At 36.5% G+C, this 72,089-nt stretch overlaps 1 protein-coding gene across 2 annotated transcripts; it reads left to right on the forward strand.

Annotated features, from left to right (window-relative positions):
- The first annotated feature begins 5,348 nt into the window (after positions 1-5,348).
- Positions 5,349-34,960, forward strand: LYPLAL1 (lysophospholipase like 1). 2 transcript variants are annotated; one of them, XM_082675969.1, is made up of 6 exons: positions 5,374-5,463; positions 6,183-6,228; positions 9,934-10,033; positions 24,166-24,335; positions 33,435-33,550; positions 34,354-34,960. In XM_082675969.1, the coding sequence occupies exons 1-6, from the start codon at positions 5,455-5,457 to the stop codon at positions 34,570-34,572; spliced, it is 660 nt and encodes a 219-aa protein (XP_082532095.1). In that variant the 5' UTR covers positions 5,374-5,454; the 3' UTR covers positions 34,573-34,960. The 2 variants fall into 2 exon arrangements, with proteins under 2 accessions (XP_082532094.1, XP_082532095.1); XM_082675968.1 differs by lacking the exon at positions 6,183-6,228 and having other exon boundaries at positions 5,349-5,463.
- Positions 34,961-72,089: the final 37,129 nt, after the last annotated feature.

The raw sequence follows: 72,089 nt of genomic DNA on the forward strand, positions 1-72,089 counted from the left end.
ATATATATTTCATCTGCTCTTAAATGAACGTAGCAGGACATAGATGTTCAGACTGTATTAATAGGGAAATTACTCTTTCTGCTTTGCTTTGCTTTTTTTTAAAAACGTGTATGGAATGCATCATCTTTCCCTCAGCCTATGGGATGGTTTGAAGATTGAGACTTTCCTGCCCTCAAGGGAACAAGATCTGGTTAGGCGTTGCTAATACCTCTTGCTCTGAATTTGAAGAGCCATCAGGATCTGTTAGAGAAGGCAAAGAATGGATGCTAGGGTACACAGACATTCCGAAGATCAATGGAGGGATTCCCATGAGGGATGTGAGGACGTAGAGGAAGGTGACTAGGAAGCATTTCCAGAAAGTATCAAGAGCTTAGGAATATGAGAACCAGTCATGGGAAGTGCTCAAAAGGGAGGTGATCCCTTTCCTAAAGAAGAGTCATGTCGCAACGCAAACAACATTGTTGCAGTTTCCAGTCACATACACTGACCACCCAGCCTACGTCTGAGGCAGAAACTTCCACCGTCCTCAACCAAGTTCTGTACACTGCTTTGGTGTGAATCACTCTGACTGTGAACAGTTCATCAGGAGTGACAAGTGCCCATGCTCCAAGACTGTATTTAGTCTGTATCTGAGTAACTCATGTGTCATCCCCCCATGCTGCCTCAGCCTAGCTCACAATACCCCAGGTGACCCATCTGCTGTGAAATGGCCCCATGTCTGCCATGCATATCTAGTAGGAGTAGTGGGTGAAAAAAGGAGGATTCCCCACACCTGCATTTAGAAGGACTGAACTGAAAAAACTTAAGGTCCCTAGAACTGAGGAAATGGCTATACTAAAGTTTATAATCTCATATAGCCATTCATTTCTAAAAAGTTCATTCTTATTGTTTAATAAGAATTCAGGACTTTTAAGTATTTTCTAGTTTTTCTTTCATAAATGGATAAGGGAAAAGTATAAAGGAACTTACTTTGTTAGTTTATAAAATTTTAAGTATTACCTAACACTGAGATATTTTGTCCAATTTGTACATACTGTTAATGTATATGTGTTTCTCTCTCTGAATGATGCAACAGATAAAAACCAACCAACGCAAAGAGGGTAAGATTTGATGCTCAAGAATGAGGAAAACAACAAATGCATAAACTGTGTATTGTCTGATGACTAAAGTGATTCCAATTAACTGTGATCATTTGAAAGTACCAAATATACTACTCTAAATGGCTTACGTTACAATCATCTTTCTGAAGCCAGTAAGTGTGTCCTAAAGGATTTCTAAACACATAGTGTCACAGCAAACTAAACTCTCACCTTACCATTTATCTTTAGATCCCAACAGATATTGAAACACTGCAAAAAGGGAGGGTTTTTGTTTTTGTTTGTTTGTTTTTCGCTTTTATTTACTTGTTTTTCTGAGGTTAAACACTGAAGTTACCAAAAAGGGAGTGCATCAATAATGGGCATATAGATTGGCTGAAAGGAAATGAGTGAAAAACAAAAAAATTAAGAGATACACAAAGAGTAAAAGAATGTATGAAGAAAAATCTTCCAGGGATAACTCTTCCCCCAAGTTCAAAAGAGCAAAAGATCCACCAGAAAAGAAGCAAACAACCATCCTGGGACTTAATTACATTGCAAAGTAATGCATGAAAGGATCATGAAAGTTACAAAACAAGTTACATGAAAGGAACAAAACATTTTTGTTCAACAGTTTCCTACCAGATGGCATTTCTAAATACAGTAATCTAAAACCTTCTGTTTGTTGTATGAATAAAGATGAAAGGAATAGCAACAATAGCTAAGCATTGAAATCACTGGAAATAAAAGAGTATTTTGATTAGGTTTATAAGAATCTGGCTTATTCCAATAATGATCCTAAATGTGGGAAGGCTCAAGTTCTAGGTGAAACTCAGAATCCCAGCATTCAGGTACTGCTTATCTGCTTGCTCAAAGTGATGCTCATTCAAGGCAAACTGGTGCTCATTCAAGGTGGAGGAGCAAACCAGGAATGAAAACCAGGAGACTTGGGGATAATCTGAAGAAACACAGAACTCCTAATCGATAGAGACTCTAAAGGGCTACAATCTAAATCCCAGAAGCATTTTTTTTCCTAAAATAGAAGAGTTGGTACATACCCTAATTTTTGTGAGCTACTGTGTAAATGTGTGTGACTGGACTTTGGCGTCAGATAGAACCAATATACAAATCAAGGCTCTACAAATGACTGGCAGTATGAGCTTGAGCCAAGTTCTTTACCCCTCTGAGCCTCACTGGCAAAAGCAGATAGTAACAGTGCACAGTTTTCTTACCGACCAGGGTTCTTGGCCTCCTTAATCAATAGAAATTGATAAGAAACCAGACAAGAAATTCAGGCAAGGCTTTACTGGGGCCCCTGCTGCAGCCGCGGGCAGCAAGAACAAGCAACAGGTCCCCTTGCTTCCTCCCTGGAGGCGGCGGGGGTGGGGGGGGAGCTAGTTCCTTATATGGGGTGAGGGAAGGGATGTGTCCAAGGGTCAGGCCGGAGGGGTGCCTTAGATGGTCTGCCTACCCCTTTGGTGGTGCTGTGTGCAGGGGGCATGTGCAGTCCCCTGATTTTGCTCCTGGCTCTTCAGAAGTGGCAATTGGGTTTTTGGTCTTTTTGTATCTTGTTGTTCATTATTTGACCCAACTGGCATGCAAGTAATTATTTTTAGTCCCTTATAGTTTCTTTGTATTTTGTAGGAGACATCTGTCCAGGTGCAAGTACTGCAGCAAAGGGTCCCAGATTCCAGCCTGTCTCAGTTTTATGGGAATGTACTTATGATACCTAGTTAAGTCCCAATGTTTTACTCTTTTTTACTATTACTATTTTACGATTATTAGCAATAATAATCATAATAATTATGTTTCTGATTTTTTTGCCATTTCAAAAGCATGGAGTAGTGCACAAAAAGTTTTTCCGGCAGTAAATGGAGTTCTAAGAGTAGAACTCAAAGCCTTACCTGGCATATCTCCAGTGGTCACTCCTCGTACAGTCCTGCCCTCTTCTCACCTGGCTCTTGAAAGTTATCGAGAATTCAAGTGGGGAAGGCCAATCTAGAGACATAAGTAATTTTTTTTTTAACTTGGAGTATAGCTGCTTTACAATGGTGTGTTAGTTTCTGCTGTACAATGAAGTGAATCAGCTATATGTATACATATATCCCCTCCCTCTGGGACCTCCCTCCCAGCCCACCCCCCCATCCCATCCATCTAGGTCATCACAGAGCACCAAGCTGAGCTTCCTGTGCTTTACAGCAGATTCCCACTAGCTATCTATTTTACACATGGTAGCGTATATATGTCAATCCTAATCTAGAAGCAATTTTTGAGAATTGGCTATCAGACCTCTGCCCATCCCAGCCTGTCCTCATTAATGACTTCATTCTCAGTACTCTCTGCTGAAGATTTAGAGGCTTGTGAAAGAAAACAAGAGTTCCTTTTTGATCTGGTTAACTAATGGCATGTAGGGCCATTCCCAGGGACAGCATTGGTATAACACTGATAGCATACAGCTTATCTTGGTATCTGAAGATAAGCAGTTTAGTCACCTGGGAGTAGCATAATTACCTTGAACAAATAAAAGATATGTTGCAATTGCTTAAATATGGAGCAGACTACAATGAATGGAAGGCTGGTGTTTAATGGCTCTTAAAGTTCCACTGGGTTGTTTGCTGAATTTTACATGAGGAGTGAGCCACCTGCTGGGACTGAAGCCCTCAGTAGTAAAAGATGCCTATGATTAGGCTTTGATATAGAAAGCAATTCCTTTTTTTTTTTTTTTTGGTACTTTAAAAATTGTGATAAAATATACATAACAAAAAATTTACCATTTTAACCATTTTTAAGTGTATAGTTTCAGTGGCATTAAGCACATTCACAATGTTGTATAACCATCACCATTTCCAGAAATTTTTCATCATCCCAAACAGAAACTCTGTACTCAAACAACAACTTCCCATCATCCCCCCCCAGCCCCCCGCCCTGGCTTAAAGCCCTTGGTAACCACTATTCTACTCGACTCTGTCTTTAAGAATCTGTCTATTCTAGAGACCACGTACAGGTGGGATCATAAAGTATTTGTCTTTTATGTCCAGTTTATTTTCAAGGTTCATCTGTGTTGTAGCATGTATCAGAATTTCATTCCTTTTTAAGGCTGAATAATATTCCATTGTATGTGTATACCACATTTTCTTTTCCATCCACCCATCCATGGACACTTTGGTTGTTTCCACCTTTTAGCTATTGCGAATAATGCTATCAACACTGGTGTGCAAGTATCTGAGGCTGTGCTTCCATTTCTTTTGTATGTATACCTAGAAGGAGCATTGCTAAATCATATGGTAATTCTGTTTAACTTTTTAAGGAACCGCCAAACTTTTCCACAGCTGCTGCACCATTTTACATTCCCCTCAGCAATCTACAAGTTTTCCAACTTCTCCACAAACACTTATTTTGTTTTTTCAATAATGGCCACCTTCAGAAATAGAGACACAGAGGTAGAGAACAAACTATGGACACCAAGGGGGGAAAGTGGGGCAGGGGGGATGAATTGGGAGATTGGGATTGACATAAACCACTAATATGTATAAAACAGATAACTAATAAGACCCTGTGGTAGAAAAAATAAATAAAATTAAAATTTTTAAAAAATGGCCCCTAGGGCTTCCGTGGCGCAGTGGTTGAGAGTCTGCCTGCCGATGCAGGGGACACGGGTTCGTGCCCCGGACCGAGAAGGTCTACATGCCGCGGAGCGGCTGGGCCCGTGAGCCATGGCCGCTGAGCCTGCGCGTCTGGAGCCTGTGCTCCGCAGCCGGAGAGGCCACAGCGGTGAGAGGCCCGCGTACCGAAAAAAAAAAAAAAAAATGGCCCCCTAATAGGTATGAAATGGTACCTCTTTCAATCAGATTATCCTAAGCAAACTATTTTTATAAACTACACAAAGAGTTATTATTACACGGCTGTCTTATCCTGTATATAAAATGCTACAAACATCCTGTGTAAGTCTCACAGGAGAAGGTAAAATACGGTTATTATATGTTAAATTTTAAACATCCTAACACCAATATTTCTCCAAATCAAAAGCAATCCAGAGTTTTCGAACTGCAGTTGAAAATCCTACAGCAAAGAAGTATATCCGTGCCTTACCGAAGGGGTCACCTGTATGATACCAGTCTTGGCAAAACCAAAGCCTCAGTACAGCCTAAACTGCCTCAGACTTGACCCGGAGGCAGGACTCGCAGCCCGAGTGCGCATGCGCGCCTCGAGGCGCGCTCCCTGCCGGCCTACGTGCGCGGGCCCGCGGAACAGCGTAAGGGCGGGGCTCATGGATTTCTAGTCGTGGCGGCAGTCATGGCGGCTGCGTCGGGTTCAGTTCGCCTACAGCGCTGCGTGGTGTCGCCGGCTGGGAGGCACAGCGCCTCTCTGATCTTCCTGCATGGCTCAGGTGGACTACAGTTTTCCGTCCCGGTTACTGCAGCATGGGAAACGCCCCCCCCCAACTCGGTTCCCCCAGTGTTGCCCTAGTGGGGGAAGCGCTGGCCCCAGTAGGGCGCGGTGGACTCGGAGAGGGTGACTCTCCCCTCGGTAGCCCCGCGGCTGTGGACACACGGGTCTGGTAACCTGTCCCCGGCCGTCCTTACCCCCCACCCCACCCTTGTCTTCCTTTTGCGTGTCTTGCAGTCACTGGCCCGCTGTTCTGGCCTTTGTGCCCCGTCATTCGGCCAGAGGCCCTCTGTTTACATTCTCTCCATTGCAACCATTGCCACACATTCCCCCGCCCCATGTCTCTCCCCCAAATTTAAACAGAGCAAGTTAGAAAGGTAAGTCTTTTGCTAGAGACAAATAACATTATCTAGTACTTTTCAGAGTCAGCTACTAGTGATTGGAATTTTCAACCGCAGTGGATTATTTATCTCCTTTCTGTGAGGGACCATAACAGGGCTGGAGTGCCTTTCCCCCTTCACTCTTTCCTGCTCCCCCTTCCTTCTCCTTTCCCACCCCCCCTTGTCTTTCAGACCCCAAGATAAAGCACAGAGTCAACTCTGAGTCCCAGGGGTGGTATTCTTCCACCGCCTGCCTTTAGTGATGTGTTTAATTCTGTATAGCGTTTCTTACACTTACCTGTAGTTACTTCTGTCTTCCCCACTTCACTTCTTCCTCAAGAGTAAGGGCGCTTGTTTGAAGCTTTGCATCCCTAGTGCGGCCCAGGGTAAGTTCTTGGGAAGTGTTTTTTAAAGCAATGAAATGCAGCCTGTGTCCTCAGGGGGCCTACCTAAATTTAAAAACAATTCATTTAGTTTGACTCAGCAGTGGAGATCACAAGAGATCACAAGATGGTGCGTGATTTACTGCCAAGTGGATTGTAAGGAAAAAAACTTTGGATAGGCATTGTTAAGGCTTTTGGAAAATGAAGAGCTTGTTAGGTTTACCAGAGGAAGTGGTCTTTAAACTGGGACTTATGTAGGCTTAAAGAGGACAGTCATTGGATAGTGGAGAGGATTGTAAAGGTACAGGGTGGAGACCTGGAAATGGGCAGCTGTAGGAAATATTCTCATTTTAAAAATGAGTCTGGGTAGATTGAATAGTTTGTCCATGGTCACTCGGCTATTACTGTGAGTGGTGGTGGAATTGGGATTTGAACCCAGATCTCTGACTCCAGAATCAGTGCTCTGAAGAGGTAAGTTGAAAAAACTCTGAATTAGGGTGTATCATTTTGGAAATAGGGAAGAAAAAGACCAAAGATGTTTGAAGGGAAAGACTTGACTAATGAAATATACTTAGAAGATGAGGGGTCTAAGATGACAGCGATGCTTATAACTCGGAGACTAATACTAATATTATTTGGGGCTCCAAGGGTGTTTATAAGCACCCAGAAATTCCCCAATACCATAGTCCTTTTAATAAGTAAATAATTTCATAAAAAGTCTGAGACTTCTGTTTTCCCTGGACAGCTTTGCTTAAAGTTACTATCCTCACTCTTTTCAATTTCAAATTACTGACATTTTAAAATTTGTAACCATATGTCTCTGAAAGCCAAAGTTGTACGTATATATTTTTTCCCTCTGTGCTTTGAACGAAGAGTTTATCCAAAGAATCCTGCCAGTTATGCAAGTATAATGCAGTTCCTGTGTATTTTGAGCTCCAACTTATTGGGAATATGATTTTACATTAGACAATAATATATGTGGTTATGTTATAGGATATGTTTGGCTTCTGGTTAATACAAATGTGGGCAAACCGATTTTAACAGTTTTACCATACTCTTGGAATAAGGTGCTGGCTTTTTAAAGAGCGGACTTTATGAATGGATGGATGCATGTTGTTTTGTAGCATTTAGTTTTGCTTTTCAAGGTTGAAAAAGTGTTTAGAGGCAGATTTTGTTTTTTTAAAAAATCTTGAAAACTTGAGGTTCTCTTCTAGGCTGTGGCAGCCATAGAACATCATATAGGAATAGAAGTTATATCTAGCCAACTTAATTTGAGTGTTTCCAACTACTAAAATACCAAAAAAGTACCACCTTCTTTCAGGATGATGAAAACAAATGATAGCTTAATTAGCTTTGCTCAGCTTCTCAGATTAGATAAATTCACTATTATACGCTCCATTAGGACACTGTGGTTCTTCTTTCAGTGGCATTCACCGTATTTGTAATTACCTAATTTAATGTCTGTATTCCACACTGAGCTCTAAGGTTCACACAGGCCCAAATCATGCATGACTTGCTTTCTCCCCGTAGAGTAAGTCTCAGCAAATTGACTGAGTTGGCTCTTACTAAATTCGCCAGTAACCTCTGTGTTGCTAAATGTAATGGACATTTTTCAGTCATCATTTTATTTGAACTGTCAGCAGCATTCACCTTTCTTCTTGAAACACTCTCCTGGTTCTTTGTATCTTTATATGTATTTTGCACACTCATTCTCCTCTCCCTGGCCATTAATGTTGGGCTTCCTCAAAATTCAGTCGTAGGTTCTCTTTTCTTCTCCCTCTACATTTTTCTCCTCAGGCTAAATTCCATACAAGCCCACAGATTCAATTTTTATCTCCGTTCATGTGACACAAATATGTGTCTCCATTTTAGATCTCCTTTGAGCTCTAGGCCTGGTTATCCAACTGCCTAATAGTCATTCATGCATTAATCTATGCATTCAAGAAATATCTATTACATGGCCACTGTGCAAAGCACTGTTCTACGCTCTCAGCTCCTAAGAACCTGGATTTTGTCCTCCACCTGGTTGTAGGACCCTTCGTGTAGGACCCTTCGTGTAGGACCTAGAATGCATTACAAAGAGGGTACCTCACACTCAGTGTGTATAGACCTGCTGCCTCCTGTGTTTCCTGTCTTGGTGTATATAGCTCTGGCCAAAAACCTTGCCATCACCCTAGAAACCCTTCATAATTGACCCCTCATAACTAATCTGTTGCCAGTTTCTTTTAATTTTATCTCCTAAATATTTCTAGTATCTATTTCTGTATACTCCACTGCTATCACTGTAGTCTAAGCATCTGTCTTCTGAACAGTAGCCTCCTAACTATCCTTCCACACCTATCTTTGTCCTCCTTCAGGTCTGTCTTCACATAGCTTCCAGAGTAATCCTTAGAAGCATGCCCCCTTTCTGCCCCCAAAAAACCTTCATGGCTTCTCCATGCTCTCAGGCTTTGTCGGGACGTTAGGATCCATCCTGCATTCACTGCTTTTCCTCTCATTTTCTGCTTTTCATTTCAATGCCATACTGCTTCCTGTACAGCATTTCAGCATTTGCCATATCCTGTCTGAGATGCTTTTCCCTGTGCACTTCAGTTTTTACCATCCTGTAGATCGCAGTTCAGACCATTCAGCGACTATCTACTGGATGCCTAGTTTGTGTCAGCACTGTCCTAGGCATCAGATGAACAAGTAACTCACTGGCTGAAACACAAAATGAACCTTGCCTTGTGGAGTTTATATTCTAGTGAAGTTATCCCTGAATCCTTAACTGGGTCAATTCTGAATCTAATAAACCCTTGAGGTACGAAGTGTCTTACCTTTGCAGTGGTTACATTTGTCTTTCACATTTATTTATATGATTATTTGACTAATGTCTGTTTCTCACAATAAACTATACACTCCATGAGTATAGGAATTCTTTCTCCCCATCACCTTCCCATCACTGCCTCTCTAGCAGTAAGCACAGTGTCTGACACATTAGTAGGTATTCAATAGATACTTTTTTAATTGCTGCCTTAATGAATTGATTGATTAAAAACTAGAGTTGTTAACTTGAAAATTTTCTCTCTAGGACCACATAAAGTAAACTTATAATTCCTTCCATTTTTTTATGGAAATACACATATATTAATTCTTGCATGAGGCTTGGTTGTTTTTCAGCCATGGGATGTACAGTCATTATTTTAGATTAAACATTGCCAAAATTAAATTCTCATTTCTTCAGGTAAAAAATAAAAGTATGCTGAATACCCCTTTTGAAGAAATTTGGTTTTTTAACCAAGAAAATTGTTTTAGGTTGTTACAATTACAAAATTTTATAAGCACTTTAGGAATTTACTATTTTTAAGAGTAAAAAAAAATAAATGACAGTGTTTAAAATCAGATATGGAAAGGATTTCTTTTTTAGAAAAATCAATTGCTTTATTTGTTCCTATTGTATCCTTTAAACAAATGAGGAAACTTAAAACTCAAAGTTAAACAGCTCTTTAAAGTGAAGTCACGAGTAAAATAATCAAAATTATTTCTAACTATTGATGGCTGATCAGTTATTTCCCATTAATAAATCTGTTTCTATACAGTTATTTTTATTTATGAAGATTTTTTTATTCTGTGTTCCGGCCTCTGTGTGACATGAAAGTTATAGACTGCTTTTAAATACACTGTATTGTCAAACTGTTTTAACCTAATCTAGATTTTGTGATTCATCAGGTGATTCTGGACAAGGATTGAGAACGTGGATCGAGCAAGTTTTAAATCAAGATTTCACATTCCAACATGTAAAAGTTATTTATCCAACAGCTCCTCCCAGGTATGCAGTAATTTAATTCATTACTCAGTATAACTCTGTGGCATAAAATATATATAAATGTACCAGCTAGATGGTTTTACAGCTTAATTCTGTATTTAAAATATTTTAAATTGGGGTTCTTTTTTCCAGAACTTTTTTTTTGTTGTAGCAATTACTCTGTTAGACCAAGTTTTGCTAGGTAATTTATTCTTTGAAAAGCATTCCCTGAAGTTAACTTAAACTTTGTCCCAGGCATGGTTTACAGGACTCTGCTTTCTGTGGCCCTGCAGATTGCTCATCTTTCAAACTCTTTTCCCCTTCATTCACCCCCTAAAGAAACTAATAACTGAAACAAGGATAATCTTTCTAATAATTCAGTTAAACCAGAGTTCATAATCTCTGGAAAAAGGCTTTTGTGGCATTCTTTCTACACGTAGAAGGTTTTAGAAATAATTTTAAGCTTTTTGAATCAGTAAACCAGAATAGGAACATGGAATCAACTACTTAATCCATATTTATACAGCCTGTAGACGTGTTTAACAAAATGCACAATCATGGTATAGTTTTGAAGTCAAACTGCTTTTTTATGATTATTAAATTAACATCCACATGGTCTTTTAAACTGGGATTTACAAGTTTTTTTGTGTGTGTAAGTGAAATATTGTGCTGAACTATGCAACCCAATCTGACTTCCAATAATCTGTTCTTGATTTGGTCTTATTAGCACACTGTGTGCTTATACAAATGCTTTGATTTATTTTTCTGAAACTTAGTATTAAGGAGAAGTATTGATAGAAGCAGAACTTCAAGGACCTTTTCATATCTACTGTTAAAAATTTACTTACCTGAGTTGATAGAATTGAAAAAGGTAGAACAATAAAATGGTAATTTTGTTGTAAGATTTAAGATTCAAAGAAAAGTTATTATTTTAATATAATTTTGGAGCAGTTTAGTATTTTGGTAGTGAAGATAAAAGACCTAATGGCCAGTGGGTTATTTTTGTGCTATAAATTGAAGGTCTTTGAAAATGTCCAAAGAGCTTATTATTTACTATTGGCTTTTAGGGTGAGTGAAGTTAAGAGGGAGGAAGACAGTGGTATTTCCCATGGGAATGGGAAAGATAAGTTCAGTTTTGGCTAAATATAAATGTAATTGGCTGATAAAATTGAATGGAAGATCATTGGAAGCATGATTCTAGGAATTACTATTTTTCGCTTATGAATATCATGTCATCACCAATTATGATATGAATTCTAGACCAGTGTACCTTATACTTAGGCCACAGATGTTTCTGAGAGTCCAGAAATCTCCATGTGCTCTAAAGCATTATTTGTAGGTGCTGTTGTGATTTAATAAAATATAAAAGCATTGAAATTTTTTACTGAATTCATAGTAACTTTTTATTATATGTTTTCATAGTCAATAGCTATTTGGACAGATCAACAGACATTTTAGACCATGCTATCAATGGAATATACTATAAGCTACATATATACATTTTAAATTTTTGGCACCAAATTAAAAAAAAGGAAGAAGAAACAGCTAAAATTAATTTTAATAGCTTATTTTATTTAACCCTTATATCCAAAATACTATCATTTCAACATGTAATCAATATGAAATTATTAAAATGATATTTTACATTCTTTTGTCCATTTTCGTGTCGTAGACCATTTTAGTTTTTATCCTCAGTTTATCACTATGCATACCTATTTATCTTATTTCTTATTTTCCTTCAGGAAAAATTCCTAGAAAGTGCTCAGAGGTCTTAAAGTCAATTGCTTTTTGTTTAGGGGATTAGCTTTTCCAAATTATTTTCCAAAAATGGAACAATTTGCATTATTTAACTTAGCCTGTTATTAATGTAATGTGGTTAGGTTAAAAAAATAGTAGATTGGGAATTCCCTGGCTTTCCAGTGGTTAGGAATCAGTGCTGTCACTGCCAGGGCTCCAGGTTCGATCCCTGGTTGGGGAACTAAGATCCCACAAGCCACGTGGCACGGCCAAAAAAAAAAAACAAAAGTAGATAGATAGGTAGGTAGTTAGATAAATAGGTGTAGATGTGTGATTTTTTTTTCTTGTACACTCAAAAATTTTTAAATATTTTTTCTTGGTCACAAAATTAATTGTTGCCTTTACAATGATACCTACTTTATAATTTAACAGCCTCTCAAAGAAGACTGAAAAGAAAAATATAGAGTTTGTCAAAATAAGAACAGACTACTAATTTGTTGATCAATTTTAAGCTTAGTTAACGGGTATGTGCTTTGGAAATATATTTGAAGTCACTTTTATGTTATAGTTAGACATTTTTAATACCATTTATATTTCAATATATCATAAATTAATAAGAGTGAAGCATATGTAATACATATCTAAGTGACAAATATGGTAATAAATGAAAAATAAATCCACTTGTTATTCCTTGTAATTAGTTTGAATGAAAAATCTGGTATGTACTATACAACGTGGAATCTTTGAGAAACCAGTACTTCAGTTAAAGAGGAGAAGTGAAGACTTTTAGAAATAGGTCATCTAATTCTTAATTAAAATAAAATTATAAGGACTATTAATGAAGAATTTGTCAGTTCTGTGTCTTAATTTTCACGTCGGAAATTAACAGATTTGACTAGATCTCTAAAATCACTTACAATGATTAACTTTTTGGATTTGGGGACCCTTCAGATTTTATCTAGTAAAGATAGAGTAAGAACCAGTAGTGTGGGACTTCCCTGGTTGCGTACTGGTTAAGAGTCCACCTGCCAATGCAGGGGACACAGGTTCAAGCCCTGGTCCGGGAAGATCCCACATCCCGCAGAGCAACTAAGCCTGTGCACTACAACCACTGAGCCTGCGCTCTAGAGCCTGTGAGCCACAACTGCTGAGCCCACATGCCACAACTACTGAAACCCACGTGCCTGGAGCCCATGCTCCGCAGTGAAGCCACTGCAATGAGAAGCCCATGCACTGCAATGAAGAGTAGCTTCCGCTCGCCGCAACTAGAGAAAGCCTGTGTGCAGCAACAAAGACCCAACGCAGCCAACAATAGAAATAAAAAATTTAAAAATGTCTAAATAAATAAATAAAATAAAAAACAAACTGGGTTTATATGAAGTTCAAAACCAAGCTAAACAAAAATCATTTTAAAAAAAAGAACCAGTAGTGTAATACTCATCGTCTTCTTTGCTGTACTTGTTAGGCCAGTAGGTCAGGGAAATGCCCAAGATGATAATATTATTCAGTAGGAGATTGAAGATACATGGAAGTATTGTGGTACAGTATTTAAGAATGCAGTTTTTGGATTAGGCAGACCTGTGATTGAATCCTGATTTCTCTACTTAATGCTATAAGATTTTGAGCAAAGGTATATTGCCTCCCTAATGGTGTCCCAGTTTCTTGAGCACTGAAGTAGAGATAATTGTATCTACCTCAGAGTTGTGAGAATTGGACGTATAATACACATAAATTCTTCAGCACGAAGTCTGACATAAAATAAGCACTCAATAAATGTTAGTTACTTAGAGTAGTCTATGATATCCTTGTGGGCAAGATATAGAGATATCCAAAGAATTACCGATAATCCTTGAGGAAATTTTCCAGACCTGTGTTTCCGGGTTGTATTCTTAAGCCTTATTTGGGTTTGAAGCTTTATTTTAATTTAGGTGAGGAGACAGTGCTCAAATTTCCATATGATATCCTCAAAAGAAATGCCCAGTCATGTTGTTTGCCCATGTTTTTATTTGGTTGTCTATCCTTTACTTACTGATTTGTTAAAGCTCTGTATATTTTTAGATACAGCTTGTTGTTGTTAGATGTATGCGTTCAAATATCTTGTCCCTGTCTGGTTTGCATTGTCACTCTCTTAATGAAATCCTGTGACCAGAAGTCCTAATACGTTTCTTTAAAAGTAAAATTTACAGTGAAATGCAAACATCTTAAGCATACAGGTCAATCAGTTTTTATGAATATATGCACTTGTTTACTTCAAATATAGAGAATGTTCCCACCACCCCAGAAAGTTTTTTTGTGCCTCCTTCCAATCAATTCCTACCACACATAGATTACCATTGTTCTGATTTCTATCACTGTAGTATAGTTTCGCCTGTTCTTGAATTTCAACTAAATGGGATAATTTAACCTTCTGTGTCTGGCTTCTTTCACTCAACATAGTGTTTATGTGCTTATCAGTAGTTCATTTAAAAATTTTTGAGTAGATATTGTATGTGAATGTACCACACATTTATTTATCCATTCTACTGTTGATAGACATTTGGATTATTTCCAGTTTTTGAAAACAATGTATGTCACTGCTATAAGTACTTTTGTGTTTTTGTGAACATATTTTAATGGATTCTTACCTGAACTCTGTTCTGTTTCATTGGTCTATTTTTTGAATTTTATGCCAATATAAAACTGTTCTGATTAATATAGCTTTATAGGGAACTTTGAAATCAAATTGTATAAGTTCTCTTTAACACTTTTTCATCCTAGGTTCTTTGCATTTGTATGTAAATTTTAGAATCCACTTACCAATTTTACAAAACACCTGTTTGGATTTTGATTAGAATTGCATGTAATCCATAGCAGGTTTATTTACAGAAAATTGATGTCTTCCAGTCCATGCACATGGTGTGTCACCATTTATTTAGATCTCTCTTCATTTCTCTCTGCAGTGGTTTAGAGTTTTCAGTATAGAGGTCTTTTGCCAAATTGATTCACAAATATTTTATGTTTTTTTGTTATTGTAAATGGAATTTTTTTTAATTTAAATCTCTAATTTGATTGTTACAAGTACATAGAAACATTTTATATTTGTATCTTGTTCTTTTATCTTGCTATCTTCCTAAATTCACTTATTTCTAGTAGTTATTTAGTAGATTCCTTATGATTTTTATATAAACAATCATATCATCTATGAATAAAGGCAGTGTTACTTTCTCCTTCCCAGTCTTCCTTTTATTTTATTTTATTGTCTTGCCTTATTGTGCTTGTTTGAACTTCTGATAAAGTGTTTAATAGAATCAGGGAATGCCTTCCTGTGTAATCTTAGAGGGGAAGTGTCCAGTATTTCACCATTAAGTATGATGTTAGTCAATAGGTTTTTTCTTTGCACCTTTTATTAAGGAAATTTATTTCTTTGCCTAATTAGCTGAGAGTTTTCTTTATGAACTAGTTAGATGCTTTTTCTATATTGTTTTGAGATAATCTTGATTTTTATCTTTCATTTTGTCAGCATGGTGAGTTACACTGGTGGACTTTCAAATGTTAAACCAACTATTCATTCCTATTACAAACCCTGCGTGGTCATAATGTATTATCCTTTTTATATATAGCTGAATTTGATTTGCTGTTATTTTGTTGAGAAATTTTGTGTCTGTGTTCATGAGGGATATTGATCTGTAGTTTTCTTTAATGTCTTTATAAAAGTTTTGTTATCTAGGTCATACTGTCTCTTAAAATGTGTTAGGAAATGTTACCTTCTCTGTTTTCTGAGTTTGTGCTATTTTTTCCTTCAATGTTTGATAAAATTCACTAGTGGAATTATCTGGACCTGAAGTTTTCTTCTGTGAAGATTTTGATAATTTCTTTCATATAATGAGAATATTAAGATTTTCTGTTTCTTTTTCTGTCAGTTTTGATCATTTGTGTTTCTCATGGAATTTTTATCTAATTTACAAAATTTATTGGCATAAAGTTGTTTGTGATATTTCCTTTTAATGCCTTTAGGATGTGTGTTGATATCTTTTATTCCATTGCTGATATTAATAATTTGTATATTTTTCTCTTTTTTCTTGCTTTATCTTGCCAAGGGGTTATTAATTTTATTAATCTTTTCATCGAACCAGCTTTGGCTTTGTTAATTTGCTCTCTTATTTGTTTTCTATGTCATTTATATTTGCTCTTATATTTATTAGTTCCTCCTATTTATTACATTAAAGCTCTAAATTTCTCACTAATTACTGCCTTAGCTAATTCCCACTAGTTTTCTCTTTTGTATTTTTAGTATTATTTATATTGAAATATTTTCTAATCTCTCTTATGTTCCCATTATTATTCCTGTGTAACAAACCACCCCAAACAACTTTTATTATGGTGAAACATCTATGGGTTAGAAATTCAGAAAGGGCATGGCACTAATGTCTTGATTCTGTTCTATGATAATTGGGGCCTCTGCTGGGAAAACTTGAAGGCTGGGGATGACTGGGCAACTGCTAGGGACTGGAATCATCTGAAGGTTCACTCATATCTGGCACTTAATACTAGATATTAGCTGGGACCTTCCTTTGGTCTTGTTACTGTGACACCTGCATGAGTTCTCATTATCTGGTGTCTTGGGCTTCCTGGCAGAGTGGAGGCTGAGTTCCAAGAACAAATGCCCTAAGGAGAACCAGAAGGGAGCTGTATTGCCTTTTAAGACATAGTCTTAGAAGTTACATAGTGCTGTTTCCTCAAGAAGAGCATGTGGGATGAAAGATATTGTTCTGGCCAGATATGGAAAACAGAGTTCTGCAAGCTTCTTTAACCCGTAAGTTATTTAGAAATATGTTGTTAATTTCCAAATATTTGGGGCTATTCTCAATCTCTTATTGCTGTTGACTTCTGATTTCATTCTACTGCTGCCAATATTCTGTACAGTTTCAGTCTTCTGATACTCTTTGGCACTTGTATTATGGTCTTGCATAAGGTCTTCTTGGTGACTGTTATTCTGTGCCTTTGTGTATAGGGTTCAATAACGTCAGTGGCTTAAGGTGGCTATAGTATTAGTCAAATGTTATAGTTTCTTAGTAATTCTAAGTCATTCTATTAGTAACGAATGGGTATTAACATCTCCAACTATGATTGTAGGTTGGTTATTTCTCCCTTTAGTCCTGTCAGTTTTCTCTTCATGGTTTTTAAGCTGTATTACGTACATTCCCAGGTAGGATTATTGTCTTCCTCATTAATAGCTACTTGTATATTTTAATGTTCGCTTTTATCTCTGGTAATTCCTCAAAGTGTACTTTGTTTAATAATAATATAGTATATATCAGCTTTTATCTTTACTGTTTATATAGCGTATATTTTTCATCTTTTTACTTTTAACACCTATATCATTATATTTAATGTAGGTTTCTTATAGATAACATATATTTGGGCTTTGTTTTTTCTTTAACGAATCTGTCAGTTTCTATCTTTTAAGTGATTTGTTTAGACCATTTGCATTTACTGTAACTATTGATATGTTTAAATTTATTGCTTTTTGTTACTCTTTTTTCCTTTTCCATCTTTTTTGGATTTAAGAAAATTAATACTCTATTTTCATTTATTCCTTTTTTTCCTGATTGTTCTAGGGATTATAAGATACATATCACACCTTTCACCTGTTTACTTTTTACCACTTTACACAAGATGTTGAAGCCTTACAACCATATAGTTTCCTTTATCCTCCCCACCTTTATGTTTGTTGTATATGTTTTATCAATGTACATTGAAAACTCTGTCAAACAAAGTTATAATTTTTGCTTTCAAACATCATACATGTTTTAAAGAACTTAAGAAGAGAACAATAATCTATTATGGTTACCCAGGTGTGGCCTGTTACAACATATCAGTATGTTTTGATTAAATTGTGAATTGCCACTTTGACTATAAGGTATTCCTTTTCTCAACCCTATTTAATAGATGTTTTTAATCAGCTGAGTGAGGGGCATATTAAAATCAACATTTAGTTGCTGTGTTGATTTAAATGGAAAATATTGCTTCATTGTTTTATTATGTTAATTTAGACTATATTTAATTGAAGTGCTCAATAAAGGTTTTTATTTTGTGACATACTTTAGCTGTATTTGTAATTAGAGGTTTTCTTGGTTTGGGTTTACTAGTAGAATTTCCATTTAAAAAATAACAGTAATTTTTAACGGGCCATCAGTAATTTATATGATGATATAGTTTCTCGGTGTTTTGAAAAATTCTAAAAGTAATAAGATTCAGTCAGTAGTGCCTCTACTTTTAGATCCACTGTTTTTCCACATGAAGTGCATGTTTATATTTTTCACTAAACATATATTCTGAAACAGGGTTAGGCACTCTTGATTTAGGTTTAGTAATGGGTTCATCTTTACTCCATCACTTAGGATTCATACCTGAAGCATGATATTAGGAGATCTCTCTCCTGAGAACGGTGGATCTGTACTAGAAGTACACTCCACTGGCAAGGAACCCTCATTAAAAAATGCTATTTTGAAGAAATAGTATACTTCTTTGGTAAGTATTTTAAATGGTACATTTAAATATCTATTAGTATGTAAAAGCTTATTTTCTTAGAAACACCTTTTTCTGGAAATCACAGAATGGATATTACAAGAATTAAAGTCAAAAGATATTCAGAGCAAAATAAAATAATTTTAGGTATTCTGCTGACAAAAATGATTCCCAAATCACAAATGATTATTGGCATTCATCGTTCAACAAATACTTGTTCTTGGCACTGGGGGTATCACTGTGGAAAAGAGCATTACAAGGAGAGGGAATGTCAGGTGCTAAGTCCCTGGATCAGTAGTGAGGTGGTCCTGAAGAAAAATGAGGGAAATGTGACTGGAACCTAGTGAATGTTGGGGGAAGAGCAGTGAAATGAGCACAGAGAGGAAGCCTGGAACCCGATGATGTTATCTGAAAGGTTATGAATGACCTTTCGATTTTATGACTTATAGGGAACAAAATCTGGTGTCAAGCTGAAATGTCAACTCTTTATTTTTTTAGACCTTGGACATTCATTCCCGCTTAATATTTTACCAGTGTATAATGGTTTGATTGATTGATTGATTGATTGAGGAGCCACACGGATGTTCTTTGCCAAACATATTTATTTATGGTGGTAATGTCTGAGCTGTTTTATACCAGCTAATAAAGTGGTTTATTTGAGGAAGAAGGTGAATGAGTGTAATATATGTGCCAGTTTGTTTACCTGCTTTAAAAGACAATCTTACTTTCATGCTTTATTGAAAGGTTTTTCTAACATCTTAGGAGAATTATACATTGTTGATGGTTTTATTAACAAAAAAAGTTCAAAATTATTCTTTGTCTCATCACATTTTTCCTATTATCTCCTTTGAACAGAATTAATTTTCTTAGAGAACTGAGAGAACAAAAGGCTACTATATTAGTAAAACTTATATTCTATGGAGCATCTATCTCTAATTAAGTAAGGTACTGTCAAAGACAAAAAGTTAAGTGAATGTCATTTTTTTTCTATTAATGGCTGAGTTCCCAGAATGATTCATATTTTAGCCTATGATATCATCCTTATTTAAGTGCTTCGACAGGCAAATAAACCCTTAGAGAAACAGAAGAAAATGAAAAGGGAAGTAGAAACAAGTCAAAAAAGTACCAGTCTAATTCAGGCTTTAGTATGAGTATTGTATATTGTTTTCATTCAGAAGATCACTGTGATTTAAGTGACAATTTCAATAGTTTGAGAATTCTTTTTCTCTAACAGTGACATAAATGCTATATGGAAAGCACCTGCTTTCATTTTCAGAGTACTTTAAGAAAGTTAATCCTGAGAAGGGATTCTGGGAGGTGGGAGGGTAGAATGCTTTCTGTCTTCTCTCCCTTTCTGATTCCAATTTATCTACCTCTCTTGAGCCAAGCAGCTTCTGAAGTCAGAAGGCCTACAGGAATGAGGGAGAATTTAGGCTCTGTGGGGGTCCCCATAGAGAGCTGGCGCAGGATTTTATCTTTGCTGCACCCAGTGTACCCACTTAGAGCCTGGGGAACGAGGCAGGAGAAGCCTTAGGTAAGGCCCAGAATGTGGCTGATCCTGGGAAGAGCACAGTCTGCAGAAATCTTCCCACCTCCCAGATTCATGTCATAAAATGTTAATTCCCACAAGACATTTTTTTTTTTTTTTTTTTTTTGGTTGCGTTGGGTCTTCGTTGCTGTGCACAGGCTTTCTCTAATTGTAGCGAGCGGGGGCTACTCTTCATTGCAGTGGCTTCTCTTGTTGCAGAGCATGGGCTCTGGGTGTGCGGGCTTCAGTAGTTGTGGCTCGTGGCCTCTAGGGTGCAGGCTCAGTAGTTGTAGCACACGGGCTTAGTTGCTCCACGGCATGTGGGATCTTCCCGGACCAGGGATCGAACCCATGTCCCCTGCATTGGCAGGCAGATTCTTAACCACTGCGCCACCAGGGAAGTCCTGAAATCCCACAAGGACTTTTAAGGGGAATTATTTAAGAATTTACTAAATATTTGATTAATTTCTTAGAGAGAGAAAGAAGATTAGATATCTGAGAATAGGCAGGACAAGTCTGGAAGACATGTGGTAATGATGGTAGGGAGAGGTGGCCCAGTGACTCCACCTCAGAACATATTCTAAAACCACTGTAAATACAGTCGACATGATCCTAACACAGGAGTAGATAAACAGATCAGTGGAACAAAATAGAGCCTTTCCCAACCAGAATTTTCCACCTGAATCACAGAACACACAAAATGACTTGTCATTTTCTTGATTTTTGCCTAGGATGGAACAGAACTAGTACCAATCTAGATGCTTTGGAGAGAAGCCCATTCATTATAGACAGTAAATGTTATTAGGTATTAGGGTTTAATTCTCTTATTTACCTAGGTTGACACAGACTAGATAATTCAGAACTATAATATGGCAAAGGTAGAATTTCACCTTTATGAGAAAAGTTTTTGGTTTTTTGTAGTAGTGCAGGCACAACTGTCTATCCATTTCGGAGAAAATGAATTTGAACCCTTAGGTCACTTCATGTATGAAGTAAATTCCAGAAAAATTCAAAACTTAAATGTAAGAATGAAAACAAAAATCTTAGAAGGGGGCTTCCCTGGTGGCGCAGTGGTTGAGAGTCCGCCTGCCGATGCAGGGGACACAGGTTTGTGCCCCGGTCCCGGAAGATCCCACATGCCACGGAGCGGCTGGTCCCGTGAGCCATGGCCGCTGAGCCTGCGCGTCCGGAGCCTGTGCTCCGCAACGGGAGAGGCCACAACAGTGAGAGGCCCGCGTACCACTAAAAAAAAAAAAAACTTAGAAGAAAATCTTGGATTCTATATGTAAAAATGTATGGACTGAGAATACCTTAAATAAATCAGAAGACCCAGAAATTTAGTTTAATACAAAAAAAATGGACAGATTATATCAATTGTAAAAGTCTTTTATTTGGCTTTTTAAAAAAAGATAGATACTTTAAATACATTACGTCAATATACAGAAATTGATTTGAAAAAAATACTTGAAATACAAATGAAAAATCTTTATGGCGATAATACACAGATGCGGTTCTAAACTAATAAAAAAAATCAAAACCCCAATAGAATAAAGTAGCCAACGTTATGAATAAGTAATTCCTTTATGTGGAGTTCTGGAAAGGCAGCACTAATCTATAGTGATAGAAATCAGTCAGCGGTTTCCTGGGAAGTGAATGGAACTTGCTTGTAAGTGGGCATGATGGAATTTTCTGAAGTAAAGTAAATGTTCTGTATCATAATGGAAATACATTGTCAAAGGTCTTTGAACTTTGTATTTAAAATGTGTGCATTTATATATGTAAACTATACCTCAGTAAAGTTGATTTTAAAACCATAGTTGATACCCTTCAATGGTAATATTTTAAAGTATGTTAGTACCTGTTGTAATTAGGGTAGGGCTGTTGGGCAAAAGGATGTTCTCAGACCTTTCTTGTAGAAAGGTGAATTTTTATAGCCTTTGTGGAAGCAACTTTGAAACATCTATTAAGGTAAAAATCATACCTCTCCATCCAGTGGTCCTATTTCACAGACTCTGTTCCATAGGAATAAAAGTCCCAGTATGTAAAAACATGTACGTGAATATGTTTGATGCAGAATTGTTCTTAGTGGCTAAAATCTGGGTACCAAATAAATGCCCATTAGTAGGTGAAGGGCAGATTAAATTGTGGAACATCTTTATTATATTATATAGCTGTTTAAAAGGATAGGTAAGAGCTATATCAGATGAAAGGATTTCCATGAGGTATTGTTAAAGGAGAAAAGTATGACACACATAAGAAAACCAAATAGGCTTATTTCATTTTTGAAAAGCAAATGCTCTAAAAACTATAATGTAAAGAAACATGTTTTAATGTATGTGCAAAGAAAAACATTCCAGATCATTAACATAGTTTACCTAATGTGAAGGGCAGGATGTACAATGGGGTGGGAGAGGAGAGGAGGAATGGAGAGTTGAGCAAAAAAATAAAAAGGACTTAATTGGAAGACATCAAAACAATACACACACACAGACAAAATAGCCTGTATTTGCAAGATTTCATGCATGTGCATAAACTAGGAGAAAATGTTAGGGTTTTATGTACTGACTTACAGAGATATTTGTAATATACATTCAAATTTTAGAAAGTATGTTACCAAGTAAAGTTTATAACACGATTATATTTTAGTAAATACGAGGTTCTCTGAAGATGAGTTCTTGTTAAAGTCTGAGTCAGAGCAACTGCCTTGTTTCCAGATTTCTTTCACTTTCTCTGAGAAAGTTTCCAAAATATTTCTGTTGACTTTTAGGCTCCTTAAGTGGATATCCGTTTATTTTAGAGTGTTAAGACCAATACAGAACAACAGTTGTGTAGTTCTCCTATTCCCTTCAGCACCACCCTTTGGTCCTAACAGTTGGATGTTTCTGATGGTCGGATCTGCACAGACTGCAGAGTCCTTTTGCTACAGTGGTTGAGAGAATGAGAATTGAATAGTTCTATCTCCTTGGGTTCGCCAGGATTCCACTTGGTTTTTCACTAAAGAAAATGCAAAGAAGCACATTCAGATCTCAGCTGGTGTCTTTCAGCCCTCCATTTTTTTGTTCTGGCTGTACATTTTATGCTTTTATTTCACTGACTCTGGAGGGTGAGTATATGTAGCTAAATTTGAGATGGAGCAAAGTAGTAGAGGTGTTGGTCTAGGAGAAACCCTGCATCTGTGGTCATCACTGGTTTAGATTTCTTTCAAATTATAATGTATACTTTTGTCACTGTTTGTGTTTTCTGTGGTCTTCTTATAACATAAAACTTTTTCATGGTCACATGAGGAGAAAGCAAGATTTGCTAAGTGAAAAGCTGTATCTTTTATTAAACTTTCTATTCCTCATCTTTGGAAAACTATTGTTCTCCATGTGTGTCTTATATATCCCCATAAACGTCTGTGTGTTTGCTACAGGAAGTTCTAAGAGTGTTTTCATTCTCTTCATTTACCTTTACCAACATAAGACTTGATACAGGACCCCTTGACCCCATTATAATTGATTAAAACAGAATATTTGGAATACCTTGGGATACACACAAACGTGTGCATACACACATGTATACTTAAAATAACAGCATCCAGAGCAAGATTCACTAATACTGTAACCACCCCATCTCATACTTAAATGTAAAGCGTCTTATAATATCAGTCTTGTTCAACAAGACACCGAGTTCAGGGCATCTTATCACATAAAATGTTTTTAAGTCCAACAAGGCACCCAATTTGAGATCCAAATGATGCAAACAGTGTGGAATATCTGTATGATAAGCACTTCCAAAGATTATTTGTATCCCATTAAACTCATTTCAAGGTTCCTGAGAAGATTTAAAAATAAAATAGCTCCAACTCTTGATTAACAAAACAAAACAAAACAAAAATACTGAAGACTCCTATTCTAAGGATAATCTACCTGGGTGTGATCAAGAAACCTTTAAATTACTAACGTAGCCTTCATACTTATGTGCTACAAACTAACCACCTTTTGAAAAGCATTTTGGTAAATCATATTTTCTACTCTTGAGGCATTGACTTTTTGCATGGCCAGACATTTATTTAGCTGTAAATAGTTAAATAATCATTTAAATTGAGTGGAAAAAATAACATACACACGCAATAAATAATTACCCTTTTTTCATGGGGATTTTCTGGAGAATTTATGAAACTTAAAAGATGGAGAGAAACTAAGATGATGAACTGGCATTAATAAATGTTAATAGAACCAAGGTAAGTATAGGAGAGTTAAGGCAATCAGCATGGGAATATTTTTAATGTGAATTATTTAACTTTTAAAACTTGGAGGAAATTGTAATTATTCAAAACACTAATTTTTTAGAAATTAAAACATCTATTTTAATTTTTTCTTTTTCTTTTTTTGGTTTTAAACAGGCCATATACTCCTTTGAAAGGAGGATTCTCCAATGTATGGTTTGACAGATTTCAAATATCTAATGACTGCCCAGAACACCTTGAATCAATTGATGTAATGTGTCAGGTGCTTACAGATTTGATTGATGGTGAAGTAAAAAGTGGTATCAAGAAGAACAGGATATTAGTAGGTAAGATCTTTAGATGTTGAGAATTTAAATATTTTTTTCACTTTTGTGTAATTCTATACATTGAATTTTACTTGGAACATTATTTGGAAGCACTTTGTATATCATTTGACCTATTCACAGTTTCAGATAAACTTTACATATTAAGAATTTTAAGGGTAATAGAATTATAAGCAAAAACTAATGAAACTTTAAATGATTTTCTTTTTAATAATAACATACTTTAAGACTCCCATGGCAGTTAAAATTTTCTTTCTACTTTAATTTTCAATTAAGAGATTATTCATTCCAGTTTTTAAAACATTTTATTTTAATTAGCTTAAGTTTTATATGTTTAAACTACTATCGCCATAATTAAGATAAATTCGAGTACATAGTCAAAATATAACAGCAAATTCGTGAAAAGTAAACTCTTCAGAGTTAATACTGTAGGAATAAGGTATTCATAAACTTTTGTTAAACATGTCTTTAGCAATCTCTCTTCCCAAGGGGATATAGCATGCCTTTATATAAGCTTTATTCTACTTACACCCCTTTCCTTTTCTGCAATCATAAAATACATAAACCGTTTTATAATACATACAAAAAAAAGATAAACTGTATAGAATGTGAATGATACAGGATGGATTTTTGTTAAAGAGTTATTTCCAAATAACTATTTAATTTATAATGAGTTGTATTTAATGTTGAAATTATAAAGCAAATTAAGTATCTTCATCATGTTCTAAATAACATTAAAATGTACATTGAAATCCTGTGTAGACAGGATTTGGGCAAATTAATAAACTTCCTTTGTGTTTATTGAAGTACTAAACTATTCATTGAGTTGAGAAGCAATATGATATAATGGATGGAATACATTTTTCTGTCTTGGCTTCAGCATTCACTTTTGTTAGTTAAAAGCAGTGTGCCCTCCAGTGCAGTAACATCACCTTTCTGGGCCTCTGTTTCCTCATCAGTGTTTAACTCTATATTTCTATGTTTCTGTGTTTAACATCTGTGTCATAGAGATAAATACAGAACGTTATGGGAGTACTGGGAAGAGCATAGTGAAGGGGCACCAATTCAGTCTAGGGCATCATGAAACAGTTACAAGATAGAATTCAAAATATGTGAATGTGTAACAGATTCTGTCATTCAATGATTTAGCAAATATTTTCTAAGTTTCTAAGTACTGTGTGTCTGGCAGTAAGTTAGATGCTCAAAGAGACACACCGATAAATAGAACAGGAATGCCACAGTTGCTTACAACCTAGAAGAGCCCATGAGGTACTTAAAATGGTAACTGTAAGGCCAGCCAGCCTTGATGATTGCCCTAAAGCAATATAACTGACAGCTCTTCAAAGGGAATGATCATCTGTATGTATTTTTATTTCTCAGGACCCATCGCAACGCTTAGCACAGAGCTAAACATTTATAATGAGCAGCATGACCTGATCTGTAAATTGATGACTTAAGTAGTTAAGTATCACAGGAATTCAGATGAAAAGAGGTCATAAGTATTTGGGGCTATTAGAGAACAATTTAATAGGAAAGTATCAGAGGCATTTGAGATTTTGAGATGTGCAAATAAGTAAAATTTTAACTATTATAGTGTAGAGGTCTAAACATAGAGAGTAATATGAATGGTAAATAGAAGTAAAAAAAAAAATAGTGCTTGTTTTTATCTGTCTGGATGTTAGATGGCTTTAGCAGAAAGTTTGTTGTCTGACTGGAAAATGCCTATTGATCTGTTAGCTGGACTAACAACCTGAAGAGCAAATGGTATAGTGACCAAAATGGGTCGAATCTAAAGTCCACCACTGCCTACACTGAATTTCTGCTACCTCATCTGCAAAGTGGGAATAATGATACTATAAAAATACTATTTTACTGGGATATGATGTTTGTAAAACAGTTGGCTCATTTTACACTCTCAATAAATACTTTCTGGTTCCCCTTTTATCCTTTATTCTGTAGGTAATTGAGGAGAGATGATTAAAGTAGGTCTTTGAGTCATATAGTTAGAACTGTGCTTTAGGAAAATTAATCTGGCAGAAGGGGTAAGTGAAGAGATAACAATTTGGGTATGGGAAAACCAGTTACTGAATTTATGATTATAGGGTAATGAGATCCTGAAGTCACGTAATGACAGTGGGAAAACAAAATATTAGTACTGTAAGAAATTGCTTTAAATTAAAATTATAAAGTCTTCATACATAAAAACGTAGGAAACATACAAATCGTACTTCTAATGTATATGTGTTAAAGAACGTATCACGTTGAATTGTAATTGCTTGTATGCTTGTCTCCTGCCCCATCCCTCCTCCTCGCCCTTCCCTGTATCCATCAGTTACTTCATCTTATTCATCTTTGAAAAGAGGTTATGGATTGTTGTAAGGTCGGAGAGCTGATAAGAATTTTGAATCTGGGTTTACTTCATTTCACAGCCCATGGTTCTTCCATTTAACTGAACGTTTGTAAAATTCTTAATACATCTTGTCAAATTCCTTTTGTGAAAAAACTGTACCAGTTGATACTTCTCCCACCTATATTAGAATGTCCATCTTATTATACCTCACTGAATAATATTGTCTTGAAAAATATTTGCTAAAATTAAGTAAACAAAAGTAATTAATATGTACTTAATTTATTTTTCTTTTAATTCTGTTTATGTTTTGACACAAGAAAGCTATTTTTACTTGTCTATTTTTTTCCAAATAATTTCTCAGTTTAAGAAGGTATTTCTCTAGAACTTGAATAAATATTCAAATAGGTGTTCTTCTGGCTTTTCTATAATTTTTTAAATATTTAATTATTTGATTCATCTGGAATTTTTTTTTAGTTTCTTTCTACCATATCATGGAAGGTTTTAATTATTTTCTGAAGTACCAAGAGAACCTTGTTAAAAGATGATCTTATTTATAAAGCAATCAGTAATGTAGTCGATGTTTTATCAAAGCTCCACTGAATTTTTAACAAAATTTTATTTTGGAAGGGTTATAAACTATTATAAAATTATAAAATTTGAAATTTATTACAAAGTGCATATAATAGGATATTTATATACACTTATGAATATAAAAATTGGGAAAGAAAAAAATGCTTTTTTAGAATTTGTGAGATGAGCTTATGAACTCCTATAAAGCCTCTTTCCTAGCTTGAGATATGAAAGAGACGACAAGTGCAGATCCAAGGTTGTTTGTCCTTGTTACTTTACTTTTAGTTATTTAAGCAGTCAATGAAAATAACTCTTCACTTACATTTCTCTAGAGTTAAACAAGTGTGCCAAAATACACGTGATTCTTGACCTTCTTTTATTATGACAAAACATTACTTATACTACCTCCTTTTTCTTTACATGGATTAGCTATTGATGCATAGAGGAAATAGCATTCTAGTCCTATAGGGATTTTCTCTTGTAGTTGTTTTTTATTTTTTTGTCTTATTGATCTAACTGAACTTCTCACTTATTTGAAAACATGGCACATGAAGCAAAATATCATTATGTATTCAAATATTTGTACATGCATTTCTTGAGTTGTGAATATCATAATTGCAAATGCATGAGTGCAACTGACAGCAGTATAACATGGTTAAGAACTTGGGCTCTGGACTCAGACTGCAGGTTTCTAATCCTAGATTCACTATTTTGTAGATATATGAGTTTCCTTAACCTCTGTGTGTGGATGATAATAATAGTACTTATCTTACAGAGGTGTGATGATTCAGTTAGTCAATTCATGTGAAACACTTAGAAATATGCCTGGCAGGTAATGTTGAAGAAATTTTCTTGCTGTTATTAAACACTCTCTATACCACCTTCCCCATGGTCTCTCCAGACAACAGAAAGGCCGTACTGGACCAGTGCTGCCTGTGGAGACTCAGGGAGCTCACTGTTCCTTCCCTACCAGCTGTTTTCTTTTCTCAGTAGTATATGTGCTGTGCTTCCCTCTTTCTTTTTCATTGCTCATAGATTCTTTAAACAGAAGTTACTGCTTCATATTTTTCTACTGGTTTAATACTTTTGTCAAGTGTCTATTATAGAACATTTTAAATTAAGTAAGATTTAAATGATATTTATAACATTTTAATGAAGGAGGGATCCAGTGGGATGTCAAAGCAAAGTGCATTTGAGATGCTAGACACACATATACAAACAACATAGGTTATTTTAAAAAATTAATTATAAGAGGAAAAACTAGAAAAGTTACAAGATTAAAAAGGAAAGGAACTTCCCTGGTGGAGCAGTGGTTAAGAATCTGCCTGCCAGTGCAGGGGACACGGGTTCGAGCCCTGGTCTGGGAAGATCCCACATGCCGCGGAGCAACTAAGCCCGTGTGCCACAACTACTGAGCCTGTGCTCTAGAGCCCACGAGCCACAACTACTGAGCCCGCACGCCACAACTACCCACACACCTAGAGCCCGTGCTCTGCAACAAGAGAAGCCACCACAATGAGAAGCCCGCGCACCGCAACGAAGGGTAGCCCCTGCTCGCCACAACTAGAGAAAGCCCGCAGGCAGCAGTGAAGACCCAATACAGCCAAACATAAATAATTTTTTTTAAAAAAAGGAAAAAATAGAGATAATAGTACAAAATTGTTACCCTTGTTGATTTTGTTTAATATGTGATAAAATTTCAGATTTAATATCACACATTGTGTCCTCATGGAACCCTTTTCTCTGAGATTGTAATTTTAACCAATATAGCTTTGTAAACAAAACTATTCTCTATATTTGCATAGGTGGCAGCCCATTCTTTTTCTGTGGTTTTGTTTTGATTAGTGATATTTTATTATATTAAACTTAGTTTAAAAACAATGTTTTTATAGAGTATGATATACCACCTTTTCTAGGTAGTTTACACAGCTTAGTCAGGTAAAAAATGAAACTTCTCATACTAAATTTAATTTCCAAATTGTTAATAAGTGCTGGAGTACCAAAAACTATCAAAAGCTTTACAGTATAATGAGGGAGATAACAGAAGTAAAGTGTTCTAAAGAACAAGTCGATTTTGGGGGGGAGCTAGGAACTGCTTCTTAGAGGAGATAATCTCCAACTGAGTTTTAAAGAATGAGTGAGAATATGACTGGTAAACAAATAGGGAAACACATTCATGAAAGAAAACAAGGGACACATTAAAATCTCTCAGGGACTACTAGTTTGATATGTGCTTCAACTCCTAGGATTATTGAATTATATACAGAGAATGACATGATCAGATGAGCATTTTAAAAAGATTACACTGACAACAGTGTGGAGGCTGGCTAGTCTGAAGTCCGGGGGAATAGGAAGATGGCAAATGCAATAGATCCAGTAGAATGGTGAAAGACCAACACGTACAGTGTTTCACGACTTTGGAAACAAAGGATGAGTAAGATTACACTAAAGAACATTGCAGTCAACTGCGAGTTTAGCTAAGAAAAATCCTTTGTTTTCTTGTTTTCAACAATGGAAATATATTTCTTTCTTAATGGAAAGAATAAACTTTGGTTAGAAAGGAGGAACTGGGCAAAAGCTTTAAATGTGTTCCTTGGAGACATTCGTGAATCCTTACTATGCATATTAAGAAGATCAGATATAAGAAAGTTTATTTATTTTTATATAATAATACCACACATGATTCTACAGAGGGTATGGTAAAAATTAGGGGAAACACAGGCAATAAAATAGTGACTTTTAAATTACTTTCTGAATTTGGCAACATAGCTATTGTTAAAACCTGGATTCAGACTCTGTATTCTGAGAAAATTATTAAGAATATAGTTTAACACTATAATGTGTTTAAAATATACACATTTTTTCATATACAGTATCTTTCTTGACCCTTGTAATAGGTGAAGTAGGAAATTATGATTCTCATTTCAGATAAGAAGAAACTAAAGTTCAAAGAGACTGCTGGCTAAAATAGAGTTGGGACTAGAACCCAGATCCTATGCATTGACTTAGGAACTTTGTACCATAATGAGATTCCTTTTTCTAACCACTAGGTGGTGATAATTTGTTGTTAAGAGAAAACTGACATAATTTAGATTTAACTTTGATCTAGGATGTATAGAACCTGACAAATGATAATGACCAGATTATTGGTATAGTTTTTCATGTTCTCAGATAATATTATCAGAATTTTGAAGCAGGGATAATCAAGTGCTTCTGGAATTACACCTGAATAATTTACATGGATGCTCTACATACCCATTATGATGCTCTAAATACCCATCATGAGGAAAGCGGTTAAGGGAGTAATGGTCTGTTAATACAACTGACTATTATGTAACCATTATATACTACATACATACATTTAGAAGGTACTTAGTATACTTAGTATGTGTTCAAGGAGTAAAAAAATAATTATGGAATTTTGTAATTCTGTTTAAAGACATTCAAATCAGTACTACATGAAAGTAAGGTATAAAATTGTACATATAGAGTGAGTTTAACTGTTAAAATGAATTTTTAAAAACATGTCAAAATTATATGTGAGTAGTGAGATTTTGGATAACGCATTTTCTTTATTTTTGTGTGGTGGAAATACTTTACACAGTGGGCATATATTCACATACTAATTTTATAATAAGATTTAAAATTAAAATGAAGGGATAGTTGCAGTTACCAAGATGAAACCTAGCTCCACAATTTCCAGGCTGACTTTCCTGACATTATATAAGTTTCTTTTGAAGCTCTTGGAGGGAACTGGAGAATGATAGCATCCTTCTACTTTCTTTTAACATATATATATCTTAAATAATGTATGTTTCTTCAGCAACAACTATCAGAACTTTTAAGGCTTGGGACTGCTGTTTTAATAGCTTTCCATAGAAGATGATAAATATTTTGTTTACCCTGTCAATTTTATATGAGAGAAAATATACAAATATGGTGGGCATAATTTATATATTCCCAAATTTTTGAGACTTTATCACAGTTCATTCTGAAAAATAATTATATATAAAGTGGAAAAATTGTTGCAATTTGGTTGGAGGGTGGATTTTATTCCATTTTTAAAATCCCATTCAATTGACGGTAAACTTGAATTGTAAGTTCCCTGCCTCCCCCCCGCACCCCCCCACCCCTGGACTTTGTTTTCAGATAGATTAGCTTAGTTTTCCCAGTACAGTTTTTATACATTATTACTGTTTTATTTAATTTAAAGAGTTCATAAAAACTAGGTTATTTTTTAACATGTTTTTTATTCAGCCTATTAATCTTAAATGTATGTTGAAATGTTAACTCTTGACATTTTAATGCTTCACCAGCGACTATAAATATACATCATAACTATTACCTACAATGAGTTTACTCATTGGTATTTACTTATTGAGCAGTATATTTTATATTGCATTTTAAACACTTAGATGAAAATTGAAATAACTAGTCTTTTGTGTTAAATTTTCTTCCATTAGAAAAAAATACATAAAGTCCCTTTCACACCGGTGTCCGCAACGTTAAAGGTGACTGTATTGTCAAAGATCGCTGGTGAGGAATTGCAGGCTACCTCACGAGATTATAAATGGACAAGGAACTTAGATTGAATCTTAAAATAATGAGTTTTCAACGAGTACATTTTTCTTCATTATAAATTAGGAGAATTGAACATGAGGTTAAATGTCTCAAGGATGCCTTTGTTCATAATGGCATTTCATACGTGGGAAAGTGTTTTCTTTCTTAGTTTTGTTGCTGTTCTTGTTGCTGTTCTTGCTGTGAGGCTGGTCCCCCCAAGGGGCTCGGGAATCCCGTAAAGTGATTAAGTTACCCTAGTCAATAAAAGCGCAGTGATGGGGTGGGTGCATTTAATGTGTAAAAATTTTCTCAGTAGGTGTGCTTTTATAATAATTTTTAAATATGTTTTTGCTCACTGGTCTATTTTTATTCACATTTTATCTTTGTATGATTTTTTTAAAATATCACATTAAAAGATCACATTTAATGATATTAGCCACATTATGTTTTTTATGGAACATTAATTTCATTTTGCTCCATTTATGAAATTTAAAGCTTTTTTTCCATCATTGGTGCAGCTTAGATTATCTAGAACTTCATTGTCCCATATGATAACCCCTAGCCACATGTATTTAAACTCAAATTTTAACTAGGTAAAATTAAAGTAAATGTTTAATTCCTTAGTCATACTAGTCCCATTTAATATGTTACTTAGGTACATTTGGCAAAAAATATAACTCAAGCTCTTGAATTTCTCCAAAAACTAAAAACTGTGTTCCTACAGCCTTGTTATCTCTAACATATGGATTTCTTTTAAATCATGAGATGTCTCTTAACTCTCAGTCATGCTGGGGAATATCACACCGAGTCTCTAAGCTGAAGCTGGGCCATCCTCTCTGCTATGTCACGGTCAGGTCCCTACCTCCATATTCTGTGTTGTGTCGGTTTTCGCCTTTGAACAGAAGGGTCCAGGTATTTTAATCTGCATATCTCTGGTGACTGGTGTCACTCCAGTGACAGTGTTTGGCACATAAAAGACAATAAAAGTTTGTCAAGTGAATATTTTTTCCCCAAACTCTTTTTTAAAAGGACATATGGGTACCTATGTTTGAATTATACCATCACAAGTCAGTTTTCAAAATAATATTATAATACAAAGATGTTTTATCTTTCTCACCAAATTTTTGATCATCCTTCCTAATTCAGAGATCACTAAGCATCTATTATATGGCAAACTCTAGAAATATAATCCTCATGGAGCTTGTAGCTTGGCAAGTAAGACAGAAAGGTGCATGTTATTAATTGTAGCTGCAGTGTGAGGACTCCTATAAGTATAAACAAAATGTAAGTAGACACTAGAAGTTTAAATAAATAACACTTGTGCTATGACTCATATTTTGAAATATAATAAATATTTTTACTTGATGACCAAAATTTATTTTTTCAATTCTAGCTCCTTTTATAACAAATTATTTTACCAGTGATGGCATAGATAGAACAGTGTTATTTACTCATAGCAGGTTTTTTTCCATGAGATCTAAAGTAGGCTAAATTTCTCTTTAGCATTGTATCTCTTTTACGTCTCCAAATATTTATGGAAGATTGGCATAGCTATATCTTGTTCTAAATTATCGTTACATATATTCTGCTTTTTCTGATAAGTGAATTTTTGCTTCTTTTAGGAGGATTTTCTATGGGAGGGTGCATGGCAATGCATTTAGCATACAGAAATCATCAGGATGTGGCAGGAGTATTTGCTCTTTCTAGTTTTCTGAATAAGACATCTGCTGTTTACCAGGTAAGTTCCAGATTTTAAAAACAAAACAGAAAAAAAATGAGACATTCACACATTGAAACTAAAACAACATTGATAATTACACAATAACAATTGATTCACAGAGCATTCCTGGGAATTCAAATTAGTTATATTGGTAAATTCCAGCTGGTCATTCATGTTTAGGAAGTGCCTTGTACAGAGATTATTGTTAAGCAAAGTGTCAAAGACAAAAGGATAAAAAATATGTGTATGCTATATATGTATCCTGCATACATATTAAAAATATAGATGATTACAACTAGGTTTGCTTATTATGTCATGAACATAATCAAACCAAAGAATCAGTTACATGGCTGATACCTATTTTTCAGCAATATCCTGATTTATGAGTATGTCATATTATAGTGCTGCAGCCTCATTACCAGAAGTAGAACCAGTAGGTATGGAAATGAGAACAAGAATGCTATTTTTTCCTTGATTGTACCTGAGCTCTGTGTTCCTCCCTCTTTCCACTCCATGTGAAGAGGTTTGTCTTCCCAAGACACAAGGTTTCTGCGGGAAATGCTTTGACCATTTTTGAGACAGTCCTCTACGGAGTAAATTCAGATCACGTACAGCTGCAGCTCCAGTGGTGCCAGCAACCAGCTAAGCTCCTGGTCCTGGCCCATCAGTATATACCTCAGAGAGCTCTACCACTGCCTCTTCTTCCCCTTTAAATATTGAAGCTTTGGTTAAATTGGAGTTTTTCTGTCCCTCTGATTTCTGAGAATAATGTTCTTAAATGAATTTCTTAAACTTCTCCATTTTTATGTTCTCTTCTCTAGGCTCTTCAGAAAAGTGATGGTGTCCTCCCTGAATTATTTCAGTGTCATGGTACCGCAGATGAGTTAGTTCTTCATTCTTGGGGTGAAGAGACAAACTCAGTGTTAAAATCTCTAGGCGTGAGGACAAAGTTTCATAGTTTCCCAGGTGTTTACCATGAGTTAAGCAAAGCTGAGCTAGAAAAACTGAAGTCATGGATTCTTACAAAGCTGCCAGACTGAATGAGTCAAGATTGATTTGTTAATATATAAGCAATGTCTTTATGAAAAGTGATTTTTACTGCCAAATTCTAATTTGATAAACAATAATTAAAATATTAAAAAATATCAGCAGTTTACTGACTTATTAGTTATTGAAATGCTTAGCACCATAGAGAGTAGTATAATCTTATTAATGGTTAACGTTAATTTAGGCAAACATCTGTGTATTATTTGGCAGATACATTTTTATAAATATTTGAAGGCCTTGTAAGTAAGTAAACATTGAAATATTAGAAAGTAATTAAACTAGCTTAAATAAAGGCAATGAGAAACCAGGAAAAGTTTTAACATGATATTATTTTATCTTTGTTGTCACTTTCTTTAAATTGCCTTTCCGGAGATATTCATGCTCGTGTAGTTTTTGACAGAATAACATTAGTACCCCACATTTATAGAGTAGTTTCCCGTTACCTCACCTGACCATCACAAGAGCTTGATGAAGTAGACTGAGTAGTTGTTACTGGTATTTTATAATAGGGATAGAAGGATTGAAAACTTTCCCAAAGCCTCAAGAGTAAAAACTGGAATCCAGACCTCCTGGTCCCAGTGGAGCTCCCTTTCTCTGAGACCAGATTGCTGCTCTGCTCCAGTCCTAGGGTTCCGGTTGCTCTTCAGATCCTTGTCAGCACTCAGTATGGCCAGTCTTTTCAGTTTTATCCATTCTAGTGGGTATACAGTGGTAACATTTTGTGGGTTTAATCTGCATTTTCCTAACCTAATGGTGTTAAGCAATTTCTATATGCTTATTTGTGATCTGTATAAATTCTGATGATATCTCTATTCAGATCTTCTGCCCATTTTTTATTAGGGCATTGTAACAGCTTGCATTGTAAAAGCTGTTTATATATGCTGGATAGAAATTCTTTGTTAGCCAGATGTTTTACCTTTTTTTTTTTTTCTTAGTCTGTGGCTTGCCTTATTTTCTTTACAGTGTAATTCAAAAGAGCAGAAGTTTTTAATTTGATGACGTCCAGTTTATTCATTTTTTTTTCATTTATACTTTGTGCTTTTGATGTCATATTTAAGCAATCTTAAGAAATCCTAGGTCACTAAGATTTTCTCTTATATTTTCTTCAACTAATACACTCCTTTAGTGCTATAAATCTTCCCGCAAGTATTATATTAGTAACATCCCACGATCTTTTATATTTTGTGTTTTCATTTTCATTCAGGTCAAATCTTTCTAAATTCCCTTTTGATTTCTTCTTTAACCCTTGGGTTACTTAAAATTGTGTTATTTTGTTTCAGTATATTGGGAATTTTCTAGAGATCTTTGCTATTGATGTCTAAGTTAATTCCATTGTGGGTCAAGAGAGCATACTTTGTATGGCTTGAAACATTTTAAATTTATTGTGACTTGTTTTATAGCCCAGAAGATGGTCTATCTTGGTAAATGTTTTGTGTGCACTTTAGAAAAATATATATGATGCTAGTGTTGGGTGGAGTGTTCTCTACATATCAGTCAGATCAAGTTGGTTGATATCCTTGTTTAAATCTACTATATCCTTGCTGATTTTCTGCCTGCTTGTTTTATAAATTATTGAGAGGGGAATATTGAAAGTTCCAAGTATAACTGAATTTGTTTCACTTTGCCATTCCCTCAGTTTTCGCTTCATGTACTATGAGGCTCCATTATTAGATGCGTAAACATGTAGGACTATTATGTTCCCCTGATGAACTGGCCTCTTCTTCTTTATGAAATGATCATCTCTATCCGTGATAGATTTTTTTGCTCTGAAATACTCATTGTGTGATATTGATATAGTCCTTCCAGCTCCCTTTAGCCTAGCATCTTTTTCCATACTTCTCTTTTAACCTATTTGTGTCTTTATCTGTAAAGAGCAATTCCATCAGGCAGAACACAGTTAGGCCTTCCTTTTCTATCCAGTATGGTCATCCCTGCTTTTTAATTGATTATTTAGAACATTTTAATGTGATTGTTGGCATGTTTGGATTTCAAGCTACCATCTTAGCTGTTTATTTTCTCTATATTCCATCTCTTCTTCTTTGCTCCCTTATTCCTCTCTTTCTACTCCCCCTTTTTTCCTTGGATTATGTGTTCTTTTGCTGGCTTCTTAGTTATGATACTTTGTACTTTTATTTTAATGATTACTTTAGGGTTTATAGCATATAATTTTTATAAACTTTTTTAAATTTTGAAATAATTACAAGCTCACAGGAAGTGTTAAAGATAGTACAGAGGAGTCCCATGTACCCTGCGCCCAATGGTTACATCTTAACGTAACTATAGTATAATGTCAAAACCAGGAAACTGACATTGGTACAATGTGTGTGTATAATTATATGCCATTTTTTCACATGGCTGCATGGATTCATGTATCCACCACTACAATCGATATGCAGAACTGTTCCATCACCACAAAGATGCCCATTGTGCTGCCTATAGTCATATCAATCCCTTCCTCTGTCACCATCTAACCCATAACAACCACTGATTTGTACTCCATCTCTATAACTGGACATTGTGAGAATGTTATAGAAGTAGAACTATACAGTATGTGACATTTTGAGATTGACTTTTTTCACTCCATCCAAATTGTTGCAACCATCAATAGTTTACTTCTTTTTATTGCTGAGTAGTATGCCATGACGTGAATGTATTCAGTATTATAGTTTGTTAAACTGTTCTCCAATTAAAACACAGTTTTTTTTGGCTATTACGAATAAAGCTGCCTTGAACACTCTTGTATAGATTTTTGTCTAGCTGTAATTTTTTTTCTCTCTGGGATAAATACCCAAGAGAGTGATTCCTGGGTTGTATAATAAGTGTATGTTTAAGAAACTACCAGACTTTTCCAGAGTAGCTGTGCCATCTTATATTCCTACCAGCAAGGCAGGAGAGATAAATATTCTCTGCATCCTCATCAGCATTTTGTAGTTTCACTATTTTTTTTTATTTTAGCTGTTCTAATAGGTATATAATGAAATCTCATTGTGGTCAAAATGTGCATTCCCTAATGGCTAGTGATTTTGAGCCTATTTTCATAAGCTTATTTGCCATCTCTATATCCTATTTGGTAGATGTTTCTTCATGTCTTTTGCCCATGATCAAATTGGATTTTCTTTTTAGTTTGCGTTAACTGTTGAGTTTTGAAAGTTTCTTTTAATATCTTCTAGATGTGAGTCTTTTGTTAGTTATATAGTTTTCAAATACTTTTTCACTGTCTGTAGCTTGTCTTTGCAACTTCTTAGGTCCTTTTATGCAAAAGTTCTAAATTTTAATGAAGTCCAGTTTACTGACTTTTTCTTTCATGGATTATGCTTTTGGTGTTAGTGAGCTATTGTGAGTTAATTTTTGTATAAGGTGTGAGATTTAGGTTGACATTCATTTTATGTTTTTGCCTATAGATACCAAGTTGCCCAGCACTGTTTGGTGAAAAAACTATCCTTCCTCCATTGAATTATTTTTGTACCTTTATCAAAAATCAGTTGTCTGTTGCTTGTGTGTCTGTTTCTTGTTTATCTGTTCTGTTCCATTGATCTCTGTGTCTGTCCACATAACGTTAATTACTATAGTTATGTAATTCTTGCAGTCAGGTACAGTTAATTCTTCCTAATTTATTCTCCTTTTCAAAATTGTATTAGCTATTTTAGTTCCTTTCCTTTCCATATAAATTTTAAAATACACTAATCTATATCCACCCAAGAAATCTTGCTGGAATTTTGAAAGGAAGTGTGTTAAATTTGTATAACAATTTAGAGAGAATTGACATCCTTTCCATATTGAATCTTCCAATTCATGAACATGATATATTACTCCACTTATTTAGGTCTTCTGTAGTTTCTTTCATTATTTTTTTGTAGCATTTAACATACAAGTTCTGTACATGTTTTGTTAGATTTGTACCTGAGTATTTTATTTTTTGAGGAATTATAATTGGTACTGTATTATTAAATACAGTTTCCCTGTGTACATTGCTAGCTTATTGAAATACAGTTGTTTTTTGTGTGGGTGTCTTATATCATATGATCTTGTTTAGGTCAGTTACTAATTCTAGGAGGTTTTCTGTAAATTCCTTGGGATTTTCTACAAAGAAAATGTCACTTGCAAATTGGAATCAATTTATTTCTTCCTTTCCAAATGAAGTCCTTGTATTTCCTTTTCGTTGCTTATTACACTGACTAGAACTTCCAGCACCATGCTGGATGAGAACAGTGAGAGCAGACATCCTTGTCTTGTTCCCAGCCTTAGGGGGAAAGCATTCAGTCTTTCATTAGTAAATATGTTAGCTGTAGGGTTTTTTGTAGATGTTCTTTATCAAGTCAATGAAACTCCTCTCTATTCCTAGTTTTCTAAGAGTTTTTATCATGAATGGTTGTTGAATTTTATCAAATGCTTTTTCCACAACAAGGGATAAAATTATGTATAATTATTAATGATATAATTTATTATTATATTATAGTTATTAATAATATAAAATTATTCTCTTTAGCCTGTTAATAATATGTTCTTCTATATCTGGTATGTGTTTTTACTCTTGCTGTTTTTAAGAGTTTCTCTTGTCACTGATATTGAGCAATTTGATTATGACATATATTGGTTGGTATAGTTTTTCATGTTTCTTATCCCAGGGGTTCCTGCTAATCTTTTTAGGTGGTTCTTTCTGGCCCCAGATAGTTTACTCTGTGAATACTCCAGGTGGACCATCTCTAGATCTCTGGAGTTCTGTCTCTGTGAAACTTACTCTTCTCTGGTACTCTGTCCTCTCAATTCTAGCCAACATCATCTACTCAGACTCTTAGCTCTGCATGTCAACTCAGGGAGTCCACCAGGCTCTGCATGGATTTTTCCTCTCTGTTCTGCAGTCTGGGAACTCTCTCAAGGCAATAAGCTAGGGACATTATAAGGCTCACCGTGTTTCCTTTCCTTCTCTCAGTGATCACTATCCTTCATTGCCTGATGTATGCTGCTTTGAAAAACATTATCTCCAGTACTTTGCCTTTGTCTGTTTTGTTTTGTTTTGTTTTTGTTTTCTGTTTGTTTCAGGTGAAAGAATCCATCTAGTCCCTGTTTATTAATAACATTATGTCTGAATGCTAAATTATCCTTTAAAGAGATTTTTTTAAGTTTTTTAAAGTCTTTTATATTTACCCATATTCTTTCCTTTTCTAATGTTCTTCATTCCTTAACATAGCTTCAGATTTCCATATGGTATCATTTTCCTTCTGCCTGAAATACATTAACATTTATGACAGACATGTCTGCTGCTGTTAAATTCTTTCAACATTTTTCTATCTGAAAAAGTATTATTTTGTTTTTATTTTTGAGAGCTGTATAGAATTCTAACTTGACAGGGTTTTCTTTCTTTCATTACTTTAAAGATCTTATGCTGTCATCTTCTAGTTTGCATTTTTTCTACTGTTGTTCTAATCTTTTATCCTCTGGCTGCTTTTACAATTTTCTCTATTTTTAGTTTTAAGCAATTTGATTATGGTGTGCGTTGGTGTTGTTTTCTCCAGTTTCTTTCTGCTTGGAATTTCTTGAGTTTCTAATCTGTGGATTTATAGTTTTCATGAAATTTGGAGACGTTTTGGCCATTGCATTTTCAAATATTTGTTTGCCTATCTCCTGTCCCTTTTTTGTAGGATTTCAATTATACTTACATTAGACTATTTGAAGTTGTTTCACAACTTACTTGTACTTATTTTTTTCTTTTTTTAAATTTGTTTTCACTCTCCATTTTATTTTGGATAGTTTCTACTCCTGTTGTGAATTTCACTGATATTCTCTTCTGCAGTTATTTGTCATTAATCCCATCTTTTTTATCTCAGATATTGCCTATCTCTAGTTCTTTTTTTTAATTTCTTGAATTCATATAATTAATATGCTTAGTCTTTTCTCCACCTTCTGGAATATATGGGATATAGTTTTAATAGCAGTTTTAATATCTTTATTTGTTGAGTCTATCATCTCTGTCATTTTTGACTTTGTTTTAATTAATTTTTCTTTTTATTAAGAATAAATTTTTTTGCTTCCTTTGTATGCCTAGTGATTTTTTATTGGATTTCAGACATTGTGAATTCTACATTGTTAAGTGCTAGATCAGTTTGCATTTCTATAAATATTTATGAGCTTTGCCATGGAATGCAGTTAAGTTACTTGGAAAGTACTTAGAAGTATTTTGATCCTTTCAGGCTTCCTTTTAAGCTTTCTTAGGTAGTACGAGAGCAGTGTTTGCTCCAGGACTAACTTTGCCCCACCGTTCAAGCAACACATGTTTGAGTACTCTAGCTGATACTCACTGGATTGTGAGGTTTTACACTCTGACTAGTGGGAAATCAAATTTCTCCCAGTCCTCTCTGAGCCTCAGTGATCATTCCTTCTGTTCCTTCTAGGTAGTTCATACTTGCCTTACACAAATCGGTTGGTTAGTACTCTGCTGAAGATTTGAGGGGGACCCTCTGAAGATCTCTGGCAGTCTTGCAGCCGTCCAGTACTCTGTCATGTGAACTCGAAGCTCCTTGACTTTCTGGACTCCCAACTCTGTCTCCTCCTTCAGCTCCATCTGGGTCTCCATCTCCATGCTGTAGCCTTGAAACTCTTCACACAGTAAGCTGGGCGTTTGTAGAGCTCACTGCATTTGCTTCTCCTTCTTAAGGGATGACTCTCCTGCACTGCTAGTGCCCAATATCTGAAAATATATATGTGGCCCATCTTTTCAGTTGTTTCAGGTCAAAAAATAAATCTGGTCCCTGTTCCACCTTGGCCGTCTTGGTCATATGTGGAAGTCCCTTCATTCCCCTTTTATTTGAAGCTATAAACTGTAAATTTGAAGAGGGAGGGAAGGAGAAAGAAAGGGTAGGAAGGAGAGAGGAAGAGAGACAGAGACTGAGACTTTAACTAATAAAGTCCAAATCCCCTCAAAGAAGACTCAGTCCATGCAGTGTTCTAATTATCTTAAGCTTTTAATGACCTTCAACTTCTTGAAATTTTAAATGCCCTGGCTTGAATATACATGGGATCACTCATGTTTAAAGCCCTTATGGCTGCAATTTGCCTTAGGAGTAACATATATACATATCATAGATAAGGGTGTCAGGCTTATATGTGTGGAGTATATACATACCAAATATAAGAGAAAGGAACCCAGATTTTTTTGGTGAATATTTGTCCTATCACTTGATAATTGTGTATTCTTGGATAACTCTCAGCCTCTGCTACAGTATACTCTTGTGAAATTGTTGTGTGAGGATCAAGTTGTATAGCATGTGTAAGAGCCTTTAATAAAATGTAAAGTTAAAGAAATTGAAGGTATTACCTGTATTGTTTTGCCAGAAATGGAGGGATGTATGTGTGTAATGGTTATAAATCTTTCTCCACAAACTGATCTATGCATGGAAGATATATCTAAATATTTTATATGATAATCTTTGATCCAATTCTACTCCCCTACCCATTGGGCTGATAGGATATTCAATCTTAGTTATCATTTGCTGCTTTACCTCATTCCAAATCATGCCAGTCTGGGCCCCCTTGCAAAGGGCAGTATCTTTAGGGGAGACCCTCCATTATCCAGTGCTCACTCACCGTGAGACACCTATTGTCCATACGCATGAGGTCTCTTAAAGCCAAGTATTTGAGCCTGAAAAGTCATTGCTAAGGCTAGACACACGAGGGTTTAAGGTTTTATCCTCCTAAGGAAACAGCTCAGCCATTTTCCTCATGTTCTGTTGCTTCACCCACATAAACATTTCCTAAGGCAAGAGAGTTGAAATGGTCTTGATACTTTCTTACATGGGAGAGGAAGAATAGCAACAAGAAGAAAGCATAAATCAGTATCACAGTAAATTATATATGTTTATATGTTGGGGAGACTGGAATTTTTCAAGAGAGGCGAGATAAAGCTAGTATGTAAGTGAAGGGAGATGTTTCACTTTTTACCATATATTTCTTCTGTTTGAATTTTTATAATGAGCTTTATTGGTTTTGTAATCCTTAAAGTGAAGGAAAATGTTTATTGATGGCAGTTTTTCTCAACTAAGGACTGAGTAGGAAAGATCACCATCAGTGGTAGGAAAATTAAATGTATTCTTTATAGGAAGTTAAGAATTTCAATTAACAAAATGAACTGAGAACAAAATATGAAACAGACTGGCAATTTGGCTATTGAGAATTTAAAGTACTTTAACACGTTAAAAAAAAAAGTCCAGATATCCCTTAGCCAGAATATATTTAAACAATACGTCTTTATCATATAAAAGGAATTTCCTGATATACAATAAGAGAACAGAAAGCCATGTAAACATTTCAAGAAAAGTCAGATTATATGATACACAAAGACCGCTGGTTCACAAGACTTTGTATATAATTTTAATACATGAAAAGCTAGAATTATATTCACAGAGAACAAATGTACTGTTATGTGCATTTTGATTCTCCTTTAAAATTTCCCCTTTAGAACTGTCTCTGGGAGTACACACATGCACAGTCTTCTGAAGGGAGCGTGGCCTCAGCATATTCCTACACTGAGGGTAAGATGCAGGCCCGTGCATGTGGTTTCTCTGTCGTATTTGTTAAATGCTGCCATTTAGCTGCAACCAAATCAGCTCAGTTTGTTTCATACAGCAGTAAGACTATGAACAGGACTCCAAGCACCAGAATGAGGTCAACCTACAGCCCTGCTCTCAGCTGTGCTCCCCAGGGCCCTGGTGCCACCCAGCTGAGCAAATTGCATGGCCTAGTAAGGATGTGCCTTAGGAGGCCAGCTGTCCTCCTCCTTAAGTTTCTGTATTAACCTTCCTACTTGAACCAAAGCATTAATCCAGGCATTGCAGGAGCAATTGCACAGACTCCACCTTGGCCTGCGAGGACACAGTCTAGGACAAGGTATCCTCCACAGCAACCATGGCCATGAACTGAGGTGGACCTGAATGCTCCCAGGACCAAGAAGGTGTCATTGATCATTTTAGCTAAAGATACACGCAAATTTCATACCAGTTTTTCCAATTGGATGGTTCCCGTGATAAGGTCACAGCCCTTAGGCTGTACATAAATAGCAAACTGGTTGTCATCTCTCTAGAAAGCTTTCCCAAATGATCAAGGTAGCTTCATTTTGGAGAGATCTCCAGTCATCTTAGATCTGCATGAGCTGTTTGTGGTATTTCCTAAAACGCTTGAAAGTCTATTATGACAGGTGAAAGTCACCATGTTTTCCAGTGATACAAGTTAATACCTACTTCGCAATTCTGAGGCCCCCTCAAATGGGACCTTCATCAGCCAAAGGCATAGGTGACAGTGTCTCCAGCATGACTCCTGGCCAGTTCAGTTCAGCAATTGAGTCTAGTCCTTGTTTTTGCAGAGAATGCCCAGGAGAAGTCACCCCAGCCTGTGCTGTTTGTCCACACCACGAGCTGTGTTGCATTTGTCCATACCACAGACTGAATAAGTGACAGTTATGGGAATGGGTATGGAGGAGATATCTGGGGAGTGTGCTGACAGATGGTTGGTTTTTGTCTTTTGTGAGGGAAGGGTTTGGTACAGGGGCTGGGGCCATCCTTTGCTGTTTCCACAGACTTAGTAAGGTTAAGAAGAATGGTGATCAAATCCTGAATCCTCTGTAGAGAGATGGCAGACCCGGCAGTCAGTTAAATCTAAGGTGCTTGTAACAGTGTGGGAAACCTCACCAGGGTGTTTTCCAGCTTGAGGAAAGCTCCAGGGTGGTCCTAAAAGACAACAATCATTAATGTCCCTCTCTTCCCCATAAGTTCCTGGGGTCTAAAATGCTCTCTCCTATTGCTTTCTCTCCACTTATACATAATTTATGTCCTATTCCAGTAGCTATAACTTCATCTTTCTTCTAGTTGCCCCTTACGCCCAGACCTTTCATCCAGAAGGGTTGGGTACAACAAGGGCAAAGGCATTTTTATAAAACCTACAGAGACCCATTATGCCCCCCACTTTGGGCCACATGGACCACTATAGGGGGACTCTGCAAACACTGTGCTCAACCAATTAGTCATGATCTTGTTTCTCCAAGATCATGTCATTGAAACAAATAAATCCATACTTGTAAACCAGAAGTAAGTTTAAATCTCCTTCCTGCTTTTGACTAAGCAACCTCCAGGAAGGTGTACCAACCAGATCAGCCTGGGTTGCCATTAGGGGAAAGAAGCAGCATTACACTCGGTGGTCAGGAGGAACAACAAATTTTCAAAAGCACTTTATATAATCTCCCAATAATTTTATTCTGACCCTTACCCAGGAAACAGCTGAGAGGAGATGATCCCTTTCTGAGGACAGGTGTATTCCTTGACCTTACCAAGGTGCCTGGACCAGAAGAAAGTGAAGGAGGTAGAGCCAGACATCTTTGGAGTCAATTTTTGACAAGAATTCCCCAATTCTCAACAATACCAAATCCCAGTGAATTGCAGGGAATGTTCAAAGACTACCGAATACCTGACTACCAGCCCACTGTTTTGCAACAAAAGGCACACCATTGCCAGACTGAAAGCCGTCCAGAAATATAAGCCAAAAATATAACACAGATGAGTTTCATGACCCACAATAGTGTGGCCAGTGTAAACTTATGACACTGGAACGTCAACATATAACCTGAAAAAGTGTTAATAAGTAGTGAGGCACCACCTATAACCCCAAGAAGAGGTGAAAGGTCAGATGTAATCAGTGTGTCAGGAACAAGTATGGGCAGTGCCCCCTGCTATGTGGTTGCCTTCACTGACAGACAACTGGGTCAGCTTTTGTCAGGACTCAAAAAGTTTGGCATGTAGTGGTAGCCTGTGTATCAAAAACAGAAGCTGTTTTACCTTGTACCCAACACGATGGTTGATGTGTCACTCTGTCTGGTCTGATGATGGTTCAAGTAAGCAACACTTGCAGTCTGGCAGTGCAGACTCAACCACCAGCTTGATTCCAGTTGGTTTCAGTGCCAAAGGGGGTAGTCTTCAATCCTACAGTCTGTGGTTTTCCAAGTGACAGTCCAAATAATCAGGCCATGGCAACAACCCAAGAGTCAGTAAAAATATAATGAGATTTATCAAGTGTCGTATTTGTCAGAGCTATAAGAATGACCTTGGGTTTTGCCCCCTGAGCAGAATGACCCTGTCCACTTTGAGTTCTGAATAAGTTGGCCCTGAGCCTGAACAATTGCAGCCGCCCAGTGGACACCACCCGCTGTCAGCTTAGCCAAACCATCAGTGAAGCAGTCCCAGACATTATGGGGAACCTCTGTGAATCAAGGGCCCCGATGAGCCAGCAACTTTGCTACAGGTGGTGGAGTGGAATAGCTGCCATTTTTTCATGTAGAGCCACGATGCTTCTGGGGCCAGGCTGGCTACATTCTTGAATGTACCATTTCCATTACCAGATCCTTTTTCACTTTGTTAGTCATTGAGCCTGAATTGATCCATCCCAAAATGGAAATACCAGGCCAGAGAGTCACAGTTGCTCCAGGGGTCAGGCACTCAGTTTCAGTAAGAGCCCAATAGTGAGCTAAGAGCTGCTTTCAAAAAAAGTAAAACTGGTAGCTGTGTCAAGGAGTCAATGAGTCAATGAGGCACCTCCAAATAGAGGCCACCTCCCTTTGCCAGAAGGTCCAACTGGCAGCATCATTACTCACAGAGACTTGTAGCTCAAAGGGATCATTGAGGATGTAGGCCCCAGAAGCATCAGTACCTCTCTACATGCAGCTCTTCCCAAACAGGAGAATCCCTTTTGGATCTTATGGGCATTTATAGTATAAGCATATAAAACATAAATACCAATTACACATTCAGCAGTGGAAGCCAGAACAACAATACATTGCATTAACACAGAGGACTCCACTCCCTGGACACGTTAACGTTCCTTTCTTACTGTGAACCCTGTCCCGACCCCAGCAGTTGAATTTGGACATAAACTCACTAATGGGACCCAGTTGGATGGTAACTCAGGTGCCAGTATCCACCAGAGCCACAAAAGTTTGAATCCCTTCTCTTCCCGACATTCCCTAACCCCTTTGATAGATTATGGCTTCTCATCCCTTTTGGGAACACAGCAATGTCACCTAGCCCCAACCATCTTACTCCTTAAACCAGCTGAGGTCAGTGAAAGGAGACAGGATGGGTCACAGGGGTATGGAGAGGGAGGGTGACTCCACGCAGTAAGCAAGTCACGTCTCACTTTGGGGAGGCATGTCAGCAGCAAGCAATAATTTATTTAGATTGTTGGAGTCAGTTTCTCATTCAGAGGATCAGCCTCATCAGCATTGTAAACCGAACCTAGGACACTAAAAGCCTGAATACCAGTCAATGCCCTCTCTGTGGTTTCCCATGGGAAATTGTCTCAGGGAAGTGGGGCCAAAACTTCCTGAAAGCAGGCAGGACCCACTGCAAAACAATAAGACAAAGCTCTGAGACTTTTTACTGCCATCTTCAAATGGATCTAAGGTTGGCATAACAGACTACAGGAGGGTCTGAGCCATAAGCCAACCCAGCTGTTCTGTTCCTCCTTAAGGAGCATCCTTGCACGATGCTCTCTATCTACCGGGTGAACCAGAGAACGTTCTAAAGATTTGCCTGGTCTCTCCTCTTAGGGATTGTGAATTTCGCTCCTTTCACACTCAAGGCAGATATGTGTCTCTGTAACTGTTGTCTGAAAGAGAAAAGATACTTCTACCCATACAGAATGAATGTTAGTATCAGTTATTCTAAAGGGGTGGGCCCGAAGCTGAGGTTGACCGAGGTCCTTCCACTGAAGGAGAATTAGCAATGGATAGGGTACCAATTGGATAGCTGTCTGGATCCCGTTCCTTAGCCTGCAATGGCCCCCCCCAATTGTTACTGAACACAAGTTTGTGTGCCCAATGCACAGCCAAACAAACTGAAAGGTTGGAGTTTGGGTCAGAGAAAGGTTTATTGCAAGGTCATGCAAGGAGACGGGTGGCTCGTGCCCAAAAAACTCCGAGCTTCTTGAAGGGTTTCAGCAAAGCACTTTTAAAGGCAAGGTGAGGGAGGGGCATGGTTAGTTGTTGCAGACTTCTTGGGGTAGGATTTCTTTGTTCTTGCAGCTGTCCCTGTTTGTCAGGTCACGATGTTCCTGTAACCCTGCAACAAGACAAATATTATTCTCTGTTCTGCAACTTTTTATCTCTATATGAATGGACTCAAAGATCAGAGCCATGAGAATAGTCTATCCTGTGTATTTCAGGCAACATTGTTTTGCAAAAGGTGCAGAGCCAGCATGACTAAGCACAGGCAACAAAACAGATCTAATATGGAGTCAGATTTGTTATTCTCTATTACATAATTTCTTTTCATTAAGAATGAATACACTGGAAGACCATTTATTGCCCAGTTGACATACAATTTCTTCAACGTGTTTGCTGCCATTTCCCATGGACTTCCCTCAAATTCTGTTCATCATCCTGCAAAGCCTTCATTCTTTCCTTTCTCATACTTCAGCATTTTAGAAAATGAGTGTGAAATTTAATTTGAAATATTGAGTGCACTTTTACAAAAATGTAAAATATTATCTTAAAATACATTTTCTTTGTGCTGTCCTCAAGTTATTATGTGCATTACCTTTGTGATTTTACTTAGGTCTTTTTGTCTTGGATTGGTTGCAAAAGCCATATGTGATTTTTATATTGGGAATAGAATTAATGAGTCTATGATGAATAGTGGACATCCTGTTTTGAAGAAATCATATTTTGGGCAAAATGCCCATAAGAGACATGTTTTTGCCAATAGTTTAGTGCAGAGCCTCAGGGATCTTTTCTTTCTTTTTTTTTTTTTTAAAGAAATGAGAAAGTTTGATGCTTTTGCATTCTATTTTAAATTCGTTTTAGGGGAGATTTCAAAACAACTTGTTACTTCATTTTTTGTTATTGTAACAAATTCATACTTTTTTTGTTTTGTTTTGTTTTATTTTGGTGTTTCACTACCTACACTTAAGGGCAGAGTATTACTTTAATTAAAAATCACTCTGGAGACTTCCCTGGTGGTCCAGTGGCTGAGACTCCATGCTCCCAATGCAGGGGACCTGGGTTCAATCCCTGTTAGGGGAACTAGATCCCACATGCATGCCACAGCTAAGAGTTTGCATGCCACAACTAAGAAGCCCGCATGCCACAACTTAAAAAGACGCTGCATGCTGCAACTAAGACCCGGTGTAGCCTATATAAATAAATAAATATTAAAAAAGGAAATCACTCTGTTTTCATTTTCTGTTTCTCTCTTTCTTCCCACCTCAATTTTTTCTAGTCAGTTGGTGGCTTGTCCTATTGAAACTAGAGAAACACTTGACATATTAGTTACTTGACATATTAATTTTGGCCACTTCTGGTATGCTTTCTTTTGCCAATGAAATTATTGCAATTGAAAATTTGCGTGCGGGTCTCTATGAGAAACGAAGTCTTTCCCTTAGGCATTAAGTATTAAGCCAGTTTCTCTACCATATAACAAGAGAGAAGTGTTAAAACCAAAGTTCATGGCATGCAATTGGCAGAGGCAAATAAATGGTTCTCTTTAAAAATTTAACTTCAAGAGCAATAAATCTCTAGTTAAACTTAAAAACAGGATTTTTAAATGGCAAGTGAAAACTATACCAATTTCAAATAGTAGCTGAAATCCTTTTTTTTTTTTTTTAACGTTTCTTAATTATCCTGTGAAATGTCAAGTGGGCTTTAGGGCATCTGGTTAACATTGTCTTAGTTCTGCCATATAATCAAACAATTTTTACTGCTGGAGGGAATTCAGAGATGATCATTTTACACATATGGAAACTGAGATTCAGAGACAGTCAGTGATGTACCCATAGTCCTGAACAAGCAGGGCTAAAACATAATTTCCCTTTCTGATGCTTTTTTCACTATGCCACATTGCCGTAGCAGTAACTGTTCAGAAAGTATAGCGAAATATTCACATAAATTTCAAATGTCTTAGATTTAAACCTTTGTAGACATTTTATATTCATGCTCCTTTTGGCTCCATTTGTACTGTTTTGCTAAAATGAATGTAGTGGTCTCTCCCTTTGCCTCAATGTAATAGCAGGCCCAGCCTCATTTTTAAGTAATGGTACAGATTTAAGAGTTTTTAAAGATTATGAACCATTTCTATCAGAATTCTAATTTCTGAATCCCATAACCTGCTTCAGTCCTTATCTTACTCGATATCTTTATAGAATGTGACACGCTGATGAACCCCTCATTCTGGAAACAGCTCTTCCAGCCTGGTTTTTCTAATATCTCTAGACTATGATTTCTCTATCTCCTTCAATGGTTTCTTTACTGTTAGTCCCTTAATGTGGAGACTCCTTTTGGTTCTATTTTTGTCTTTATTCTCTCTCTGGATGATCTTCCACTTTTATGGCTTCAGAAGGCTGGCTTCGTATCTGCACCTCTGGCCCCAAGCTCTCTTTGTTGCTCCACATGTGCATTTTATACTTCCTGCTGGAGCTTCCCACCTTGGTTGTCAGACAACCAAGATATATGTCATATATTCACAACATTGCAAAATTTTCACACTTACCAAGTGTGATTTGGGTTAAAAAAAAAAAAAACTGATCTCTCCAAGTTCCTGTTCCCTCACCTGTACAATGGATTTGTTATGAGATTAAATGTGAAGAGCCCAGCACAGCAAGTGGAGAGTTATTGCTTTGTTGTCCACTCCAGAACCTACTTCTCCTGTTGTGGTCTGTTTTCAATGACCTTCCCTCCACATAACAATGTCTTTGTGTCATACCCTACCTACTCTTCTCCATCTCTCATCTTTTCATTATGTCAGTTAACAATTCCTTTTGATGTTCTCTCAGTGAAACATCTTTCTGTTTTCGCCTCGAAACCTCTAAATCGTCTCTGCCTTAGTTCTGGTCTCATTGTACTTTTGGACCTGTCTGCCTCTGGCCTCTTTTGTCTGTTCATTCTCCAGGATGGCCTTCTCTACTACCTAACAACCTCACTGTCTGGGTGGGCTTCCCACTGTCTTCAGAAAAAAATTAAAAATTTTTAATTAAGCAGCAAATCCCTTTGCAATCTAGTCCCTACCTACTATTTCAGCTTCATCTCCTGCCCTTAACTTTGTTAAGTTAAAATATTATATACGATGAGGTAGTTAACTGGTAAAACTAATTTAGTGTCTTCTGGTTTAGTTAATAACAAGTAGGAAGGTAGGATAGGCCAGTGTATGTTTTAAAACAATTTAAAATTTGTATAAAAATCAATTGCAAGTACCGTACAAAGAACTTTTTTTCCTGAACTATTCGAGAGTAAGCTGCCAACAGAATGCCCCATCATCCAGAATACTTTGGTGCATATTTTCTACAGACAAGAACATTCTGCACATCCATAGTACAACCATAGTAATCAAGGAGTTCAAAATAATACGTTACTACAGTTTAATCCTCATTAGACTAGACCCTCATTCAAGTTTCACCAAGTGTTCAATTATATCATTTATAGAAAAAAAATCCACACTAGATCACACGTTACATTTATTTGTTATGTCTGTTTAATTGCCTTTGGTCTGGAACAGTTCCTCACTTTTTCCTTGATTTCTATCACTTTGATACTCTTGAAACTTTTAGGCCAGTTAGTTTTGTAAACGGAATTATTCTGATGTTTCCTCACAATTACCTTTGGGTTAGTTCCTCTTGTGCAGAAATATAGAAGTGATGGTGTATACTCCTCATTGTATCCTATCAAGTGGCTCATGGATTCAATATATCCCAGTACTAGAAATGTTCATTTTGATCATTTTATCAGTAAGGATAGTAACGTAAGTGTTATTCACTGTAAAGTTACTCCTTTCCCTTTGGCAGTTAATAAGTATTTTGTGAGGACATACTTTGAGACTATGGCAGTATCATATTCCTCATTAAAATTTTCATTTGTTTATTATATCAGAATCAACTCATGGCTTCCTATTTTATTCAATGGATTGTAATATGCTTCTGTCATTTCCTTTTGATACCAAAATTTTCCCAGAATTGGCCAGTTAGTGCCTTTTTTGAGTTGGCTTCAATGGTCTTTTCACAGGTCCCTTTCATTCTTTGAACATTGTGTTATTTTACAGCTCACAAAGATGTTTCAGGTGCATCTCGCACTTTTCTTGCCCAAGCCACTGAATCAATCATTTCTCCAAAGACTCCTGGTTCCTATTTAGTGAAACATGAAATTTAGAAACCAAGATCTGGGCACTAAATAGACTCATTCTATTAGGGTATTGCTGTTCCCAGGCCCTTAGTGGAAAGAACTGGGGATAAATGTATGTGTATATATATATATATATATATATATACACACACACACACATTAACAACGATATTTAGGTATATGTATGTTCTATGAGTTATACAATAGACATACCTTTACATGTATTTATTTTGTATAAATACATATATACATATATGGAATGAGTTCATACATGAATGAGAGATAGTGTATGATAATGGAATACCTTCTGACTTTGCTGAAACGTATTAAAAGTTAAAGTAATCAGTACAGAGTGACTTTAGCTGCAGAAATCCTGATCAACTATGACTTAAACAGTAAAAACTGTTATAAATCTCACAAAGAAAAGTTGGAGAAGTGCTCTCTGGTTTGGTATAGCTGTCCAATGCTGTCATTAAGGACCCAGACTTTTCCATTTATTCACGCTGTCATCCCCAGCATGTTGGCCTTTTTCCTGACATTTGTTATCCTATGGTCACAAAATGGCTGCCAGAGAACCAAACAGTGCATCCTCACAGTGCAGCATTCAGTGCAAGAAGAAAGAGAAGGCATGGCCAAGAAAGACTTCATCACTTGTCTGTCTTTTCTCAAGCAACATAGTCTTTCCCAGAAATCTCCCAACTGTCTCCTCCTTCCATACTAGTTTTCAGAACTATGCTACATGGCCCCAGATCCCTTAGAAAAAAAGTCATGCTTAGCCAAAGTTTTCTGACTTTGTTAACAATATATATATATATACACACACATTTTTAGTTTGAAGTTTACACTAACTCTTCTGTCTTTCTGCTGGGTGAATATGTAGAGAAAACCACTTGTGTGCTTTCTAAACTTGTTGACACTCCAATGCAGGGACCCAGTTCCACCAAGGTGACAGAATATGTATTTATTAATTCAATGAGTATTCACTGGATAGTATTGTAAACGCTAGAATATGAAATTCCTGCCCTGAAGGAGCTTGCATTCTAGTGGCGTGCTCCATTAGAAGAAATCTAAATCCAGATCAGAGGAGGTCAAAAGACTTTTCAGAATTACCTTTACTTACTTCCTATCACTCTGCTTTACTCTTTCAAAAACAGAAGTCGGCTGTTCATTTCTGGTGTATATTTGACTCTGACCTAAATTATATTTTTCCTGGCTGATATTTCTGAGTTTGTGAAATGAATTTGGGCTTCTTCCTACTTTTAAGTACTAACATTTGCAATGCTATTTTTGCATCTTTTTGTTCATTTTGGTCAATTATAGTGTTGAGAATTCTGTAGTCCTGCTCTTTGAACAGCCACTCTTCCTTAAATTTAGTGTGTCCCACTTGGGAAGAAACTCATACTTTAAATGGAAACTTTTGCTGTACAATATGGCTTTGGAAAATTGCCACAGGAATGTTTTTTGATTGTATAGGACTTGGCAATGAAAATAATTGGTTAAAGAATGACATTAAAAAATAATCCTCGGATTTTGACACCTTAGAGAAGAAAAGAGGGAATGTTATTATATCACTCTTTCTCCATGATATGCTTTTCTTAGAAGAGAACAGTATATGTTTGACTAAATAATAACTTACTGCTTAATGTCTATTTTAAAAGGACATATTATCAGTTTGGATGCTTTGGAACAGCATGAAATAGAAAACACAGACTCCGTCTTAGTCCATTTGGGCTGTTGTAACAAAATACCACAGGCTGGGTGGCTTATAAAGGACAGAAATTTATTTCTCACAGTTCTGAAGACCTGAAGTCCAAGATCAAGGTGCCAGCATGGCGGGGTTCTGGTGAAGGTCCTCTTCTGGGTTGTGACGACTTCTCAGTGTGTCCTCACATGATGGAAAGGGCGAGGGAGCTCTCTAGGGTCTCTTTTATAAGGTCATTAGTCCCATTCATGAGCGCTCCTCCCTCATGACCTAATCACCCCCAAAGACCCCACCTCCTATCATCATTACGTAGGGCATTAGGGTTTCCAAATATGAGTTTGACTGCACCAGGAATGGGGTTGACGGGGGAAGCAAAAACATTTAGCCTATAGCATATTTTTAAACTGAGTAAAGAAATAAATGTATTACTTCACAAAACAAGAAGTCCAGAAGTTGCACAGGCTCCTCCACCGTGCAGCCAGGCTGTTAGGGACACAGATTCATTCCATCTCATGGCACCGCCATCCCAAGAGGGCTGACTGTACTCTCAGGCCAACTCCTCTCTGGTCGAGTGATGGCCTCAGAAGTTCCAGGCATTCCATTCAGATGCAGCATCATCAAGAGGAAGAAGAAGAACCACCCTTTTTTCTGATTCTTTTTTGGAAGTGAGAAAACTTCCCTAAAGTTCCCCAGAAGACTCCCTCTCACATGTTACTGACCAGACTTGGGTCATATGCCCATTTCTAAACCAGTTGCTGGCAAGAAGTGGGGTTCTCCTGATTTGCTTAAATCAGAGTCCATTTCCCAGCACTGGGGACTGGATCATCTTCTCATGACACGCTTTGTGGAGCGCAGATACCTGAATGAAATTGGATTCTGCTAGGAAAGAAGAAGCTGGAAGGAGAGGAAATGGATGCTCAAGAAGTGACCACTTAATAACCGCCGAGTGGGTTCTCGCTGCTGTTTGATTGGTTTAGCAATGTCAATCCATTGGTCAAAAGAAAATTAGTTTAACTAGGATTGTATTGTCCTGGACCATATGTTTTCAATAGTGTCTAAAAGCAAAATATGTATGAAGTGAATCTCATGTCATTTAAAAAATCTTGGGCTTCCCTGGTGGCGCAGTGGTTGAGAGTCCGCCTGCCAATGCAGGGGACGCGGGTTTGTGCCCCGGTCCGGGAGGATCCCACATGCCATGGAGCAGCTGGGCCCGTGAGCCATGGCCACTGAGCCTGCGCGTCCGGAGCCTGTGCTCTGCAACGGGAGAGGCCACAACAGTGAGAGGCCCGCGTAACGCAAAAAAAAAAAAAAAAAAAAAAAAATCTTAGGTGTAATTGCAATTAAAGTTTAGCAGACAACCTCCAATCCCCAAATGAAAAAATCTGTCTCCATCTGTGTCTCCTTTAACCTTATTCTATTACCTCAGTTGGTTTTTAATGCCTGAGACATTATCTAAATGTTCAGCTGAGATCCGCATTTGTTCACTTTAAATCCCCAATAATTGGTGCAAAGAAGCTTTTTAGGGTGCTGGTGCAAAGTTGCTTTCACTCAGGCTGTTCTAGATGAAAAGTTTAATTCTGTGGGAAAACCATGCCAGGGCAAGTCTCAATCCAATCTTTATGCCAGAGTCACACTTGGTCACTCACCCAAATGGACATTGTTCTGATTCAGAAGTTATTTTATAGGCCCTTTTAAAAAATTACTTGTCAAAATTTAGTTGTATAAATCCCTGAAAATAGCTCATAAAACTACTAACAATGACAGCTAACTTGTAGAAGGCATTTCTAAAGAAATATAATTCTACTTTTAAATTAGTCCCTCTTGCCAGTATATTGAAACGCTTGGAATTTTAAGTAAATCATCCTTAAGATCCCTTAACAATTTTGTACAGATGGAGGGCCACGTGGGTGAATATCTTGCATGCATGAGGATGAGATCCAGATGACGAGAACATAGAAAGGGTTGTTTGAAACATATTAGAGGAGAACATTGAAAACATCAAACACTGTGATTGTAAGCAACTGTCCTAACTCTGAAACAATGCAAGAATATGAAGATATCAAAACCCATGGCATCTTCATTTAGTCTTTCTCTGGACTAAAAATATTTGTGTTTCCTTTCAAGAAGAGATGAAACTTGAATATATAAATATATTCAGACAAACATGCACGTTAATAAACACATTTATGCAACATGTTACATATATTACATACATTGCATGTATGTGTGTATATATATGTTTGCATGTATTCATATGTATGTAGGATTTTTAGAGGACAGATGTCACTGGTAATTGATGGAAAATGTTCATTTTCAAACCTTTATTTTCTTAACACCACCACCAAAGCAAGAAAATATAAAAATAAAAAGGATCTTCATTTTTTTTAAACAGATGGGAAATACACTCTCTGGGGAAGTACAACCAGACTGATGTTTTGTCTGCATCAGTTTCTTTGCAGACTATCTGGCATTCCTTGATGAGCTTGGCATGCTTCCCTTCCTTGTTGAGCATCAATATCTATGGGCAACTACATATATATTCTCATAAGGGTAAAGGCTATGTCAAACAATCACCAATAAATATGTATATGTAAGTATTTCTATGTGCCATATACTAGCTGCCTTATTTTCACTAAATACTAAGCTGTCTCAGAAATAGAGATTTTTATGATGTTCCCCATAACACATACATAGAGAATACTTAGTACAGAATTTTCATGATACTGTGGAAGCTGTCCATATATATGTAATTGAAATTCTGTATGTTTCTACCACAGTTATTTCCATGAAACTGGCTGTCAGCTTTCAGGAGACAAATTTTCTCTTGAAATTCTAAATTTTTATTTCTTCTCTGTCATGATGTTTGTTTCAGAAACAAAACTTTTTCTTTTATATAAGCAAGTATTACCCATATCAGCTAAAATCTGTGAGGTTTTAGGGAGATATTTATTACACTGAGTTGGAATAAAGTGGTATTTTTTACTCTTTGCTAACTCAACAGTAATGCCCAAGCTAAGATAACCTGATTACTGTTCACTTAAGCGCACACACACACACACATTTTTTAAAATACAGTATAGCATGAAGTTGGACCCTTATCTTACATTATACACAAAAATTAACTCAAAATGGATCAAAGACCTAAACATAATAGCTAAACTATAAAATTCTTAGAAGAAAACATAGAGAAAACCTTCATGACATTTCATTTGGCAATGATTTCTTGAATATAACACCAAAAGCACAGGTAAAAAAGTAAATATAGATGAACTGGATTATATCAAAATCAAAAACTTCTGTACACTGAAGGACACAACAGAGTGAAAAGGCAGCCTATGAAATGGGAGAAAATATTTGCAAATTATATATCTGATAAGGGGTTAATATCCAGAATATATAAAGAACTACAAGTCAACAACAATAATAAAAACATTAAAAAATGGACAAAGGACTTACTTAAGTAGACATTTCTCCAAGGAAGCTATAGAAATGGCCAAAAAGCATATGAAAAGATGCTCAACATTACTAGTCTTTAAAGAAATGCAAATTAAAACCACAGCGAGCAATCACCTCACACCCAATAGGATGGCTGCTATCACCAAAAAGAGAAAAAAAAAGGAAGGCAAGTGTTGGCAAGGATGTGGAGAAACTGGAATCTTTGTGTACACTTGGTGTAAATGTAAAATGGTGCAGCTGCTATGGAAAACAGTATGACAGTTCCTTAGAAAATGAAAAATAGAATTACTTTATGATCCAGCAATTTCCCTTCTGGGTATATATCCAAAAGAATTGGAAGCAGGGTCTCAAAGAGATATTTGTACATTCATGTTCACAGCAACATTGTTCACAATACCCAAAAAGGTGAAGCAACCCAATTGTCCCTTGATGGATGAATAAAATATGGTATATATGTACAATGGAATATTATTCAGCTTTAAAAGGGAAGGAAATTCTGACATATATGCCACAACATGAATGAACTTTGAGGACATTATACTAAGGAAATGTCAGTCACCAAACAGTAAATACTGTATGATTCCTCTTAAGTGAAGAATCTAGAGTAGTCAGACTCATAGAAACAGAAATTAGGATGGTGGTTTTCCCAGGACTGAGAGAGAGCGTATTGAGGAGTTGTTGTTTAAAGCAGGGGTCCCCAACCCCCGGGCTACAGACCGATACTGGTCCGTGGCCTGTTAGGAACTGGGCCACACAGCAGGAGGTGAGTGGCAGGTGAGCGAGCAAATCTTCACCTGTATTTACAGCCGCTCCCCATCGCTCGCATTACCTCCTGAGCTCCACCTCCTGTCAGATCAGCGGTGGCATTAGATTCTCATAGGAGCGCGAACCCTACTGTGAACTGAGCTTGCAAGGGATCTAGGTCACAGGCTTCTTCTGAGAATCTAATGCCTGATGATCTGAGGTGGAGCTGAGGTGGTGATGCTAGCGCTGGGGAGTGGCTGCAAATACAGATTATCATTAACAGAGAGGTTTAACTGCACAGAGACCATAATAAATCAATTGCTTGCAGACTCATATCAAAACCCTATCAGTGAATAGCAAGTGAAAACAAGCTCAGGGCTCCCACTGATTCTGCATTATGATGAGTTGTATAATTATTTCATTATATATTACAATGTAATAATAATAGAAATAAAGTGCACAATAAATGTAATGCGCTTGAATCATCCCGAAACCATCCCCCCACCACCGGTCCGTGGAAAATTGTCTTCCACGAAACCAGTCCCTGGTGCTAAAAAGTTTGGGGACTGCTGGTTTAAAGGATATATATTTTCAATTTTGCAAGGTTAAAAATTTCTGGAGATTGGTTGCACAACAGTGTGAACATACTTAACTCTACTAAACTGTACACTAAAATGTTTAAGATGGTAGATTAAAAAAGTGTAACAAAATGTAGCTAGATATAACAATGGAAGATGCTTTCCAAGTGAGTGATAATCTCTGCCTATAAGCACTGCCATGTAAAAGGGGGACAGGCTGTGAAAGGCATTTTGAAGAAGAGATGTGACATAATTGTGGGGAAAGCAGTAAATAATACAGTGGAAAGACTGTCACACCTGGGGTCAGTCATACTAGGGCTTGACCATGCTAAGTATTGTTATGTTGAGCCAAGGTCACTAAGTGTTCTGATCCTGGGTTCTCTTATATATATGGCAAATATACAAACCTTATAAGATTATTTTGAAGATTAATTGATATATGTGTGCTTGTTCTATCCTGGAACAAGGAAAATACAAATACATTGTTGTTGCTTTTACTATCATTATCACTGTTCTTCAAATCAAAATGTTTTGCTTCAAGTAAACATTGTTTTGAACTTTGGAAAATAAATAACATACCAGAGCTTATATTTAATAGGTAGAATCTTATGCCTAAGTTATTAAATTGATAAATTATTGATGAGTCTAAAAATGTATAAAATATTAGATAACTTCCTTAAATAATAGTATCTTTCCCTAATCAAATAACAAATACTCATAGAATTCTAAGTGTAAAGTGTCTCACATTTACTTAGGCACAAAGAATAAACTAAAGATAATTAGAGACGTTATAAATTTGAAATTAGAGAATATTGAAAGTTATAAAAATAATAATGAAAATCTGCACATTGAACAAGAAGAAAACAATTGCTTCTATGTTAGTAACTGTCCATAACTCCATGGGCTTTCTTTCCTACCTACTGCTACAAAACAACTGGAGGCTGCGGACATCTTCTTACTGTAGAATTCTTACTAATTTTTGAAATATCTTGTATTTGGTTCCTTTATAAAACACAGCATTTGATTACTGCTGACTTGGTATTTGTATCACTTAAAAATATTTATTGAGTCCACATTGTGGAGGCCCTAAGGAAGTTCTGTCTGCAAACAGATGATGGATAGTATACGTGCAGCCTCTAGGTCGGAGGTAGAATGAGGGTTATATCTTTCCTTTAAATGTTGAAGATTACTTATTTCTTTATCCTTCTACTTGATGTAAATAAGAATACAACAAAGATCAAAGTCACTCAAAGTGATTTTTTAAAAGTACTAATTTTTCACACTGGCTTTCTATGTACTTCTTATATAATGTAATCTGATATCTGTGTATATCATAATTCACTTTGACCAAAATATCTTGAGGAAAAGAAAAGATTAATTTAATTAACATATTATTTGGCTTTGACTGCTGAACATATGGTTTTTGATGGCTGACAAGACACTTTGCAGAGGTTGAAATAACCACACCATTAAATCACACACTAACCGGTGTACTTGCTCACGGCTACATCGGTAAGCAAAAGTGTAAACATCTGAAACATAAAGGTGACATTCTTGAAACAGAAAACTTCTTTCACTGAGAACATACACTTTCTAAAGTTAATACCGAGGCATCTTTGATTACTACCAGACCACGCTGCATGAGAAAGTGAGGTTGTCAAGCCAAGCCTTTGTTTACAGAGCATAATCTAATTACCTAAGGATCAGTGTGGTAAAATGGGCCAGGATATGACTTGACATCAATGCGCTTTTAAAATTTCAGACAATCTATTTTACATTCAGCCTTGGAGTGAGTGTGTGACTTGACCAAAAATGTTTTTGCAGAGTAGCACAGAAATCAAGCTTGCCCCTTCTACTATGTATGCATACACATACAGAGTGTATTCAAAAATAAAATTACCTACTTCCTACATGGTTTTCTAAGACATATTCATTACGTATGTGAGCCTCTGAATTCAAGCATAGTCTTGGCATCAGGAAGACTTCTCAAAGCCAGTATGGAGATTAAGCACACCATGCTTATTTTATATAAGATTTACGCAAATTGCCAGCATTTCATAAAGTCCTTGTCTACCTTTGGCACATTTGTGTATGGAGCCAAGAGAAGAGGTTGACATTGTGAAGTTCCATTTTCAGGGGGAGGACCAAGGACGTGGCTTTAAGGTTCGGCATTTGTTTGGAGTTCCAACAATATTGTTTTCATTATAGTGAGCTTAAGTAAGTATTAACAGTCTTTCTATCAAAGAAATTAGTCCTTATGTGAATGGCCTATAAATAAAATTGTTATACAGTGGAATAATAGGAGCATGTAATGAAACTTGATTTCCAGCCAAACAAACATATGGACATTAAAAATTTTAAAAAGGAAAATGTGCACTATATGGGTCCCATGTGGAATGATTGAAGTCATCCACTATCATGTGTGTCTGGATTCTATCCACTTAGGAGTGCAAGATCCTTTCAGGCAGGGGACTGCTCTTACTGTCTGGGGGTGTTGCAAGTGAGAAGATGTGGTTTCCTGTGGAGGGAAAAAGGGGTGGGGCAAAGTTTTCAACAGTTACCACAGTTTTGTTCAACACGTTTTATTGGGTAATGGGATACTGAGAGTCAGGGCATAGGAAGTATTAACAATTATAGCATTCACTATTATCTCAAAGCAACTAATGGTGCCTCTATTTTGTGTGAAGTTACCTTACCAATACCTGCATGGTTTTTGTTATTTTACAAAAGTTATCTTACAGAAAAAAAAAGTTATCTTACAAAAACCTGCATGGTTGTCTACATCAGACTTCATGTTAATTTCATACATTTACTTATAGTTTCAGACATTCATTCATTTAAAACCTTTATCAAACACCTATCAATAAAAGAGTCTCCTAATAAACAAAAATGTATAATAACTTTATGTATCTCTACCTAAACAGTCCATTCATTCAAATAACCCAAGTAACAATCCTTTTTACATACCCCAGAGCTTCCCTAGTCTTCTGTGAAAGTGTAAAGTACTGAAATAATGGACTTAATTACAGTTAAATAATCCATTTGAACTTTTTATGAATTTTCAGGTAAATGCCAGTTGAATATAAGAGAAAGAACTTTTTAGTTTTAAAACCTTAAGACTGTATGGGTTCATAGAAAATACTAACAAGAAACTAATGCTGTTAACTGAGTATATTGATAATCAGGAAATTAATGGTTAAAGCAACATAAAAAGTCAGGTCGGGGCTTCCCTGATGGCGCAGTGGTTAAGAATCCGTCTGCCAACGCAGGGGACACAGGTTCGAGCCCTGGTCCAGGCAGATCCCGCATGCCACGGAGCAACAAAGCCCGTGCACCACAACTACTGAAGCCTGCGTGCCTAGAGCCCGTGCTCTGCAACAAGAGAAGGCACTGCAAAGAGAAGCCTGCACACTGCAGGGAAGAGTAGCCCCCGCTCACTGCAACTAGAGAAAGCCCGCACGCAGCAACAAAGACCCAATGCAGCAGCAAAAAAAAAAAAAAAAAAAAAGGTCAGCACAAATGAATATGCACACTTGTTGGAAATTCCCTACTACACATTGCGGTTGAGAAATTTTTGAGTGACCTATTGTGTTAACTCAATCATCAGCAGAATAAAATTTCATTGTTTAAATGTTTTGTACTTTCTTTTCAGTACAACAGAAAATTATCTTTTTTCTTCAAGTAACATTATTTGGGGGATCATATTGACCAAACCATGGCTCATAACAAAGATTCAGACCCTGTGTGAGGGAGAAAAAAGTGGTAGGCAGAAGTTTCCAATGGTTAACAAAGATTTTGTCAACACATTGTATTGGGTAATGTGATACTAAGCTTCAAGGAAGTATTAGTAATTACAACATATGGCATTCTCAAAGCAGCAGTGATGTCTTCATTTTGTATAAAAAGTTATATTAGTTATCTTACCGCTGGGTCCAGTTTGATCATAAACTTCCTACTATCTCTGTTTTCTCTCTTCTCTTTGTCTGGTTTTCGTCTGTTCTTTTTTCAGTTTTCAGCTTAGGCTTCTCTTCTTCCAGGAAGCTTTCTGGGAGTATCAAGGCTGAGTTGGGCTTCCCATAGGTTTTCTCATAGCTCCTTATACTTCCTCTTTTGTTTCCCCTATATTATAATTCCTTGCTTAATAGTCTGTTCCGGCCTAGCCGCCCCCACCCTGGTATGCTCTACTAGGGCAGAACTATCTCATTTACCACTTTATCCCCAGCAACTAGCACAGTCTCTGGCACATAAAATTTGTCCAATGTATACTTATTGAATTAATGACATAATGAGTGAATGAAAAAATCAATGAAGAAATGTATGAATGAGAATCTGTAGACTTGGCTTCTAGACTTGCCATTAACTGTCTGTATGGCTTTTGGCAAATCACTCACATCTCTCTGTCTTAGTTTCCTCAAGTTTAAAATGAGAGGTGTGGGCAAGATGATTTCTAAAACTTTACAAATCACAATGTATATGCTTCTGTGATGAACCCTTCAGAATAACCCTTTCTTCAGAGTACCATTTCATTTGCCTGGGGAAAAACTTCAGAAATACTTCATATGCCATGTTGAGGGAGAATTGCTTCCATAAGCAAATTTGTAGCTAATAACTTAAATATGGAGCATTTGTTTAGCCTTTGAGGCAGAGTCTTTATTGCAGACTTTGTACATACCATCTGCTGTATAGTGTTGAGACTATCATAGAAAATCAAACAATAGATAATAAAATAAAATAGGACCTTATTTTACCTATACTAGCACAGATAAAGAACGATATAAACCTCATCTTATTTAAAATTTACATTTACCCATTTAAACAATAAACTTAATATAAAACGACAATTAGAGTATGAAAATGAACATACAATCTCACTACCACTATGCAGATAAATATGTTTTGTCCATTGTCTATATGCATTCAATCAGAAACTAACTAGAAAAGAGAAAGAGGGGAAGAATATGGCAGATGTCATCTTGGGTATAGAGTGAATGACCTTGAGAAGATGTTCAAATCTGTGTAGATTATGTACTGATAAGGGTCTGTCCCAGGAAATCTGTACATCAGGAGAAATTTCTTTAATTATCTTCTTATTTATCTGTCTTAACCACTCTGGCCCTGGCCCAGCCAAAGAGACTGTCAGCATTCATCCAGAGTTTGCTATGTGTCAGGCACTGTGACAGGAAATGTATTATTATCTCTAGTTTACAGATTAGGTAATTATAAAATAAATGGGAGTACTGAGATTTGAATGTGGGCTATATGAATAAAGACCAAACATGTTGTTACTGTGTGTTATCTCTGCCACCTGCTTGGTCTGCTGGTATTTCCAGCATACAACCTAGTTCCTGGCACATAGTAAGTGCTCAGTTTATGTTTGCTGAATTAATAAACGAATAAATAGTTAAATAGGTAGGATTCCAGAAGTAGCTGGGGAGCCCAGAAATGTGAAGATAGTCTGGGGAGTTGATCAAGATGGCAGTGGAATTCCCTTTATGAAAGAAGCACTATCCTAAGATATAGAGAAAGGATTTTGTCAGAAATATCTGTGTGATTCACAATATGTGTGTGTGTATGTGTGTGTGTGTTTTCTTGTGTTAGCATATATAATAGTTTTAAAATGATAACGCCTAAACTTAAAAGTGAAATTTAGGTATTATATTCTAATTTATAGCCAAACTAAATGTGACAGAATATAAACTCCTGACAAGGAAGGATTATAATGGAAATCTTGGCAGTTCCTCAAGTATGCTTCTAGAAACACATCATAATATTTTAACTCTTCGTATTTAGGCCTGGAATAAAGTTAAGTTACAGCATTTTCCCTTAAGACATTTAATCCAATAATTATAATTGAATCTGTTTGACTTGGCTGCTCATTTTGAAGTGATCATTGAACTTTTCCCTACTCATCAGACACTGATCAATGGATCTGCAAAAGACTCATTAAGATGAAATATTTTAAACTGGGACAAAGAAAGGATCACAGTATTTCCACTATCATTAAATATTTGTCAAACAATGACTCCAAATGGGAAAAGACAATTTGATTTAGTCTGAAATCTGGAGGTCCTGGTTATAAAACATATGGAAAAATAAAAACTGGATTCTGTAGCATACTGCACTAGCAGTTGTATGTTTGTGTGGTTTTCATAATGCAGTTGTGAAAGAATCACTGCTGGAAGATATTTACAAATATATATATATATATACACACATACATATATACACATATATATATATATACATATAATACTAGTTGTCCATCTTTCTGGACCTAAGAACAGCAATGTGAGTAAATTAGTGTATGTACCGTGGAAATAGCTTAAAAAATAGAATTTATAAATGTGTACATATTGAAACTACATGTTTTTAAACAAGCATGAAAAACTCTTAGAATTATCAAGGCATAACTTCAATGAAAATGTCTAGGACATAATGATAGACCTAGGGTTTTACACCATTTTAAAAGATTTTCTACAAGATGCATTGGATTAAAAATGCACAATTATGACCCAAATGCTTAAACTGGGATATCTAGAGATCCTGAAGTCTATTTGCATATGGGCTACTTATCCTTTTTATTTAGAGTTATTTTAAAATGCTGTTAAAATATAAATAGCCTTATAATATCAAGAAATTAAGTGGAAATAACATTTTGCTCTCTGATTTTAAATTATGGAAGCCAAATTCCCCAAACTGAGTATTGCAGACCTAAGTTCTTATCAATTCTATTGTTTTCTAATGAAATTCTATTCAATAGTTCAAGTAATATTTATTAGGTACAGAAAGGAAACTGAGTTGACCTCCAAAATGAATAGTCTTATCTGGTATAAGCAGGACATATGTATTAACAAGGCCCCTGTGAAGCAAAATGAAAGTGGGAAATTATTTCTTAATTCTCAGTATATGAATTTGTATGATCATGGTTCCTTCTTAGTAATACTTGCTTTTTTCATCGATGCTTTGCAGTATTATTTGTATTCTATTCAGAGAATGAGATAGATTTAAATTGGAAAAGCTGTCACAAACGTGAAATTTGAAGTCATATCCACTTTTTGTTTTTAGATATTATTACTAGACAGTAAAGATTATACTTAAAGCAACAGTAGCTTTCAAAAACCCTATAAGTGAAACTTGCTCATCTGTTTCCTAATCACTAGAGTAAGATTCCATTGTAAAGAAACACCTTTCTTCCAAAGGAAGACTTGCTCTACAAAATATCAGCTGAGGTTGACTTCTTGGTCTATGCAGTGTGGAGTTCATAAAATTCAAACATGCTTATAAAAACCAATTCAATACTCATTTGAGGCACACTGTGGGAAAAATGTATATACTAAAACTCTAAGAGCTGCCATTGTCTCTGATACTCTTAGATGATATTTCTCTTATATTTTCTTTCTTGTTCATGGATAAACTCATTTACATGAAAAAGCTTAACTTTGAAAATTGTTGCACATATTCCTTGTAGAAAACTTAGAAAGTACATAGGACTTTAAGAAATAAAAAGCAAAAACAAAAATAAACACTACTCAGAGATAACAACAACAACAATATCTGCTTAGATGGGCTTAGATGTTTCCAACTCTGTTCTTTCTTCCTGTGCATACAAGAAGACTTCATTACCCTTATGGAATGTGGGCACAAATGGTGTTTATCATCTGTAGGCCTGGTCCTTAAAATGTCCCATGGGATCTTCTATGGTGTTTTTCCTGTTGACATGACTAGAAGTGAAAATAGCCACGATGGCAAAGCCACAGGATAGAAGGATCCCATATCCCTGACTTCCCACTTGGCGGAAAACAATCAGAGAACTCATCCAACCTACATAAGACTGAGACATGAGTGAGAAGTACAGTTTTATTGTATTATCCGTTGAGATTTGGAGATGGTTTGTTATGACAGCATGTGCTTCCACTCTTTCTTTTTCTGAATGGGAGATTTAATTAGGGTTTATCCGTCCTTGCTCCATAGCTGTACATTGTTTGAGGGCACTTAGTCCCCACCATATTGACCCCCAATGAGTTTCTCTGTAAGAATTATTAGAGAATAATACTCTAGGAAAAAATATACAACCAAGAAGAAAAAGAGGGATACAAAAAAAGTGAGGAAATAAACTGGTAAGGATTTGTTATTAAAACTAAATAAGTATATTTATAAAAATAAATTAATACAGTTCTAGAACTGAAATCTCATGATACTCACAAGATATTTGGAGATGCACAAGCAGCAGTGGAAATTAAAAGAGAGTTTGGCAGAGCTTTTTGTTGTTGTTGTTGTCGCATTGACAGTTTTTCTCAGCCAGATCTGCAGTTTGGGGGTTTAAACTGTTACAGCATCCCAGTCCCGTGTAGACTACAGAGCACCAGTGTGTATCAAACCAGGCATCTGCAGGTTGTGCTAAATCAACTGTCTTAAATTTTAGACCCCTCTACACTGCAGTCAAGGACAGGGAAGAGAATTGGTGGGAGAGACTGCTAGCCTCTTGGATTCGCATAGCTTGATCACAGGTTTTATGTTCCCTAAACATGTGGTCTCAATATGGCCTTACATTCATTAATTACATAAGTTCTGATCATGGCTTCAGATTCCAGAGGGCCAGACATTGGGTTCATCCACTGCAATACACTGAATGTTTAAATCTCCCCCACATTCATATGTTGGAGACTTCATCCCCAGTGTGATGGTATTTGGAGGTGGAGCCTTTGGGAGATAATTATGTTTAGATGAGGTCATGAGGGTGGAGCACAATGTTGGGATTAGTGCCCTTATAAGAGAAAGAAGCCAGACCCCTCTCCCTGTCTGTCATGTGAGGATACAGTAAGAAGGCAGCCAGCCATGTACAAGCCAGGAAGAGATTCCTCACCAGAACCTGATGGCGCTATCACTCTGATCTTGGACTTTCAACCTCCAGAACAGCGAGAAATAAATTTCTGTTGTTTAAGCCACCTATGGCTTAATTTATGCAATTTTTTACAGCAGCCCGAGCTGACTAAGACAACCATCAAAAAGGTGATGGACATTATTTATAAACAAAAGAAATGGAAATGCTTTATTTTTCAGAAATGAAGTAAAGAAACAACACAATTAAATATTTGCAAACCCAAATGCAAAGGAGAAAATATAAAAGAACTATATCTGGAACACTGTCTCCAGGAATCAATTGTGATCAGAAAATGAATGAGGAATTAGGGTGTTTTGAGGTATATGTTTTAATCTTAATATCAGAAGGGAAAAAAGGAGTAGTAAGAATGAAAGCAAGAAGAAGACCAGCTTTATTAAGCTGAAGGGAGATAGGGATTTCCTTAGAAATGTTGACATTTTAGGCAGACTGATCAGATAAGACAAAGAAAATGAGATCTAATAGGATAGGCTAGAATTTTGGAAAAGGAAAAGCTACCCATGTGTAGCTACTTTAAAATAAAATGATGTGGAGTGGAGGAAGAGGTTTTTCCTTTCTCTGACCAAGCTCAAAGAAATCTCCCAGAGGTAGGCAGTCAAGATCTCAGAGAGCAGACTGAAATAGTCCCCCCCAGAGGAACCATCAATAGGAAACTATTGACATGGATGATTTCAAAGTTACTGGTAGAGTCAGTAAGTGTGATTGGAAAATCAGCCCTTGAAGACTGAGCATTAATTACTAGATGACCTTTGTGGTGACGCTGATACGGTGAGTGGGCGATACGGTTATTGCCTATGCTATGAGGAAGCATGTCCAATAAGAAATATAAAGGAAGACACAGGGAAGTTAAAATTCCTAAAGGAGAACCAGGTAGGACAATGGTTAATAGAGTGGCTCTGGGTTAGATGTTGGCCTGGTAGGAGAATTACCCAACTCCTGCCATTTGAGATAGCGTAAGTTATTTAAGACCTGAAAAATTTCTAAGGTGAAGGAGGGATTCTGCTTTGTAGAGCACAAGGTGGAGGTATAGTGCCTAATAAGAGAAACAGGCCTCAAAGCATCAATAGCTTTCAGTGAGGAATGTGCCAAAGGGGCTCCTCCAACTGATCCACCTGTAGAAAAAGTCCTGGAGAGTCAGATTTTATCATTCCTACAATTCCACAGCCAGAGGCCATGGTAGCAACCATGAAACAGGTCTTAAGAGGCCTATTTGCCATGAATTTATCACTCACTCATTCATTCATTCAAGTTTAAATGTTTAGGAGAGCTCATCTTCAGTATCATTTTACAGTTTCAGCATTACAGGATATAAAGGAGGAATGAAGTTACAACTTGGAAGCATTTGAAGACACCGGGTAGAGAAGATTAGCATCTCAGGATATTTTAGACTGCTCAGCTTCCGGAGTCCTAAAGGAACTTCATCCATTCTGAGCTACAGTTGTTGAAGGAATAGCTCTACCAAGACATTGAATGGACAATGATAAATTGGGGAGGATGGTTTTCAGATCTCAGTGATTGTGAACTTACATTTTACTGCAGTTTAACTCAGAACAAGGGAATTTTTACCTTAATTATTCACTTATTTGATAATGAAAGGGACTCTTTAATTAAATTGGAGGCCTCTCTATGTTGATTCACTATTTACAACTGGAGAATCTGGATTATGTCATTTTGTTTATGCATTTGTTCTGGTAAATTTTGTTGAGGTACATGTGTCAACATGATTTGAAATAGGAAGTAGAGTAAGGAGAGAACTTGTATCCTAGGATAGAACCAGCCTTGGAGTGGATTCGATTAGTATAAAATTTGACCCATTTCAGCACCTTATGATGACATAATTTAAACTGCACACTCTGGATTGAGGCGGATAAACAAAAGAGGGGTTAAGCCTTGATGAGGAGAAAAGCTGAACTATCCTGAGGGAATATCCTCTGTGTGTGCATGGTGGGGAGTTCCGGGAAGGGGAGGGGAGGCAGTGAGCCATACCTCTGGTTTAATTTAAGTTTAATGGTTAAGAAGCAAAGATGCTGGGCATATACCCAGAAGAAACCATAATTCAAAAAGATACATGCACTCCAGTGTTCACTGCAGCACGATTTACAATAGCCAGTACATGGAAGCAACCTAAATGTCCATTGATGGAGGAAGGGATAAAGAAGATGTGGTGCATATATACAATGGAATATTACTCAGCCATAAAATAGAACGAAATAATGCCATCTGCAGCAACATGGATGAACCTAGAGATTGTCATACTGAGTGAAGTAAGTCAGACAAAGACAAATATCATATATTGCTTATATGTGGAATCTAAAGAAAAGGGTACAAATGAACTTACTTACAAAACAGAAAAAGAGTCATGGATGTAGAAAACATACTTATGGTTACCAGGGGATAAGTGGGGGCAGGGATAAGTTGGGAGATTGGGATCGACATATACACACTATTATATATAAAATAGATAACTAATCAGAACCTGCTGTATAGCACAGGGAACTCTACTCAATACTCTGTGATGACCTATATGGGAAAAGAATCTAAAAAAAAAAAAAAAAAAGAGTGGATATATTTGTGTGTATAACTGATTCACTTTGCTGTACATCTGAAACTAACACAACATTGTAAATCAACTATACTCCAATAAAAATTTTTAAAAAGTTAAAAAAAAAAGCGAAGATGCTGGAGGATATTAGGAGAGCACTGCTTTTTGCCTTGCCTCCCGATTCTCTAAAAAACTTCTGCCAGCATAGCAGACCCAGCTGCTTGCCCCACCTCTTACTTGCTCCAAGAGAGAATTGAGTTATCTGATTGGTAGATGGAGCCCATGGTTCATATTTCTCAGTTGATCTAAAGACGGCAATGAGAGATGAATGAGAGGGAGGAATTCTATTCTCTAGCTCTGAATGTTCCTGTAGGCAGGCTGGCCCAAGGTCCAGAATTGAAATGCAGAAGGAAGACCCTTTCATCAACAGATCTAAAGTCATGTTATCCAATTGGCTTTATCAGTAATACAGCTGACATGTTCATCTCCATCTGGGTCTAATTTCTCAAATGTATCTGAACATGAGAAGAGAGGAAAAGGATATTGTTTACTGCTTCCCTGAACATCGACACTCCTCCCTATGCATCCTGTGTTGTTCACACAGTTTGCTCGTGAGATTACTGAAGGGGAAGCTGGGGAATACATCTGGTCATCTGTTAATTACTTATTCTTCACTTAAATTTCTTTGATAAATCTAAGGAGAGAACCAACAGGTTAGGCAAGGCTTTGTGTGATCCTAAGATTTGAAAATTGTGCTTGGGCTGGAGGTTAGTTACAATATAACTTTGCTAAAGCGAGGAGACAAAAGGGGCCTCAGCAAAGAGCTTTTTTTTTTCTTTCTTTTTACTCTTTAAAATTTGTTTTAAAAACTGCTATAAAGCAGGACAAAGATTTGACCAATATACAGACCTGATCTGCCCAGAAAAAATGAGAAAATTGAATTTAGACAGTTATGGTGCTTGTTTTGTAATTTTTGTTTCATCTCTTTTCAAGGGCAAACTGATGCTTTCTTTGCATACTATACCCATTCTCTTTGCTAATCTTTAATTCACATTCTCCCAGGGACCCTAACTTCTGTAACTCACTGTCTAGACATCTGAATGACTTCCTTTCATCCTTGGTCTTCTAATACTATCAGTAAAATGTAATTGCTACCAAGATCTCAAGGAACAGTCTACTAATCGATGATAAGTGATACCAATATTCACTGTCATTGTGTACGAACAAGGTGATGCTTTGCCAAAATGCCTTAAATATGGAAGGAAATGCAATGTTAGAAGGCGCTTCAAGGATTCTTCCTGCTACTGCTTTGGCCTTCAGTCAAGAAAATAGTTAAATCAGTCTTAAACACAGATGGTAATTTCATTTTTTTTTTTTTTTTTTTACAGTTATGTTTTATTCAGTAGACAAAACTGAGGACTTAAGCCTGGGACACAGCATCTCAGATAAATTTGAGGGACGGCTCTGAAGAGGCAAGCAGGGAGCCAGGATACATAGGAGGTTTTGCAACAGGGACCAAGTAGTCAGAACATCAAAAAATTACTGTTAATTAAGAGAAACCAGATATCTCAAGTTAAGGAATTTAGCGCTTTTCTATGTATGGGAAGATGCAAGAGTCTGGGCTCACTGACATCATTCCTTTGATATGCACCTCAGCTATCTGGGGCCAGTATACTGTGCTTTCTTTCTTTTTTTTTTTTTAACATCTTTATTGGGGTATAATTGCTTTACAATGGTGTGCTAGTTTCTGCTTTATAACAAAGTGAATCAGTTATACATATACATATGTTCCCATATCTCTTCCCTCTTGCGTCTCCCTCCCTCCCACTCTCCCTATCCCACCCCTCCAAGTGGTCACAAAGCACCGGGCTGATCTCCCTGGGCTACGCGGCTGCTTCCCGCTAGCTATCTACCTTACGTTTGGTAGTGTATATATGTCCATGCCTCTCTCTCACTTTGTCACAGCTCACCCTTCCCCCTCCCCATATCCTCAAGTCCGTTCTCTAGTAGGTTTGTGCCTTTATTCCTGTCTTACCCCTAGGTTCTTCATGACATTTTTTTTCTTAAATTCCATGTATATGTGTTAGCATACGGTATTTGTCTTTCTCTTCCTGACTTACTTCACTCTGTATGACAGACTCTAGGTCTATCCACCTCATTACAAATAGCTCAATTTCGTTTCTTTTATGGCTGAGTAATATTTCATTGTATATATGTGCCACACCTTCTTTATCCATTCATCCGATGATGGACACTTAGGTTGTTTCCATCTCTGGGCTATTGTAAATAGAGCTGCAATGAACACTTTGGTACATGGCTCTTTTTGAATTATGGTTTTCTCAGCGTATATGCCCAGTAGTGGGATTGCTGGGTCATATGGTAGCTCTATTTGTACTTTTTAAAGGAACCTCCATACTGTTGTAGTGGCTGTACCAATTCACATTCCCAC

This window comes from Grampus griseus, assembly GCF_964374135.1.
Source record: "Grampus griseus genome assembly, chromosome: 1".
Lineage (NCBI taxonomy): Eukaryota > Metazoa > Chordata > Mammalia > Artiodactyla > Delphinidae > Grampus > Grampus griseus.

Coding starts and splice junctions, on each gene's coding strand:
- LYPLAL1 (XM_082675968.1), top strand. CDS start 5,370: ATGGCGGCTGCGTCGGGTTCAGTTCGCCTACAGCGCTGCGTGGTGTCG. Junction 5,464..9,933: donor GATCTTCCTGCATGGCTCAG/GTGGACTACAGT, acceptor GTGATTCATCAG/GTGATTCTGGACAAGGATTG. Junction 10,034..24,165: donor TATCCAACAGCTCCTCCCAG/GTATGCAGTAAT, acceptor GGTTTTAAACAG/GCCATATACTCCTTTGAAAG.